The sequence below is a fragment of the Marmota marmota genome, unplaced genomic scaffold, assembly GCF_001458135.2.
Source record: "Marmota marmota marmota unplaced genomic scaffold, marMar, whole genome shotgun sequence".
NCBI lineage: Eukaryota > Metazoa > Chordata > Mammalia > Rodentia > Sciuridae > Marmota > Marmota marmota.
In genome coordinates this window covers 19,109,901-19,173,483 of record NW_025999842.1, presented here as the reverse complement: position 1 = coordinate 19,173,483, position 63,583 = coordinate 19,109,901, and the positions used below count along the sequence as shown (strand labels likewise).

The window sequence follows — 63,583 nt, the reverse complement described above, 5'->3', positions numbered from 1 at the left end:
GGGGTCCACTTTTTCTTTCCAATAGGGCTTTTGAGGGAGTGGGGGGAGCGATGGAGAAAAAGAAAGGCTGGGTCGCATCGAGCCAGCAGGAGTTCGATTTTCATTCACCTAGGGATACACACACACCAGTGTCGCTTAAACCTAGAGCCAGGAGCCAGAATTGTCCCCTAGTTGAAGACCCCTTCCTCTTGTAGTTAGAATTTCAGTGCACAGGTGCCTTTTGCTCCTGACTGTGCGGACACTTTTGACTGGAATGAAGGTTCCCTCCTTCATCTCCACCCCGCTAGCTAGCACAGGCTCTTGGTTCCAGGCCCGGCTGCCTCTCAGTCCTTCACCGAAAAGACTCAGCGAGAGGCAAGCTCAGCCTATGCCGCGGCTTGTGAGCCACTCCTATCAAGGCGCAGAGTTGGCTGCTCTAACAGTACAGCGGTCTGAACTGAAAACAAAACTCTAAAAGTCTGTCAGATTCACACTCGGGCGCGCGCACAGTTTTTGGTTTAGGAAACTAGGAGCTTGTGTAGGTAGACCTTCGACTTGTGGGAGGCTGCAGAAGTGCTGGCGAGGGGTGCACTTGGTTTGGTGAATATTCAAGAGAAGCTCTGGGAAGCGGTGCTGATGGAGATGTATGAGCTCCCCACCACCACCACCCCGTGTTCTTTGCGCTTATTGGCGCAACTTTTCCGTTAAGTCACTTCAAAAGGGAAGAAAAAGGTGAAAGTAAATGAGTTGATGCCAGGGAAACCTTTCTCATCAATAACTTTTGCGGGCGCCAGGGGGTGGGGTTAATCTAAGCTCTAGGACGCTGGTCAGTCAAGCTTCCAGCTCAGCAGGCAGCCGTGAACTCCAGAACAAGACCGCGGGACAGTGCACCCGGGGCGCCGCTCTGCAGAGCGCGAGCGAGCGTGTCACGCCTTCTGTTTCTTAGCCCGCAGGAGCAGGTGTCTGCTGCCAGTTTTCGAGCATGAGAACCTGATATCAGGGATCTAGGGGCGGATTCAGGCTGAAGCAGCGGACCGCCAGGAAGTGTCGGTAGTACAGCACCGGTACTAGTACCAAAGCGAAGTAAAAGTTATTGCTAGGAAGGGAAAGACTCCAGGGAACATGAATAGCTTCCGCACCTCTCATCCCTGGTTCCTGCGTTGTGGTGCTAGCTCGGCAGGCTCTGTCAGCGATGGTAGGCTTGTGAGGGAAGCCAAATTAACGCTCAAAGGGAGCATTTTGGGGCCTCCGAGCATCTTAATCTAGACAGCAGAATAGAGCAGACCAGAAAATTCATCATGACTAACGAGGAGCGGTGCTCTTTGGGGAGTGGCTGAGCTGTTTATAAATCACCACGTTGAGCACCCGCCCGGGCAAGGCGCTTTGGCTGAGAATTTCCACGTGTCCTGTGTTTATGAGGGTGTGTTTGAGGAGAGAGAGAAATGGTTAGGGGAGGGGCGAGCCCGCAGGCAGCGGCGGGACGGACCTACACTCCCGCCACGCGCGCGCACTCGCGGCTACCATATACAATGTGGAGCGGTGACTCCCAGCGCAGTCGCCCAGCCACTCTAACCGCTCGCCTGGGAGCTGCTAGGGATCCCGTAACTTGGCCTGGCCAGGAAAAAAGAAAAAGAAAAGAAAAAGAAAAAGTCGAAGCCTCGCAGCGTGCAGACTCAGCGGGCGGTGCAGGCGGCTCTCGTACGGAAAGCAGCCCAGATTGCTGGGGAGGGCGAGGCAACCTCCTTAACGCTTCAGCCCTGTGTCCCCTACGCTGGGTACATGGCTTTACCCCGCCCTTGGGAAACTCGCAGGCCTCTCGCCAGCAGTGTTCCCTTCTCGCCCCGGCGCCTTTCTTTCCTTTCCTCCCGGGAGCTCCGAGCTTCTACCTAGGGAAGAATCCAGCTGCCGGGGAAGGCTGCCTCCGGTTACTAAGCACCTCGCACCCCGATTCCCCGCTCCCCCTTTAAAGACAGGCGTCCGTTTTTCTCTGGATTTAATTTCACATTTCTGGAAGGATCTGCCCCTAAGCAGCCTGATGCATTAGAGAGAATAAGTTTCCAGATGCATTTCCGAGGGAACTGAGGGTGCCTGGCTTTGAGCAATTTAAAAGTCCCTCCTCTGGTCTCCCTCTGTACCCTCACCTCCCACCTCGGGCTTAAGGCGCTACTGTGTGTGCGGTGGGGGGAGGTAAGAACAGGCAGCACGTGTACATCAAAACTTCCTGTCTGCGATGGGACATCACTGGCGATTAATGCTCGGAGATCCTTCCCACTTTGACGTCCGAGGTCTCCACTCCACCCCCCAGCCCCGCCTCATTTCGCTGGCGTGCGAAAGAGCTGAAACGTTCCCAACAGGGCGAGCCGAGATCGTTCTATCGGACTTAATATGCTCTATAAATCCCGAGAGTATACAAAGCCGTGCCCTACCCCGGGTCTCAGACTGTGCGTCCCCCTCCCCCGCAGTAGGGCTAATCGTTGGGCGGGCAAGCTAGGCGCTCAACACCACTCTGAGTTCTACCTCCTCCCACCCCTCCCAGAGCCACCGCCTGCTCCCTGCCGGTAGCTGGGGGCCCGGTTGGCGCGAATGCCGGCTCCTGAGCAGCTTGGGTTCCCTGTCCCACTCCCCGCAAGGTCTCCTCACTGGAGATCACGGAACCTAGGCTTTAGTTCCAGATGGGGGATTCTCCACACTTCCCTCTTTCCCCCCACAGTCATGGGCGCAGTCCCTTGGTCTGACCCGGTTCAGGGCAGAGCCGGCGCGAATGTCTGCCTATCTCCGCCCCATAAAAGCAAGGTGAAGGTGTCTCAGGCAGACACCTCCAGGTTTTGATTCAGCTCATTCCTTTTCACTGTTCAAAGCAGCTGTTCAAATACAGAGGCTGCTTACGTTGACGTGGAGAGGATTTCAAACAACCATAAAAGGCTTTGAACTGACAAGGTGTCTTGATATCTCCCTCACTCCAGCACAGCTCCTCGAGAACACTCTCTAGGACAATGGCTGAAAAGGCAATTCCTACGGGCCTCTCTGCTTTAGGCATCTACTGTGGGGTCCCCAAAGCCCTTTCCACAAGACAGTCTTGGAGGCACCCGGTGCAGAGATTCTGGCTTTGGCACCAACCCAGGATCTTCTTCAAGGTCTGGAGCAAGATCATTATCTTGGGCTGAACTAGTGTGAAGAAGTGGTGCCGGCTCTCTCCTATTGGGGTGCGCTGCATGTAAGAGAAACAGCCAACACGGAAAAGATGCCAATATTCATCTCTCACACTTTTATACTCCTTGATATAGTATCCCCAGGTTTGGATCTTTGTAGCAATCAGCACCTTGGCCAAGTTCCCTAAAATCTTCAAGATATCAGTTATAGGATCAGCCCATGCACTGTAAGTCTAACTCAGATTTAGTAACTTGTCCTTTGGTAAACATACCCATGTCATATATAAAATATCATTTAAGGTATTTCTGTATACCAGGAGTTAGCAGAAAACTCACCTAATCACTCCCTTACATTGAACTGGAAACAGTTACTAAAAAAGAGGGGAGATGGCAATTCACTTGATAGATCTTAATTCTCATTTATGTAATCCCAGGATAAGGGAAACCAGAAAACAACATAAAACAAAGAAAAAATATTTTGGAGGTGGCCATTGGAGGAGTAGAGTTAACAACTAGTTAAAACTTAAGTAAAATTACTCCTTGATGTTTCTCTTTTAATATATCCACCTTGGGGGAGATTTGTTTGAGTGTTCCTCTTCCTTCTCTCTCAACCTTGCCTGCATTCATTCATTCCTATGTTTTCTGCTCTCCTGCTAGCCCGAGCAGCTGTTTGATTTCATGGATAACCACCCCTTGCACCCCTAGACATCATATGAATGGAACTTCTTTACTAAAGGTCCACAGAATGTCAAAACTGAGGCTCCGACTTCAAGGCTATAGCTTTAAGCAGCCAATCCACACAAAGAGGCAGCTGGCTGCTTTAATGAAAACCGCCTTAAAGCTTGAAGAACTGCAGCCTTGGGGAATGCATTTATAAGAAGCAGAGAAACATGCACTTCCAAGTTGCCAGTTCTTGGGAAAGACACACAATAAAAATTTACCTAAAATACATAAAAACACAGAAATTAACCTTTAATGACACAGCAGTATATTTTCTCCTGAATAAAAAAATCCTCCCATTTAGATTTATATATTTCTGTCTATACCTACAGTTTGCAAGTTTCTAAATACACATCTGGCCTCAGTTCATAAAAGGTCTTGAAGAAGGGTAAGTTTTCTGAAAGTTGAACCTCCCTTACTTTACACACTTGGCAACTCTGTCCATGCCTCACATACAAACAATTCTATTTTATCTTCATGACTGTGTAAATCAGTGAAATATAATGTTCTAAGTTCGGTAGTATTTGAAATGAAATTACTTGAATTCATGGAAATTAATCTCTTCCCCTTTTTCTTCAAGCTATGGATCTCATCATTACAAATGATCTGCCCTTTGTAGTCTGAAAGTGAATATTTTATAGAAAGGCATGGTTTGAAGACTTTAAACACCACATTGTCACTGAGGCAGTCTAGCTGTTTCAGTGATTACTTTGAGTAATTTATCAAAGGAAGCCTGCTAAAATTTGAGTAGGGAAGTGAGGCCTTTGGAAGGAGAAAACATAAAGGACACACTCCAGCAGTGCATAAGATAGATACTACTTAGAGGAGTTAATACAAGGTGTTTATGTTGAATTCTCAGAAAAAGAACAGGAGGTGATTTGTGGCTCCTAGCTCACCTTCCTGGAATTTCATTTTCAAAGGACTAACAGTTAAATGATTTCCTTAACAATGGAATCCAAATGTGTGTGTTTTCCCTTCTCACCTTAAAGCAGGTGGATGGATGGCCACCAGGAGGGGATGACTACTGTTTGATAAATTAAAGTGATTTCAATAAAAACCTTAGTTCTAATATATTTGGTGATGTACTAAGTTGAAGCTCCTCCTTCAGCCTCTTGCCTCTTTCATCCTTTGGTACAATCGGAGAAGTGGAAAGGGGGGCACCAGCACACACCTGCTCACAGGCACAAGGTGTGGCGGCGGCTGCGGGGGCGGGGGTTCAGAAGAGGATGTGCTCAGCTATTTCACTGAAGCTATTTTCAAGGGCTGGGACTTGGTCTCTATCGCTGGGGGAAACACTGATTTTGGTTGAAGTTTCACTTCGGTTCTGGCTGCACGGAGCATTGAGTACAAGTCTCTTTTAAAGTGTACAAGTACACTTAATTGCGTCTGTAGAGTCCAGAGGACCGCAGTCTGCGGGGGAGGTGTGATGCACTACAGAGACATTTTCTTGTGAGCAGTTAACCACAGCGGTAGTAACTGTGGGCCAGGACCTCAGACTGAGTCTGTGAGTTCCAGCTCTGTCATTCTGGCACCCCTCGTGATAATAAAGTTAAGGATGAGAACATTTTAAAAGACTGGTTTCCAGAATGTGGGACCTGGGAATGTCGAGGCTGACATTGCCGGAAAAAGACCCAGAAAAAGGAAGCCTTAGACAGGTCGGAGAAGACTCCGTCGCTCCTCTCGTGTTTTTCTGAGAGTTTTTGATGGTAATCTAGGGCAGCCGGGTTCCAGCATTAAATGCAAAATAGGAAAACAGGACAGGCAGAGTCACAGGCCTGATCATATTAACGCCCTAGGTCAAAGAGAGAGAATAATGAATAGGCGCTGAGCTCAGTTCCTAGAAGGGAACTTAATTAACCTTGGGAGAGTGAAAGAAAGTCAGAGATCACGCCTAGGACTGCGGTCTGGGGTGTTTATATTTACGTGTGTGTGCGCGCGCGCGAGGGCGGGGGCGTGTGAGGGAGGGAAGGTGAAGTCTGCTTTATGCATTATTCTAACACACACACACACACACACACACACACACACACACACACACACACGTATTTGAAAAATGCTTGAATTTGTGCTGCTCAGAGCCATCCAACCACCCTCACAATCCTGCGGAAAAACTCCACCTGAGCCCCAGGGCTCGGCGGGCAGATTCTGTGTCACGGCCTTGGCCTGCATGGGCGAGGGTAGGGAGAAAGGGGCTTCAGAGTGCAGGAGCCCTGGCCTGACCTCCAGAGGGACTGCTAGGAGAGTAATCAGAAGGGGGGTCCGTGCAGCAGAGCGCCCAGGCAGGTCCTGGCTGCTATCCGGGGGAGGGCCAGAAGCGGGAGGCCGGGCCATTGTCCAGGGAGGGCGCATTTTTGTCCGGATGCTGCTGGTTGCTATAGCGAGGAGGGAAATCCAAACAGAAGGGCTCAGTTCGCTTCCCCTGGGCCTGGGAGCAACGCTCCCTCCTCTCAGCCGAAATAAAAGTGCCGCCGGGGGCCTGGCACTCCTTCTCTGAGAGCTGACTGCGGGCTCGAGGAGAGGCGCCCGGAGGACCCCCCGGCACGGAGTAAGGGGGTGTCCCGCCCAGCAGGGAACAGCCAAGCAGGTTACTGCTGGTGCCGGAGAAATCCACCAGTACAGCTCTCTCTCTCTCTCTCTCTCTCTCTCTCTGTGTGTGTGTGTGTGTGTGTGTGTGTGTATCTCTGTCTCCTCTTGGCCACTCTTTTGCTGTCCTATTTTTTTTTTTTTCTGAAACGTCAGACGACGTTCCAAACTCCTAGGACTTTTTCCCACTGTTGAAACCCCTCTCTTCCAGGGCTGATGGCAGCGATTCCGCGTTGAAGGCGTCCTCTGAGGAGAGGGACGAACGCAGCATTGACAGTGAACAGGAAGGAACAACAATCCCTGGCCTTGGAATGCCCCATTATGAGAGTTTTAAAATCACTCAAAGGAAAACTTTGCTCAAAAGTAGTGTAGATGCAAATTTCTTACATTTAAGAGAGACTCTTATTTTGCAAGTTTTAAAAAAATGCCTTGCTATTCAACTTCGGAAACTGTGTTAAGGAAAGTTTACAAGACGGCTTTTTAGAGCTTATAATTTCTCTAACAGTATAGCTCATAATAGCAAAGGGGAAACAACAATATTTAGTTAATTGTGAACCATTAGCGTCAGAAAATTTTGTGCTGGTTCTTTTAAAAAGCAAAAATATAATTTACTCTAGGTCAGAAAAATAAGATTTTATTTGTGGAGCTATTTACACCAAAAAGGAGGCAGATAGTAGGAACCTTAAAAAATTCTTACTTCCCTGTTACTTTTAAAGCTAGCATCTCTCTCTCTCTCTCTCTCTCTCTCTCTCTCTCTCTCTCTCTCTCTCTCCTCTCTCATGCCCTCCTTCTCTCCCACTTTCTTTCCTTTTCTTGCCTACAAACTTCATGAAAAATGGGACAGAAAAACTTTCATTTGAACCGAGGAAGCCATTTGAAAGGCACAGTCAAAAGCATTTCTCCACTTCCTCTATTTATGATATATCCTTTCCTTTCCAATGACAAGTTTCTTTAAAAAAAAAAGTTCACAAAACTTTGTATGAAGTCCCTTAATTTACAATTATATTCACACTTTCAAAAATGCTTGAAAGAAATCATGTTAATGAAGAGAACATTTGCAGTAATTTGATGATAATTATCAGAATCACCACATATTCGCAGAGACTTGAACAATACGTGTTCAGAGAAAAGCAAAACACATTATTTTAATAGTCTGATATGCAAACTATGGACCGTTCAATTATGTGGCTTAATAATGCATACATGATGTGATCTTGTTATTGGGATAGGAAGGTTTGCAGTGAGTCACTCCTAAGGCTGAGAGTGCTCTCACATCCAGTAAAATCCATTGCCATGGATCAGGGGCCCTGCCAAACTGCATTTAAGAGAATAAAAATTAATGACTGAGAATTTGAGCGTTAAATTAACATTAATTATATGACCTGCATGCTGGAAAGATTAAATTTCTTATGCCCTAATTAGATAACGTCTCCTCATACATCAAACAATTTCTATTTTCATTTCCAGGTTTCAGGAATATAATACCAAGTGCTGACAGGCAGGACTTGAGGATTTTCCTTATCTGAGGTCAGGGTTTGGAGCTGTCTAGTCACCATTCCCACTTCTTTGGCTGCCATCAAGATTGGAGGTCATATTATAGAGAATTAAGGTCATTCTCTACCTTGCACTGATACTATAGTTGGAGAGCTAGGAACTTGACCTCGGAGTCCTCAGGCAGACCAGGAGCATTAAGGGAACCCTTCACAGCTGCCCCCAAACAAGCCTGGGCCACTGGATAGTGCCTCAGGCCCGGGGAAATTTAAGCAGCAAAAGTCCTGAAAGTCTAGCCAAAATGCATCACGGATCTCTTTATAGCAGAAATGTCTAAGTTTGAAGTGCAAGGTCGCAGCTTGATCCAAAATACTGTGTTTAGAGCAGATGATGAAGAAGAAGAAATAATAATAATTAAAAAAAAAAAAAACAAAAACAGTTTTCTTAAGAGGCTGAGGACAATCAAAACCCCAAACAGCACTCTTTCTTTTTGAAGAGTTTTATAAGTTTGTCGGCCATCTCCCTAGAGGTGCCCTAACATTTCTACACCTCACACTATACTGATCATAGGCACCCACTCTGGCGTGGCTAACTCGGCCTCTACTTAACCCTGTATGGCTTGAACACGTGGCTAACCTGGGCCACAGTGTAGACAGTTGGTCAGGTTGGAGGGAGGAGACGTTTTCCGCATTTCAAAACCTGTTGCTGATGAGGAGGCAGCAGAGAAAAGGGCAGAATTAGGGGGAGAAGTACCCTCCCCGCCACGGCAGATGGTCCATAGTGGCGCGTCCTTTCTTTCTGTTTGTAAGTCGTGGCTTGGCAGTTCCAGGACTCAGAAGAAAACTGCCATGTGGATTTGGTTTGGAAACAATGCACGAGGACTTAAATTCCTTTAGGATTCGGAGTTTCCTCCTTGATACACTGTGTGGCCTCGGACCTCTCACGTTCGCAGTGCCCCTCCCTCTTTTCTCCTCGCATCACCTTTCGTAGGAACAGTAAAGAATACGGGGACCTTTCGGACCGCTGCCACGATCACTGGGCGGGACGAGGGAACCAAGATTAAAACCTCAAGGAGGCCTATTCTAAATCGTTGAGAATAGAGTTTTCACGTGTCAGTGTTTCCATTCAGCCACTTTCAGGCTTTTGGAGAAAAGGGCAGGCGTGCGTGAGAGCTGGTCTACGCGGTGGTAAATAGTGACTTACGTGGCGGGGGAAGGGGAGAGGTAGGAAAGTTAGCAGATGCAGAAGAGGAGGGGGCTCTGCCTGCGGCTCGGAATTTGGCGGGGCAGTCCAGAGCGCAAGGGAGGGCTTCGGTGGAGAGAGTGGAGGAGGGCTGAGGCAGGGCTGGCTCTCTGGCAGGTTTAGGGCCCGGTAGGCTCTGGCTGCAGCCGGTCCACCGCAAGCCCTAGTGTCACAAGGCCCCAGCTCACTGCCAAACGCACTTTGACTGGGCGGTTACTTAGCGAACTCCCAGCCCCCTATGGAATCCAAACCTAGGGTTAGAATGCACCTAAAGGTTGGCCCATCCCATATCTGGAACTGGAAAGTTTTCACCTCAGTTCCTGGTGAGACTTGGAGCCCCGGCATTGTGGGGCTGGGAGGTAGGGCGGGGCTGCGGAGACTGGTAGGGTGCCTGCCCCGAGTCCCGCGTGGGCCAGGGCTGGGGTGGGGGTGGGGGGCTGAACTGGCCACGGCCGAAGCGCTGCCCGCGCTCTCCCTCCCTGCTCTCACTCCACTCTTTTTACGCACGGACTTCCGAGCTGGGGAGTAAGGATCGGAGTAATGGAGGTGAGGTTGGAAAGAACACAAATACAAGATAATCTGTCCTGCCTTCTCCAACAATAAGAAATCTCTCCTAAGAAGGCTCAAAACGTCGCAGATGTTGTGGCAAGAACTTTACAGCCTCTTTCCTAGAGCAGAGAAGCCGCTGCTTGGCTCCCCACAGCTCCATATCTCCTTCTCCGCAGAGCCGGCAGTTTGAAGTGTTTCTCCTTCACACAGACGCCTCCTCCCCTCCCCGAGAGCATGCCTTTCCTCAAACTGGTTACTCCTGTTAGAAATTGGAAAATCAATGCTTGTTTAGCATCTTCCGTGAGATGATGCACTGTCGAAACTCACAGCAAGGGAACCCGCACCATCTGACTCTTGGGCGGGGAAGGCGTTGCCCCAGTCCCTGTCGAATTTACATAGAAATTTACAATGAATAATACTCGTGAGCGCCCCTGAAAATATATACTGTGGCTAGTAGCATTATTATAAGCCCCAAGACACACCTCCTACGTATTCTCTGGTAGTGGTTGAAGTTTGCTTAAATGATTGATCAGAAGCTTGAACCGTGTTTATTCTTTCTGTTTTCTTAAACCGCATCTTGGATGGTTTCCTGTCAGTTTTCAGATGCCATTTGCAGCACAGACAGATTTCGTATGCCTACTGCAGATTGTCTTCAAAGTTCTAGTTTAAAGAGCATTATGTAAGCCTCTCTCTATTTACATAAGAGCTTTAACTCAAACCTCTCAGAAAATCATTTATTACCAACGGAAACCCATCCAGGGGAGCAGCATAACCGACCTGTATCTTTATGACACTTTCAAAAACAGCAGTAGTTCATTCTTTTCGGGAAGAAAAAAGTGTATGTACCAAAGAATTGGCATATTTTGCATTTTTATTCAGCTTGGTTTTATATCATTTGAGCATTATTCCTAAGCTTAATTCAGGCAGTGCAGACATTTATAGGATACACTTTTTCTCTGTGTTGGTTACCACTTAACTAGGCCACAGAGATGATCCTGTCTCCCTTCCTTGAATGTAATCCCAATGTGAGAGCAAATGTGTTTTAATAGAATCAAGTACAAATTTTACTAATGTCTAAATCATTAAAAGAATTTGTGAATACATAATCACTGTAAGCAAAGGTCAAGCGATAATAAATTACACATAATAAAAAGTTCTCTTTACTTTTTCATTTCTTCTTTTTAAACCACTTTCACCTCATCCCATTCCCCTTAATTGGCTGGCTGGCTGGCTGGCTTCCTTCCTTCCTTCCTTCCTTCCTTCCTTCCTTCCTTCCTTCTTTTTCCATCCACTCATTAACCTTTTGGGAGGATTTTTATTGTTGTATATTGTTGTAATTCCTTTTGGGGAAATAGGACTGTTGAAATAGAAAACTTAATTATAATGAGTTCTAAACTAGTGCCTGTAAGGAAAACCAATATCTTGCTTCAGATACTGGGAAGCTAGCTTTGAGGTATTGTTCTCTGTTCTTACTGCATTAACTGGGGGGAAAAGTGACTTTTAGGCACTGGCACTTTCATGTTATTAGGAAAGATTAAGGGTCCTATGAACTCCTTTGCTTAACTATTAGACATTAGAAGGTGAAAATACTTCAAGTTAATTCTTAGAAACTGACAGTCTTCTCAGTGACCATCTTTAGTCAATGTCCCCTCTCCTTGTATATTGGAAAAAATGTCATTCTCCAACCAACTCTCCAATATGGAACTTGTCTTGTTGGTAAAAAGGACTAGATTCTCAAACATCTTCTCACAGGATGCCCCTTGGAAGATGTAGTAAAGTGGTATTGCTGGTAGTGTTGTTAACAAGAGAAATTGTGAATCAGACTGGTATGTTTGGAATATTCTATCACTGGCTGCCCCTTTTGTAACTTTTCCCTAACACATAAGTTCCAGGTCTGCCTTTTGTGACATTTCTAGCCATTTGGACACTTCCTTCTGAGGAACTCCTCACTGTTGCCTTCCACATCGCCATCACAAGTCAGATAAGGTAATTAATAGTAAGGTGTTAAAAGTTGATAAGTGATAAAAGACATTTGCCTATTTTTCCAAATAAGCTTGGAGGGTCCACGTTAAGGTCCCAAACAATAAATCTCAGTAGTGTAATTGGAATTTTAGGACTGTAGTTAGCAGATGGAAAAGATATTTTAGGAAGGAGAAATTTGAAGCATTCCTAAAATATAGCCACATGGCCATGAGTCACCTTCTTTGTCCTCGCTTTTAAGACCAGCTCTACCTCTGTGAGCTACTCAGACACGACATATCCAATGTAAAAACAGTGCTATTGTGTGTGTTATTAGTGATTGTGCAGAATTAGAATTAGAAAAGTTTTAATGAATTTGATATTGTATTGAAGAATCACTCTAGCTCTTCTAGTAATAATCTCAGGTCAGTTCTAGTCAGGGAGAATCACTCATCATTGACCAATGTGTTTGTTTCAGTCAGCTTTTTCGCTGCCATGACTAAAAGACTTGACCAGAACAATTGCAGAGAAAAAAAAAGTTTATCTGAGGGCTCATGGTTTCAGAGGTCCAAGTTCATAGATAGCTTGCTTCATTCCTCCGGGCTGGAGGTAAAGCAGAACAACATGGTGAAAGAATGTGGCAGAGGGAAGTGGCTCACGTATTGATCAGTAAGCAGAGAAAGACTCCACTTTCAATATACATACCCCAAAGGCATATCCCCAATGACCCACCTCCTCCAGCCACACCCTATCTTCCTCCAGCCACCACCCAGTTAATCCCATCAGAGGATGACTTCACTGATTGGATTAAGTCTGTCAGGATCTGATCTTTTTTTTTTTTTTTCCTCAACCTTTTGTGTTATCTCTCACATGAGCTTTTTTTTTAAAAAAAAAAAATTTATTTTTTTTAGTTATATGTGGTCACAATATCTTTATTTTTATGTGGTGCTGAGGATGGAACCCTGTGCCTCATGCATGCTAGGTGAGCATTCTACCACTGAGTCACAGACCCAGCCCTCACACATGAGCTTTTAGAGGACACTGCATATCCAAGCCATAACAGTGTTGTACTCCATAGTGATTGGTTCAAGGAGGGTATTTGAGCTAAGTAGATTAATCAAGATGAATGAACATTAAACTCATAATTTTGGCCAGGATAATAAGAAAAGAGGGGAAAAACATTAAAGTTTTATCTTCCAGGTTAACATACAAGTCTTTACATTCTGGGAGCACTGCTGTGGAAAGAATGTGCTTGAGAGAAACCAACTCAGAGAAAAGCAAAAGGCAGAGTAAAGTGTAATTAAGACCTTGGATTCAACTGTGCCTAAAATTCTATTCTTGGACCTTTTCATTTTGTAAGTCAAGAAATCCCCCCCCCCTTTTGATCAAGGCTGACCTAATGCCTTGATAAGTTTATGATGTGAGCTGCCATGTGCATAACCTGAGGGGAAGGCATGTTTGGGCTGCCATATAAACATCTCCTGAGCCAACTGATCTGTCCCTTCCTCCTGGGGTACCTGATGTCTAACTTGTCTCCTGCAACCAATTTATAAAGCATTGTCTTGGAATAATTATTAACTGTGTTGTTGAATAATTACTGGCATTTGTATTGGCATTGTAACCAATGTTCATATTTGACACATATTTTCTGTTAATGATATTTAAATAAAACTTGTAAGTAACAGAGGCAAAAATGAAAGAAGGAAATTTCTCTCCTTTTCTTTTGAAATTAGTTAGAGTTTCTGTTACTTGAAATTAAGGTAGTCATGACTCTTATGACTCTTATACTCTTCCGAGTGGAGAGTTGAGTTAGTTGTACATATCAGTGTCTGGCACATTATCATCATGAATTTATGCAAAGCAAGCCATCCTCCCTTCCCTCTTCCTCCTTCCTTTTCTTTTATCCCCTAATCTCCCTCTGATCCTTGTCTCTCTGTCATAGACTATCATTCTAATATGTATTGTATATATTCTTGCAAAATACACGTTGCTTTTCTTAAGGAATTCTTTTTCATTGATATAATTGATATTATGTTGAATATGCCATTTTACTTCTTGTTTTTCACTCAGTACTCTGTATGGATTATTATTTATGATTTCTGTATTGTTATATGTACGACTAACCTGTGTTTCTGCTTATCATGCAGCTCTCTATCATGTATGTATCAGTCAAGTTCCATTAGGCAAAAAAGAAACCATACTAGGTGATTTAATACAGTATTTAAGGTAAGCAAAAGGCAAAGACTGATGAAAAATGGAGATAATGTAGCAAACAGTAGGGCTGGGGAACAAATATAGGAAATCAATTTTTTTAGTACTTTAAAGTTAGGAGGAAGGGTCTCTGGGAACTAGGACTCAGCCCTCTGAAGAGGGAGTGCTACTTAGCTAGTAGAGGTAGCTTGAGGTAAGAGGAACGGGAGACTCAAACTTCAGGAGACATTGGCAGCTGTTGATGATGCTTCTGATGGAGGCAGGGCACGATAAGGTTGCTGCTGGGAGTGCCAAAAAAGAGTAGGAGGCTGAAACACACTACTGCTGCCAGGGTGAAGCACCATTGCTGGTAATATTGACAGGAAGGGTGGGCAAACAAAAAGGAACAAGTTCTTTCTGCTCTTTGTCTGCCTTTCAGACTCATTCTACAACCCTTTTTTGATGGAATTTAATAGTGGTCCAGCTGATGAAGTGATTTTAGAGTCCCAAGCCTGGTTTACAAAGCAGATCTAGAAGGGAAGAATTGACTTGAAGGACAATACCTTAATACTATGCTTCTACCCTATCAGCACCTTTGCACAATAATGACTTTATGCTTCTGTTTAGTAAGATGCAACTTTTTTTTTTTTTTTGGTGTGTGTGTGGTGCTGGAGATTGACCCCAGGGCCTGTGCATGTGAGGCAAGCATTCTACCAACCGAGCTATATCCCTAGCTCTGGATACAACTATCTTTCAGAAGACTTCTTTGCCCTCTACTTCTTCCTTCCTGCCAAAAAAGACTCAACTTTGCCAAAAGGTACTTTTTACACATACAGGGAATTAACTAATCCTCTATTTCAGTTACCTAAAGACTGAATTGTCAATTATACTACCATCAACAGTCCTTATATAAAACAATAGAAAAAGTGGAAATATACATAATAAGCAAGAAGAAAATATGCAAAGCTGCTACTGTCAATGTGTTTTTAGAACTGGTCACAAGGGTATAGTTGATATTTGTAACTTTTTTTCCACTACCTGTTTCATATTTCTTTGGATTTTAGCTATCACTTCAGCTAGTTCTTTACCTGGCCAAAGGTTCATACTTCCATTTATGAGAGGTTTTACTTCTTCAGTGGTTCAGTCATTTTGTGATAACTGTAGTTTACCTTTTACTCTTAGAAATGGAAGCTTTAAGATGCACCCCAATGTATCTCTGAGTATTCACTGCCTGCATTGTGTAGCAGCATCCAAGTTCTTATTGGTTAACCATTATCTATCACCCAGTAATTAAAGTGATCTCTTTCACTGTGGGCTCAGGGGCATGAAAGGCCCCAAATTGACAGGTGGCCCTCTCAACTTTCAGACCAATGGAACATTTGTTATGTCTACTTGTGGAAGCATTCAACTAAAACCTCTAAATCAGCAGAGCCAAAAGTTGTGGGAGATGGAAAGTTAAATTTTTGCCAGTGTGTTAACCAGATAGGATAGTGACATTGATTCCTAGACTCTTATATTCTGACCATGGAAGAAACAGTATCATATATTGGTCACTGATTCAAAGCATATGATGGTATTTTATAAGACATAGCCCCAAACTTTGAGGATATGGTTTTATTTTGTAGTGCTGGGGGTTAAATCAAGGGTTTGCACATTCTAGGCAAGTACTGTACCACTGAGATAGACCCTCAGCCTTTAGGATGTTTTTCTTGGGATGAGGGGTACAGGGATCAAATCCAGGGTGCTTTATTATTGAGATACATCCCCAGACCTTTTTATTTTATTTTATCTAAACTTTGAAACAGAATCTCACTAAGTTGTTTAGGGCCTCACTAATTTGCTGAAGCTAGCCTTCAACTTGCAATCCTTCTGCCTTAGTCTCCTAAATTGCTGGGATTATAAACCTGGGCCACAGAACCTGACTTTTAGGATATTCTTAATTGGAATAGCAGTGACTCTCTATAGATCATTACACATCTTGTCAGGCCAGGTATAGCCAAGTGATGGGGGAGTGAATTCCAAGGATATTATTTCATTATTGCACTTCTTCTGTTGTGTTAAGTTTTTTGGTCAAATGCATTATTGTGTGAAATTAAACAATGTCACACGGAATATAATGAATTAGGTTTTCTATAATCCATGATGATGGTGCTGGTAGAAGCACTGAAAGAGAGAGAGAGAGAGAGAGAGAGAGAGAGAGAGAGAGAGAGAGAGAGAGAGAGAAGGAAAAATCATTTGTAGAATGCATAACATTATACTGTGGTCAGGACAAATTGTTACTGTATTCAATGAAAGGAAAAGTCTGATGTAATAAACATACAGAAAAGTTTAATTGGCACCCCTCAGAGAATGATGCCTCTTGAGGGCTTAGCACTGCTCTCTTTTGGTGGTAGTTTATGCATATTGCAATGCAGTTCAGGATCAGCCTAGATGAGAGGTCCATGTTTGTTGAACAAATGCATAACTTTCATCCCTGCTGTCATATCTACTTTGTGAATTCATTCAGCAAGCACCTGATTGGCGGGAAGATGCTGCCTGGCATCATACAAATGGTCATCTTTTTTCACCTGAGTATTGAGAGCCTCATATGCAGTAGATGCCTTTTGGTGAGCAGATGTTTTCATGTTCCAAGTGGAGTCCCTCCACAAACATCTCCCATTATCTTTCCTGTCATCGATATTCTAATCTTATCTTTAACCATCAACCCAAACTATTAGCTACTGCCCATAAATCAATGTAGACCTATATCTCTGGCCATATTTAAACTTGACAAAGAGGGAAATCAAATGTACTCCTTTAATTTCTTCCCTCAAGAAAGATTTCCCTTGACTATTGTCTTTCAGGGACACTCTTGATTGTAGTTATAATGTTTGAGGTGTCTGTTCCTGATTCTTTGGTCATAACCTCTCAGGATGGTTTCTCTATGATTAAAGACAACTGATAAGGGACCTTAATTAAAGTAAAAAAAATCTCTTTACCTTTGCTTTATAGTCAGGGTAGTAATATTCTGTCATATTCTCAGTTTTCATCCACTATTATACAATAGTGTGAATCAGGGAGGTCATCCTACCTTAATATCATCCTATTTTATATATATGACAATGGAATGTATTAGAATTGTTATTACACATATAGAGCACAATTTTTCATATTTCTGGTTGTATACAAAGTATATTCACACCAATTCATGTCTTCATACCTGTACTTTGGATAATAATGATCATCACATTCCACCATCATTAATAACTCCATGCCCCCTCCCTTCCCCTGGATCTCCTCTACCTTATCTAGAGTTCATCTATTCCTCTCATGCTTCTACTCCCTATCCCACTATGAATCAGCCTCCTTACATCAGAGAAAATATTTGGCATTTGTTTTCTTGGGATTGGCTAACTTTACTTAGCATTATCTTCTCTAACTTCATCCATTTACCTGCAAATGCCATGATTTTATTCTCTTTTATTGCTGAGTAATATTCCATTGTGTATATATGCCACACTTAATATTATCCTATTTTTAAAGATCTTTTCATTCAATATCATGTTTTTACTACCCACCTATTTTTTTTTTACATCTATTATGTGGCTTCTGATTGCTCCATGGTTCTCTAGGATGTGCATCCACCATATTTTACTTTTCCACTTTCCCAGTTATGTACTTTCAGCTTCTAACCTTTGCTAGTACAAATAATGCTGCGATGACCAACTTACAGTATGTTTCTTTATGGATACTTGTATATCCCCACACCCTTGCCAACTTATTTTCTACCTTTCTGATTTTGATTTCTACTAATCTAATAGGTGTGGAGGTTTATAGCTGTTATTTTACTTTATTCTTTTTTTCTGATGATATTTGAGCATCCTTTCATATGCTATTAGAATTTTTGGAATTTTCTTTTTTGCACATTACCTATTTATATTTGTTGTTCATTTTGGGGGGTTGAGATTGTTACAAGAATTTTCTACGTTCTAGATATTAGTAATTATCAGTTATAAACACTGATGATATCTTCACCTTTTATCTTCCTGCCTATTAACATTGTCCAAGGTATCCTTCATTGAACAGAAGTTTTTATTCTTAATGTAATCACATCCATCAGTATGGTAGGCATAATGATGTGCTGTCCAAATTCCTCTTCAAAGAGTGACTTATTGCCTCAGCCATTTCGGGTGCCATTGGCAGACAGACTTTAATTCTCAGCTACTAATGGACTTGGCTGGATTCTTAGTTCTCTCTGTTGGTCTATATGTGCCAGTGCCACATTGACTTGATTACTGTAGCTTTGTACTATATGTATTATATGTTTTGAGATTGGAAAATATGAGCCCTCATATTTTTTTGGCTTATAGGAATTGCATTGACTCTATAGATCAATTTGAGGAGTATTCTAATCCATGAACACAAGCTATCTTTTCATTGATTTAGGTCTTCTTTAATTTATTTTAACAATGTTTTATAATTGTCAGTGAAGTAGTCTTGAATTTTAATTAAGATTATTCCTGAATATTTTGTTTATTTTGATGCTATTGTAAATGAAATTGTCTTTGTAATTTCATTTTCAGATTATTCATTGCTGGTATACAGAAATGCAACTGATACATATTTGTGTTGTATAATTCTTATATCCTGTAATTTTGCTGAACTCATTTGTTGGCTTTATAGCTGTTTTTCTTTTATTTTTGGATATATCTGAGGAGCTTTTACATATAAGATCATATTATCTGCAAACAAATAATTTTACTTCTTCCTTTTCAACGTGGATGCCTTTAATTCCTTTTCTTATCTAATTCCTTTGGGTAGTATTCCAGTACAATGTTTAATAGAACAATGAGGATGGATATCCTTGATACTTCCTGATCTTGGAGGAAAGATTTCAGTGTTTTGCCAGTACAAATAAAGTCATTTTTGGGTGTCTTCATAGATGTCCTTTATCTGATTGAGAATTGAGAAAGTTCCCTTTTATTGGTTTTGTTCAGTGTTTTTTCTTATCATGAAATTGATTTTGTCAAATGTGATGTTTCTATGTCTATATATGCTAATTATATAGTGTTACTTCCTTTATTTTATTAATATGAATCATTGGTTTTCAATATTGAATGAATTTTGTATTTCTTAGATAAATCCCACTTGGTTATGGAATATACTTTTTTTTTAAAATGTTGCTGGATTTGGTTTACCAATATTTCATTGAGGATTTTTACACCTGTATTTACAAGAGATATTGGTTTGCAGTTTTTTTTTTCTTATGATGTTTTTTTTCTGGCTTTGGTATCAGGATAACATTGGTACCATGTAGGCAGAATTTCCTCCTCTTTTATTTTTTGGAAGAGTTTGAGAAGTGTTGGTGTTAATTGTTCTTTAAATGTTTGATATAATCCACTAGTGAAAATTTCTTATTGGTTATTAAGGTCACATTGCATGGTTTCAGCTTGAGTTGCCATTTTTTTTTTTTACATTCTGTCTCTACTATGCAAAGTCATTATTGCCTTTCTCCGTGTGTATGTGTGTGTGTGTGTGTGTGTGTGTTTTGTATTTTTTGTTATGTACAAAAGCAGGTTCTATGCAAGGCACATATTCAGTTCTCAGTATATACTTATCAGAAAGAACTTTGGCTCTATCTATAGCTTACCAGTAAAGTCTGTCCATAAGTAACCTAGGTAAATTAAGTCCAGTGGGGTCATTGGTCTTGTCATCTTAAGCATCTGTACAATGGTATTATTGCATAATAGGATGTAAAAATTTCAGTAGATGGAAACAGTGGCTCTATACAGAAAATACATCAATTTATTATATAGATGTAGTTCCCCGTGAAGTCATTGTCATTCAAATACTTGGATGATTTTACATTTGGCTTTTTAATATATACATATTTATTTTTCTTTTGCCTTCTTACCAGTTATTACTAGCTCACATAGAGAATTTCCAGTGAGAATTTCCTTTTACGTGTCAAAGTAATTCCATCAAAACATTTAATGGGTATGAATTTACTGACATGTAAATAAATAATAGGGAAATAAATAAACACATGCTTTTAAACTGTTATGTTTGAGAAAGAGTTAAGGAATAAATTTTAAAAAGTTAAAGAATAAACCCAATAAATATTTCACCCTAAGAAATGAGACTCTGATTTTGTCTTGTAGAGTTCAGAAATGTTCCAGCATTATTTAGGGAAGGGGAGCAAAAAAACCTTTTCTACTTTACACTGCAGCAGGAACATAAGAACAAGTGTTCACTGCAACTGGAGGCAGCATTACAGGCTATTCCAAAGAGTTTTATAAGATATGATCATTCAGTAAACAAGGTGTTGTTAACATTGGTGTCTGAGCTGTGATACTTGTACTCTTTGGGTGGTGTGCTTAACTCTTATGAACAAATTCTAGTCTTATAGTGTTCATCTAAATCTTTAATTAACCAAAATAACCCTCTTTTTTCTTTTTTCATGTTATTCTATCTCAACAGAATTCTGAGATCATAATATATATCAAGGAATGTGAAGGACAGTGACGTTGTGTGAGAAGATGTAGATGAAAGTAAATATGACTGTGGCTCTCACAGCCTATGAGCTCTCAGCTTTGTGGGCAAAGGTGTAAGTATTACAATGTGGTCTGTGATAGCTTTCACTCATTTGCTGACTGAGTTTACTCTTGCTTTCTATTTAACATGCTTCCTGTGTGCCAGGTACTGCACTAAGCCTCTAGAGGAGTTCACCACCTTGACTCATGTTGGAATTGCCTGGGAAGCTTAAAAAAGACATCTCAGATGACCCCCAGAGATAATCAGTTATGTGGTTTGAGTGCAACTTGGGCATTGGGAGCTTGAAGAGCTCCGCAGGTGATTATAGTGTTCAGCCAAGATTGAGAACCACTGCTCTTTTTTTTTTTTTTTTTCCCCAAGAAACTCGTAATGTCATGGAAGAAATGGACAAGTAACCAGATGATTATAATTCAGTGTGAAAAGTCCTATTATGGAAGTGAGTGTGGGGAGTGATGATCCTTCTATACATTCTATAGATGAAGAATCTGTCTCGAATGTTAATAGATTTGCCCAACATCATGGATAGGTAGGTGATAGAGTTACTGTACAAATTTAGGTCAGATTTGTCAGATTTGTCTAATCTAAACCAATATACTATGCCTCCCATCTGAGGGCAAAAGTTAGAACTGGGACTATTTATTTTCATTATTTTAGAAGGGAATTCACAATGTTTTTTTTTTAATCTTTTAATATTGCAAACCACTCAGATGAATTTCTAATATTTGCAAGTGAAAAATTATAACAGCAAAAAAGTCAGATAAGAAAAAAAAACCTTGCTGTGTCCATATTCTCAAAATATTTACTAAATTACATACCTGTAATAAAAGGAAATTCTGCAGAGGCTGTTTTTTCATTGTTTCTTATGTCTCTCAAAATATCCATTTAACACAATTGGGCAATGTATGTTTACTTATCATTATCATGAAATACAATAATAGTAAGTATAATTCTGGAATTCAGGGTGGAGGCCTCTCTGATAATGTGACCCATAATGATTAAATCTTGAAATATATACTGCCATGTAAATTGGACATACTTCAGGCTTTCTCAAAAGTGCCTTTCTAGTTAGACTTTTTTTTTTTTCTAGAGACTTCATAATATCCTCTATTTTTTTTTTATGCAGGAAACTGTAAGAATCTCAATGCAAAATTTCTGTTTAAATTATTTTATTTTAGCTTTTATTTTTTATAGTTTTACTTTAGGAAAACCCATTGCCTGTGGAAAAACAACTCAGTTCATCATAAAAAAAGCATATGGAGGCAAAAAGCAAAATAAGTTTTCTACATTTTGTACTGATGTTTCATATATCAGTGAGGTTGTGTATGGCATGTCAAATTGAAAAGATAAACAAGCAGAACCTCTGCAATGTCAATCTGGAGGTTTCCTGAGTGAGGATTTTTAGCCAAACTCTAGAAAAAAACCCCATTTCTGCCAAAACCATGCTGGAGCTGAAGCTAGAGCCTACCAAAAAGGGAGGAAATAAAGCAGAATTTTACAATTTTAACTAGACTTCATCAGCAACCCAGAGAGAACAAGGGATTCTATGCAGAGATTCAACTTTGAAAGTGAATTTTATAAAGAAAAAATAATCCTTAGTGAAGCAAATACTTCATGAGAGAATGAACATTTACAGAGTGCCATTGAAGCATTCAGTAGTTTTGTTATAATGATTTTTTTAGAGATAAAGATGTTCTTTAATGGCATATGTGTTAATCCATTGAGAAACTATTAAAAATTATAGGTATATGAAACTAACATCAGCAACTAAAATAAATGAAACAAAAGCTGACAAGTTGAAGGCAGAAAAAGATAATTCAATGATAATAATTGGAATTCAATACATTGGCTTCAATAATGGATGGAAAAACATCAACAAAAAATTTAGAAAACTTGAACAACACTAAAAACTCATGAAATTTAACCATTATCTATAGAACATCCCACCCAACAGAGATTTCAGAATGTCTGAAACTTAAAAAAATATGTCACAATGATTCAAATTATGCATTTCTGTGGGGGTTCTTTTAAATGTCTTGTAGCTGTTTCATTTTTGTGAGAGTCTGTTGCGGTTCTGTTGAACTGAGTGTTTGTAAAGGTCTTACAAAGTTCAAGACAAATTTTCTCCCTTAGATCTCATTTTATAATAATAAGAATGATTCTGTTTTTGGTCATTATGCATAATAAAACTTTAGTTACTTCAATCCATGGGTTTATAAATGTAAAACCAGTTTCTTTCTGGGCCACACTAAGGAAGCAGGTGTCTTTTTCTGGGATCTCAAAGAGACTGGGCCCTGCATGAAATTAACATGAGTAACTCAACATGAGATGCCCTGCTCTGGGCATTTAATTTAGAGGAAACAGTTCATGGAGGTTGGAAAGGGGTATTCTAGATACAAGTTTATATATGTAATATGGAGCTTATCTTATATGCAAATTGTGTATGCAACTGGGCTCTTGTAATTTTAATCATTTGCATTTACTGTGTACAGTGTGATAATTTGATACTTGAATACAGCATGTAATGATAAAATCAAGGCAGTTAACATTTCCATCTCCTTAAAATCTTATATAGTGAAGTTACCGTGTATGGCCATTTGTATCAGGTAAGATTCAAATAATGACTCTCCATTCCAAACCCACTGTATAAACAGCAAAAAAGTCCTGTTGTCCCATATATCAAGAAATCCTGAGAAAGGGTAACTGCAATATTAATTTATTAGCTCATTGATTAATTAAGAACCCAGTTTTTTTGCCATCATTTTTTTCTTAGCTATTTCTAGATTCGTCCCTGGATAGCTTCCCTCAGGGTTATAAAAATGGCTGCTAGGTTCCCAGGTGTAACATGCAGATAGCACAATGTCCAATAGCAGAAGAATCTTTCATTACATCTGTCTCTTTATTGAAAGGTTAACTTTTCTGAAAGTCCCCAGCAGACCATTCCCATAGATTGGAGCAGAGTGATATGCAGTTGCTAGGAAAGGAAGCAGCATTATCCTAATTGGATTCTTAATCAGGATTTGCCTTGAGTCATACGGACAGAATGGACACCCAAATTTAATTGGAGCTACACCTGGTAAGGAGGAAGGGTAAAATCGTTGCTAGCTGGACAAAAGCAAGCAATTCTCTATGAAGAATAAAGAAAATGATAGAGGAGAGTCAGAGAAAAAAATAGTTCATGGAAATCAAGCTCAGAGATGATTCTCTATAGGAACAGATGGGACTTACAGCTATAGGAAGCAGGTGACAACAGAGAAAAAGGACTTTATTTTTAGCCACCCTAAGTGGCCTGTATGCACAAGAGGTCAGGAATGTAGTCAAAACAAAAAGGGGTTTGGAAGCTTCCTGTACTGATTATTGTATTAATTTCAATTTATTTTTTGAAAACAAATTAAGATGATTTTACAATAAAAGCTTACAAGAAGAGGGTGCAGTATTTAAGTGGTCTGTTCAGGTTTGCACAGTAAATTCTATCAACTTTTCTACTCATGCAACCTGAGAAACAGAAATGTGAATGGTTTAGAATGAATGCCTCCATCATCCATCCATCCATCCACAGGTACCTTTTTTTTTTCCTTCAGTAAAGATGTTATGGTTTGGATGTGAGGTGTCCTCCAAAAATTCACATGTGAAACAACATAAGAAGGTTCAGAGGAAAAAGTACTGGGTTGTGAGAGTCTTAACCCTGATAGGGATTAACCGAGTGGTAACTGAAGGTGAGTAGGATGTGGCTGGAGGAGGTGGGCACTGGGGCATCACTTTGGGGTATATATTTTGTATCTGGTGAATTGAGTCTCTCTGTGTGCTACCTGATTATCGTGTGAGCTGCTTCCCTCAACTACATTCTTTTGCCGTGATATTCTCCTTTACCTCCAGCCCTAAGAAATGGAGCCTGCCGACCCTAGACTGAGATTTTGGAAACTGTGAGTCTCCAAATAAACTCTTCTTCCTCTCCAATTGTTCTGGTCAGATCTTTCAGTCACAGCAGTGAAAAAGCTAACTAAAACAAAAGGGAATTGAACCTACTAAGCTACATCCCCAATGCTTTTTAGTTTTTATTTTGAGACAGGGTCTTACTGAGTTTCTGAGACTGGCCTTGAACATACAACCCACCTGCCTCAGCTTCTTGAATAGCTAGGATTATAGGCGAGCACGACTACCTGGCTCACAGATATGAAAACCTATGTGCAAAGCTTCATTATAAGCTCTGGATTTTATCCTGAGTGAAATGAGGAGCTCCTAAAACATAAAACATAACAGAATTTTCATTTAAAAGTGATTACTTTGGCTGCTTTGTTTAAAAAGAAACTATAGGGAAATGAAAGAGGCAAATAGACCATTTACAGAAAACTGTAATTAGTCTAAGCAAGGACTGACAGTCATTTGGATTAGAATGGTAGTGGGAAGTGGATCTGTACATATTTTGAAGATAGAGCCAACAGGAATTGCTGATGGATCATACATAAAATGAGAGTATTAAAGGGAAGAACTTACTTTTAGTAATTCAAAGTTGTTGGCTTGAGTTTTGGGCAGGATGGAATGGCTCTCTATTGAGAAGCAGAAAATTATAGGGGGAGATAGTTTAAGGGATAAAATAGAAAGTGGAATTTTTTCACATTAAATGTAAAATGGGTATACCTAGCCAAGATTTCAGGGGACCAGTTTGGGCTGAAGATAAAAACTTGGGAGTTGTTAGCACATATGTGATATTTAAAGCTGTGAGCCTGGTGAGGTCATGAAGAGGATGAATGCGTATAGATGAGGACATCATAGAGTTGAGCTCTAAGCAGTTAGAAGCTGGAGGAGAGGAGGAACCAACAAAAGTGACTGAGAAGGAGTAACAATGAGATTGCAAGAGAAAGGAGACATGGTGCCCTGGATGCCAAATTCGCAGTGAGTCAAGAAAGATGGAATGCTTCTAGGACTGACACTTTCATGAACAGAGCAGAGTAAGTTCCTTGCCTTGGGTGCAGAACTTAAAGGGGGCACCAAGACAAGCAGTCATTAAGATGATTAATGTCTTCAGGCAAAATTAAAAATTAATAAAGAATTCCTAATGTCATAGTTTAAATATGAATTGTTCCTCAAAGACTCATGTATTGGAGGTGTGGCCCCCAATGCAGCAATGTTTAGATTTGGGGAAATGATAGGATAATGAGGGCTCTGATCTCCTAAATGGATTAATCTATTGCTATTCATAGTTTCATGGATTATTGGGAGGTGGTGGAAACTATAGGAGGTGTAAGCTAGTTGGAGGTGGCAGGTCCTTGTGGATGTGCCCATGGGGAACCATAGGTTGTTTTTGGCCCCTTCCTCTCTCTCTCTGTTTCCTTGCTGCCATGAGATGAGCAACTTTGTTCCACCAATTCCCTTCTACCATGGTGTTCTGCCTCATCACAGGCCCAGAAACAATGGAGTCAGATGATAATATACTGAAACCCCTGAAAATGCCAAAACAAATCTTCCCTCCTTTAAGTTGGTTGTCTCTGGTGTTTGGTCAATGGAATGAAAAGCTGATTGATACACCTGGCAAAGTATCATGATTAAGACAGGAAATGGCAGTATACTCACACGACTCATCTTGCTTCCCTTACCCTAGTCTTGGCCTGGCTAGGTTTTATCTTTATTTAAAAATTTGAATGTTATCATGATATTTTTGCAATTATTTTTACTTAAAATACTACATCAAAACACTTAATTTCCGTCACCCCCTTTTTGGCACTCCCTTAAAATACACATCTGAGATGAATGACTCCCTTACCCTATTCTTGGGGTTAAAGACTGAGGATTGATTGCTTCAGCAACACGGAATCAGGAGTGACTCTAAAGAGTGCTGGCTTAGAGGCATTCCAAGGATGAAATTTAGCAAGAGTGGATTCAAGAGGGAATGGATGGAAAAGAATTGGAAACAGTGAATTATTTTAAGGAGTTTTACTATTAAAGAGAAGTAGAGAAATGGACACAGCTGTAGGGCATATGGGGTCAAGCATAAATTTTATTTCATACTGAGAATTCTACAGCATATTTGTGTGCAAAGAAGATGATAGAAAATTATGTGCATGGGGTGGGAAAAGGGAACATGTGCCTAAATAGGAACAAACCTGAGTATCTGTGTATGCAAATGCATTGATAATAAGCTTTGAGTGAGGACAGGGATGTATTTTTGTTTTGCTAGAAGCATATTATGTCAGCTTACAAAAGGATGACTATGATAAAATATTAATTCTTAAAAAGAGGAAAAGAAATTTAAGAAGGAAAGAAACAATAAGTGTAATGTACAGTGGTTATGATTATGGGCCCAATTGGTCTGTGAGCATTCTGGCATCTAAGGCAAAAGGGAGATGGTGTAAATTACCTAACTGGTGATGTGGAAAAGAGATACAATAGACCCTTAGTGGAGGCAGTCTTTCCCAAACTAACACTTGTAACTGTTACATTTGTAACACAAGTTTCAGAATGGACAAACATTCTAATAACTATTTCATAATACAAAAGTGTGATCAATACAGATCAGTTTTGTAATGTCTTTTGTAAAGGGTCATGTCATGAATAGAAGTTGCCTAAGGATTTAATCTTTTGATGTTCAATATAATGCATGTCTAGAACTTGGACCTGCAAAAAGCAGGGTGATGAGCATTCTTAAATTTAATTTGTCAATTTTACTTTTGAGTGGAGCACAGTGTCCAAAACATAAAGGTGACTCCATCAAGCCTGGAGTCCTCGGTAGGTTAAGGACAGAGGACATTTCCTTGGAATCCAGGTGGCGGCATCAACACATTTATTAATAAAATTAAGGAGACTACTTTATGTTCTAGCCTAGTGGGTCACAGAACTTTAGGCAAAACCAGGATTTTCCTAAAGAGGAAGTTAAGATGATTTGGTTTTAGAGAGAGATGATTTTGGATTTAATATTTTTCAGAGTTGTTAACCAGACATCCATAGCTGTGTAACAATGTTAGCATGACATCCTGGTGGGTCTCCCAGGGGTGCAGAACACACCTCTCAGATGATATAGTGAATTGGACTCATATATGGAATTATTTGTTGTTGATCTCTTAAAGTTTGGAGAATATCAGAGTGGGATTATAATTTTAATTTTAAAAACTTATTTTTTTCCCTTAAGAGTAATTGCCACTAGAATCATTTGGCATATAAGAGCTTCCATCAAATAGGCCTCCACCACATGTGCATTGGCTGGATTTATTTGTCTCTAACATCATAAGCTGAATTTTAAAAAACTTAGTTGGTACATCCTAATTGAATTTATATAACATGAAACATTTAGTTTGACTATATTTTAATTGTGACATTTTTCTTATTTGATGGACTTACTTTTCTCTTTCTTTTTTCCTTCCTTCCATTTTTCTGCCACTAACACAGAAATCCTGCTATAAGAGTGGGTTGAGGAAGGGCTGTCAAAGTGACTTGGTGCCAGCCTGTCCATGGGAGCCTGGACATAACAAAGAAGGTGGAATGAAGATCAGCATCTTAGTGCCATGCTAGATGACAAGAGGAGAGAAAAATAGTACAGAAACCCCAAGAAGTGTCATTGGGTTAAAAAGTTACAGATACTAAAGTTCCACTTGGTGTGGGTCACACACTGCTATCCTGGGATTCAAAGTACCAGAACTTTGTTTTGAAACCACTAAGAAGTCCATCTTGAAGGGGAAACTATTAAAATCTCTTTTCTCTTAGACATGATGATTCATCTCCAAGTCATTTTATACTTCTGAAATTGTCAGTGATATAATGGAAGCAAAGTTTTTTTCCCTGAAAATAAGACATAAGCTGTTTGTTTCTTGCAAAGGAAGTGAAGAATGAGGAAACCATCTGGCATTTGCTCAAAATATCTAGATAATTGAGGCCAAAGTATCTTTTAGCTTAATTTTATATCAATGAGTGTCCTTCATGCCTCTTTCCACATTTGCTGTGTAGAGAGCATCAAAAGGAAAGAGGCTGAAATTTATCAACAAGAATTTTAAAATACAATAGTTATTAATATTGTTGGGTTGCACTCTCCATTATCCCTAGAAATTTTGTTATTCTTGAATTTAATACATGTGTGCAGGTATATATATTAATTGAAGAGATATTCTTGAAGAATCTTTGTAGATTAAAACTCCTACCTTTATTGAAAATTTCACAGCATTGATCAGATATTTTCTACAGGTGATGTGATCTCTCTGTTATCTCTCAAAAATTTGCATTTCAAAGCTGATTGATGGACTATGTGAGATGAAGTCGATGTCCTTTTTCTACAACAGAGATGTAGGTTGAATCTCTGCTGAAAAAGTATTATTTACTGTCAGGGTTATTTCATAAATTTAGTCTTCTATTTCTAACTTAGTATTATATGTTTTGTACCACCCCTTAAAGCTCTGTTATTAAAGCTCACGTTTCTGGGAAAATATAGTCATATTTAAAAGGCATTTAGTAGCTGGGTGTTTTTTCTTCTTGACAAGTGCATAAAAAGTATTGTTTTATTATTCATTAAAAATATAATTATTATACATTGTCATCAAGTCAACAGATGCATACTATCTTTCATTACTAGTGTTTAATCTGAGTGTAGATCACTCTTTGTTTGCTGGGGATAAATTAAAAAGATTTGTGAAACATTGTAACTTCCCAGTTAAAGAAAAATGTTTACTTCATGGGAAAGTTAGTATTAATATCCAATCAAACTCTCCCTCTCCCCATCCTTTTTCAGTTTACATTCAATTCAATTTTCAATAGAAATATAATGAATCCACTGGGGACAACTACAGTTAATTAGCCAAACAGGAGGTGAGTAGTGGCTTTCCTTAGTTGAAAAATCAACACGATTTCCAATTTTTATTTCTCTCCTTTTCCCTCGGCCGTTCCTTAACAAACCATCAATTGAAATAGCTCTGAGTGGTCATTTTGGATAGAATTTGCCTTATTTTTTTTTCTATATCTTAAAAAACCTGACTGAGAAGGACCAGGTTTAATTTTCCACCCTAAACACTACTAAGCTGTAAAAAACATGGGATTACAATTTTCAGGACTTTGACAGCAGGCAGTGGAATAACCATGATTTCTGAGGGATTAGAATCTAACGAAGTAAGTCTTAGTTCTTGAAGTCTCAACTTAGTTCTTGGGGTTTTGAGGCCACAGCACAGGGCAGGAAGAAATATAAGTGGATTTTGGCAGTTTATCTGAATTCTACACCCAGTGAAAATGCTTTTTAAAAGCAATGGGGAAATAGGACACTTTTGGACATATAAAACCTGGAAGAATTCGTCACTACCAGAATGGTACCTTAAGAAATGTTTATGGGGGGCTGGGATCGGAGCTCAGTGGTACAGCACTTGCCTCAACATGCGTGAGTGAAGTGCTGGGTTTGATCCTCAGCACCACATAAATAAATAAATAAATAAATGTGTCCATCTACAACTAAAATTATATATATATATATATATATATATATATATATATATATATATAAAATAAATATTTATGGACGTCTTTCAGGCAGAAGAAAAATGATAACAGGTGGAAATCTAGATCTGTATAAAGGAATGAAGGACACTGAGTAAGTAACTATGTCAGTAAATTAGATATTTACATCTCTGTAAGAAAAAATTAACCATTTAAGGCAGAAATAATATGTTTTGGGATTCATGATATAAAGAGAAGTAAGAGCTATAAGGAAAGTAGAAAAAGTTTCAGGGGAAAGAGAAATAAAGGCACACTATCATAAGTTTTTTTTTTTGTGTGTGTGTGTGTGGGGGGGGGCACCAGGGATTAAACTCAGGGGCGCTTAACCATTGAACAACATCCCCAGCCCCTTTTTATATTTTATTTAGAGACAGGGTCTCACAGAGTTGCTTAGGGCCTTGCTAAATTGCTAGGTTGGCTTTGAACTCAGGATCCTCCTCAGCCTGCCAAGCCGCTCAGATCACAGGTGTGCCTGGCAGGTTTTATGCTATATGTGAAGTCATTTAATGTCATTCAAGGGTAGACTGTAATAAGTTACAGTCCAACCCTAAAGCCATGACTGAAAGAACAGAGCAAAAAGCCTTATCAAATAAGCCAATGAAAGAGATAAGACAAAATCATGAAAAATACCCAAACTTAGGGAAGTTGGAAATAAAGGAAGAAGAAAACAAAGAGCAACTGATGGGACAAATAGAAAACATGTAACAAGGTATAGACTTAAAGCAACTAGTACTAAACACACTAAGTATTAATGGTCTTGATATCTCAAAAGGCAGTGGTTGTCAAATTAGATAAGAAAATAGTACCCACCACCGCAAAACCCAACTATATATTGTTTACAAGAAACATGCTTTAAGTATAAAGACAGGAATAAGTTACAAGTAAAAGGATGGGGACTTAATCCATGCTAATCAAACTACAGCTGTAGTAGCTATATAATATCAAAAGAGACAAATTACCTTCTAGACAGGGTACTAAGTTTTCTTTTATACCTTTTTATAAGGATGAAAATATTACAAAGGTTAAACTGTTCTGATCTCTTTCAGCCATGTGAATCTTTAATAAGTTTTAAAAACTGCAGATACAGCATGTTCCTCCCTACCTATATTTCTTTAAAAATATTCTCTTTTCAAGGCTAAACGAGAGGTAGGGAATTTGCATCAAAACTGTCAAACACTAAAAACTACAGAATGAACTTCTGGCTGTATGGCTGATGTTAGAAAGGACAGTTTTCTTTCCTTTCTCATGAAGACCTCTCCCTCTTTGTAGTTGTCCTACAGATGCCCTGAGCTTCCCCCCCACACACCCCAAATATGTGCAGGTGTCTGTCCTCATCTCACTTTATGGTAAGCTCACCTTTTCAGTTGCCTGAAGTAAGACCCTTCATGTCATCCTTGATCTTCTCTATTTTACACCCTACATCTCATTGGATCCTTCTCATTCTACCTTCAAAATACACCCAAGAATCTGACTCCTCATCACATTGATTGTTGCTATATGGTTTGAGTTCCTGTTCTTTCTCCAACTACTGCAATAGTCTTTTATATGGATTCCTTGCTTCCACTCTTGTCCCTCAGACTGATCCCTACCTCCAAGTGTTCTCCATAACCCCTAGATTCCATCTTCTCTGTAAAAATCTGAAATCTTTATAATGGTCCATGAAGCCCAGGAAAATTTGGCCAGCCATTACTTCTCTACCATTCTTTTCTCCTCCTCTCTTTCTTACTCTGTTCTCACTAGGGCCCACTTTTTGATCCTTCAGTAAACCATGCATGCTCCCTCTTCAGGGCTTTACACTATTTACTTTCCTTGGGACATTTCCGTTGAGATATCTTCATGAATATCTCCATCACCTTATTCAGATCTTTATCAAATGCTAATCTCTTAATGAGGACTATCCTAACTGCCCTATTTGAAATTGTTAGGCCTGAGAGGGTAGAGTTTCACCTGCTTAATTATTATCAATTGCCAATTAAGAGAGAAGAAGCTATATCCCTTAGATCTGAAGTTTCTTTGGACTGTAGGTTCTTGAGAATAACTCTTAAGCTTTAGCAAAAGCTCTCAAGGCAAGGAAGTGGTGGTTCCTATGTAGTGAGTTTAAAGATGGCACTCTTCACATGGAGAGAGACCAAGAGCAAGAGAACAAGCAGCTGAAATTTTGATGTACCTGACTGTGGTATTACTAGACATACAGCACACTCAGACACATGGTACACTCAGACACATACTCATGTGCACACAAATTCCTCACCCCTGCTCCTCTGCTCCTCACTCAGGAGAGTAGACTGGATGACAGGATCAGTAAAACTGAGAAGAAACTCAACCAGGGGTAGAAGCACCCACCCTCTTTCAAGATAAACCCTTTCAATGTTTGAGTTTTGTTTAAATGAGAGAGATGTTTTGTTCAATATGTTCCCTACCTCTGGTTGACATTTGTAGTTTGCATTTGCTATGCATTTATTTGGCTTGTAATCTGTACACGGTGCCATGTTTGAAGTGGTCAAGAGTTTTATTTGCAATGCCTTGCTGTTTGCTGCAATTTCATCTCCCTGTGTGGTATGGTGGTTATGTCATCTTTGGAGCTCATTGAGGGCAGGGGCCATGTGTTTTAGTTTTTCCGTAGTCTTTCATTACAGTAATGCTACATGCAGATGACCTAGGCAGTGTCAGTAGCCATTACCACAGCAGGAATGACCACTATCAACTACCACTTATTAATTACATGCTCTGTGACAGAGAATGTAGTATATATTTTACAAATTTGTAAGTTTATCATGTTCGCTTTCATTTGATATGATTTTCTTAGATTTCATTGCACTTTATCTGGAAGAGACACTTGTACATTTTATCTGCCATACTATATATATGTTCAGTCATACCTAGGCACAGAATTTTATACTACACACACACATTCTCTCATTCTCTCTCTCTCTCTATCTCTCTCTCTCTCTCACACACACACACAGGAGCAGAACAATTGAATGTTTAAATTTACAAAGTAGTGCCATGGAATTTTCTAATGTATTATGCTCATTAAATTTTTTTTTTAAACTACAGAATTACCCATGATTTATCCCTAACTCCTGGCTGATTATTGTACTCCTGGTTCTTGTCTGCTTATAGGAGTCATTTTGATACATTAATTTTAATGACAAGTAACCTCTCTTTATTGCTGCCCTAATTATGAGAAAAGATAACCTTTAATTTATTCTAGTGAAAAGATCTCAGGCCCTTGTGTTGTATGACTCAGAAGATGAAGAAACATCATAATTTCTAGCTCCTTCCAGGAGGTGGATTTACTGTAAAGCTAATGATGCTTAATCTTCAAGATTCCTTATTTTTCTAAATCCCTACTTGCTTTATTTGAAAATATTCACTTCTGCATATGCTTTTTATTCATAATTAGATTTTTTTTTTCTTATACAGGACACTGTTATGGTTTAGATGTGGTGTCTGCCAAAAGTTCACATGAGAGACAATGCAAGATGGTTTGGAGGAGAAATGATTGGGTCATAGTCTTAACATAAACAGTGAATTAATCCCTGATGGGATTAACTAGTAACTGGAGACAGGTGAGGTGTGGCTGGAGGAAGTGGTTCATTGGGGGCATGGCTATGGGGTATATATTTTGTATTTGGAGTGTGGAGTCTCTCTTTCTGCTTTCTGATCACCATGTGAGGAGCTGCTTCCCTCTGCCACACTCTTCTGCCATGATGCTGCCTCACCTGAAGCCCAGAAGAATGGAGCCTGCCTTCTATGGACTAAGACCTCTGAAACTGTGAGCCCTCAAATAAAATTTTCTTCCTCTACAATTTTTCTGGTTGGGTCTTTTAGTCATAGCAGTGAAAAAGCTGACTAAAACAGACCTCAATATTTATAAGCATAAGGTTCCACAGAACTTAGATTTATCCCTAGTTTTTTTTTTTTTTTTTTTGGTTGTAATTTAATTTGGGGTTTAATTTACATTTTATAGGTTTGGTCTTCCCAGTCCTCTGCGATTGCTTTTAAGAGACTTCTTAAAAATTTTTAAATGTTTGTTTCTTTAATATTTAAAAATCAACTCAAACAACAGACTAGTCACTAAATTAATACAATAATGGGATCTTTCTAAGGGATATTATCCCAGTTTTAGTGAAGTTACTTGAAAATGAGTCAGAATTTTCAACATAGTGGACTAATCTAATGTATTTAATTCTTTGCTTCTGGAATCCTTCATTTTACTTTGTTTCTGATTTAGTGTTAAGGGCCAATCAGATTTAAGGAAATAATATATTCATATTTCATAGACTTGTTCTAGGGTTTTCTTATAATTTCTGCCTGATTTCTCTAAAGTTAAATAATATATAATATTAGGTATAATAAGTTAATGAAATGTTTATTTATGAGATAGTACTGTGCCCATAAACAGCTAACCATCTCCTGGTGATTATCAGTATGTTGTGATCACCGACTTAAGGTATATTTATTGACTTCTGATCACTGACATTGAGAGATCTGAATACTAAAAAGCATTCATTAAGAAAGCAGTGAGCTAGGTGCGGGGCGCACACATGTAATCCCAGTGGCTTGGGAGGCTGAGACCGGAGGATTTTGAGTTCAAAGCCAGCCTCAGCAATGGTGATACTCTACACAACTCGGTGAGACCCTGTCTGTAAATAAAATGTAAAATAGGGCTAGGGCTGGGGCTCAGGGTCAAGTGCCCCTGAGTTCAATCCCCAACACACACACACACACACACACACACACACACATACACACACACGTAATGAAGTAGAATTGGAGAATTGGAAGATCATCATTGCCTTCCTGGGAAAATTATTTTTTATGAACCTAATCCTTGTGGCAGGCTTCTTTATTTTTTTACCCCAAGTTCTAGTGCTAAGTAAAAAAAAAATCTTTTTTTTTTTTTGACTAATATCAGGTTATCTCCAGGGCTTCTACATTATGGTACCCTCCCCACACCAATAACCAAAGTCTTCTTGATTGCTAGTCATGGAAGGTGCTAGAGCCTTTCAACCATGTAATTCTTTCTCACATTGGCTCTCCACAGGGTGAAGTGGGTCAGGCAGAAATTCATAGCCAGCTCTTCCCTCTCCATCCCAACCAAACCAAATGCTATGCTTTATTTACAAAGTCTCTATAGACCTCAGACCCATCTAGTTTCATTTTATATACACTTTTGTTCACAGTTTTAAAATTCCCTTTCATAAAAAGGCCCTGAATGCACACATTTCTTTTTAAAGAATTAGATCAACTCAGAAGGTATTTTAGTGTATGACAGTTTCCTCTTCAATAAAAATTCTTAAATTTCTCAAAATATGTCCATGGGCCTCAATTCAAGAAACACTGGCATAAAAAGATAAAACTTGACTTTTTATTCAACTCAGGCATCCTCAAACTCACATGTAAGCCTCTGCAATGAACACCTCCTGAATATGTTTCTTCCATCCAGGCCTGTCTCACTCCTGTTGGGATTCTCCTCCAATCAGAGACTTCTTTAAATATTTCTGCTTGATGCTCATTTCTTCCCCAGAGGAAGGGGCTCCTTTTTGGTTTTTAACTTCAGCAGCACCTTTGTCTCTGAGTGTGCTTTGAAAACTTCTCTTCCCACTTCTGAAAACACCACAAGTACCACTAATCCATGCCCTGACCATCTCAGACTAGGCAATGGAACACTAAGCCCCAGGTAGAATGTTCTTAGCTACAGAATAGCAGCCTCAGTTAATTTGCACAGAATATCTTATTCCTAAATCTGTCTTATGTAACACTTTCTTTCTGGTGAATGCAAGACTCCTCAAGCAATAACAACTTACATTTATACAGCCTTATGAACATGAACTCACATAAATCACATTCATTAGTATCTCTTCCCTTCAGAGGTCCCTTTCCCAGGTGACTAGTGTGCTTCCAGCTTGCCTCCCAACCTCTGCCTCACCTCTATTATTGGAATAATTGTGCTTGGCTCTCCCAGGAGAAGCCCACCTGCCGGATCCTTTTCCTCACTCTTCCCTGATTTTCACACCAATTTAGCTGAGCCTCAGGACCCCCTGCTGCTGGCTCTGACAATCCCTCCCCACCTGCCCCTCAACTCACCAAAACATTCCTCCCCGATTGCAGTCACTTTCCTATTGTGCATTATGGTGAGTTCTTAGGTCCTCTGTCCTGGCTAAGCACCAATCTCTTACCTCTTCTCCAGCTCAAAAATCCCCCCCCCTTTTCCCCCCACTCTCCCATCTTTCCCATAAATATTGGCTATCTTTCCAAATGACTAAATATGGAATAGCACAGAACTTGTAGAGTGCAAGCAGTGGTTGACTCTGGCTTGGCTACCAGAGTTCTTAAAATGAACATACTCCATCCTCCTGTCCCTGAATATTTTAACCAGGATACACTTTTAAAAATTTCCCTAGGCTTCAGTTTTCTCATTTATAAAATTGAGTGAATAATAGTTCTTCAGAGAGATGCTGTGAAAGGGCTGGGGTGTAGCTTACTGGTAGAGCACTTGCCTAAAAGGTGTGAGGCCATGGGTTCCATACCAGGCACTGGGGGAAAAAAAGGCTGTACAGATTAAATGAGAAAATAAATGTACACTCTACAGATGTGAATGTTTTCATTTAGGCACAGTGTTTTCCCATGGACTTACTCAATAGACTTGCTGTTTGACTTAAGAAGAGTGAATGTGTTTATATTTTTTGGCAACAATTCTAAGATATTTAACATTTGAAATGTTACATTTTATACAACATGTTTGATTTACATTTGATTAGGGCTTTTAGTATGATTATTTGTTATGTTTACTATGATTGTTTTCAAGCACTGCTTTAAGTGTTTGAAAAGATAACATTGTTTGCCCAACATTATCTGGATAGTATAATTTTTCTACTTAGATTGAAAGTTCTTAATAAATAGTATTCATAAATTCTCATTTTATATAGAACAGAAACCACATTCTATAATTATCATCCCCATTTCAAAGATAGGGAAATGAAGGCATTATGAAAAAAGGCAATTTGTTCAAAGTCACAGAATGACTAAGTGGGAAGATAAGGCATAAGCCCAGATCTAGTTTAGTCTTTGTGCAATTTTGTATCAATATTTTTAAAAATGCACTAAAAAACATAATCAGAATCTTCTGAATAGTAATCATGTGCTGAAAGATGGTGTATTCTTTTTGCATAAAAGATTTTCTGCATTACAGCAGGGGGCCTTACCCTGATGTGTCAGGAGGAAGAAGAAAATTCATTTCTTATACCAGCCTGTCAGCTGCCCTTTATGATTGGACCATATACCATTAGACAATCACAAACAGTGACAAGGGCTTTTGCTCTGTAGCGATTCTCATGTTTGAATTGGTTTGCTGAAATGCTGTTCTATGCTGCAATACCAGAAAACACTACAAAGAACAGATGTGCAGTACCATGCAATATTTATCATTTAGATGTTTAATCCTGGTGTTTTAAATACTACTCCCATTTTGTTATAGTGTATTAGATATTTGAAGTGTTTTTTTAAGATCCATGTAAAAAAACACAATAAATGATATATTTTTTATGGATTAAGTCCTTCGTTGTTGACATAATCACATCCTGAAAGTGACTGAAAATAAAAATCTTCCCAATTTTCATTCCCCAAATTACATACATAATTTTGATTGTGTGTTTGTAGCCATTTCACCAGAGTTAATTCACATCCTCTGCAGTTGATATAATTCTTATACCTACCTTAGGGGAGACTTCCCCTGGAGCAGCACAGAAGATATGTGCTCTTATATTAACTCCCAGTAGATTACAAAAAGTAATCAGAATCAAATGGAAGATATACTCCCCATTATATATTTTCAGACTTGAAGTAGTATTTTTTTTCCCTGCATACTAAAGCAAGTAGGGACCTTTTAAATTATCTCTGGTCCCTTTATAACTCCTTGAGTAAGTGTATTGCAAATAAGCACATTTATCATTGAAGACTCTTAGTAAAGAATATGGTATTTATTCAGACGGTTCGGAGACACAACATTTGAAGAGTTTTAAGATTGCTTATTTGGTTTAGAGCCATACTCACTTCTTGACCAGGATATTGTTATGTGCTGAAAGTTAGAAAGCTTATCGTTTCACTGATCTCTGTCATAGCCAATGGAAATATTAATTTTAAAGAATTAAAATGTAGGGTAGGCTATATGAATTTTAATAATCAGTTTCATGTTTAAATTATAAGAAAATTTAATAGACTATATATTCCTAAGGTTAATTTTAAAGACACTGCATTTCTTGAGTCAACATGAACGCTATGAAGAGATTTCAGGATGAAAAATTAGTACAGAACAAAGCCCACTGTGGAGAATCACTAAGTACCAGCTATGATAATAACCTATTACAAGGCACCTGGTTACAGCATGGATTTGATCATGGAGGTCAAATCATGTTCTCTGTGTACATACTGATGTGTGGTGCATCTCTTTTCTTATAACTTGGAAAGCATACAATAGGGGGGTTCTGTGTGTCCTCTGGCTCCTGCATAATAACAGGATTCTATACAGTGAGGCCATTAAGACATTTATGAATGCATCACTGGTGACTTAGCTGGGAGATTGCAAAATGCTTGTGGATGGAAAATTTGTGCTTACATATTCATTTATTTAGGATTCTACCCTAACTGCCAAAAGGATATGGGGTGGTTTTCATACTTAGAGCAATGAAGTAAATAGATTAAAACAAATATTAGCCTTTCAGACAAACATTTTCTCATTAGTCTTTTCTCCGTGAAGAGAATGAGGTTAAAAATGGTTTGAAGTTTCTTAAGTCATTAGGTTCTGTGGCTTTTCTAAAATTAGAGTGCCAAGTTTTCAGTAACCATGTTTGTATTTACATAATTTTATTAATTTTTATTACAGTTCAAAGCATACAACCATTTTACCAATTGCCTTTTTGTAATTAGAATGTTATATCTTCACTTTGTTTTGGCTCTCAGTGAATACAGTAGCATCACATTTCATTAGCAAATACAGAACAGTATTTCCTGATGTAATTAGACAAGTATATTTGGTGTTTAACATGATTTTCATCTTCATTAGAGAGAGATATGAAACTTATGAGTCTCCTTTATCACTTTGAAAATTCTTCTGCCTTGAATGAAAATCTCTTTGTAATTTATTGTTCTTGTTTGATTTTGTGAGGCAACATGTCACCTGGATTAGTGGATATAGAAAATTAGCCTTGTTTGGAGGAAGAATGGGAGGGTTTTTTTTTTTTTTTTTTGTGTGTGTGTGTGTGTGTTTGTAAATGTGTTAAGCTATAAAGAGATCATATTTGGAATGGTATCTCAAAATAACTGTTTAACTCAATCTGAGAAAGTTTTTTTATTGGATTTTCACATTTGTCTGGGACATTTTTCTTGAGACTGGACTGTTTTGGACACTGACTGCCTGGTTACCTGAGGTGCTCTTGTGAGATGGATGGTAGTTTAGGGTTAGTAGAACATTATGCATTAATGAACAAACCAACATTCAAGGGCATTGGAGAAGCAGAATCTGTATAAACATTTTTATCACTATATATACTTCTAAAAATGGGAATTATTTATTCACTCTATCTTACTGAGCTACAGGAATAATGATAAAAACAGGGTTTTGAAGTAGTTTTAAGTTTTTTTTTGTTGTTGTTGTTTAACACTTAATAAAGGTGATATATCGTCTTCCTTTTTATTGGTTAGTTTTTTTCCCTATTTACCTCAAAAATATGTGGTCAGTTTTAATTTGGCTTCTTATTTTTATATAATATTTTCCATGGCAAAACTTCATTAGTAATGGTGTTGACTATAAATTTTATTGTATTAAGAACTAATTATGATCATTTAAATTGGTCTTTGAAATGTTATAGGGATTGAAAATGTTATGTTATTTACATATAAGATTGCTTCTGATATTTATGATTCTCCTTTTTGATCCAGTTTTTCTCTGTAGTAGTTCTGAATTTAATTCGTGGTTCAATGGAACAGAAAGATATTGGAAACCTTTGTAAACTGCCTCAGAAATTTAGTAAGATAAGATAAAATATTATATTCTTGTGTTTTAGAAAAGCCCATAGGACATAATGATTAAAACTTAACATCATTTTTAATTTTTGTCATATATATCTTTTAAAAATATTATTTTGCTATGCATTTCCTCAAGGGATTTAAATTAATTTACAAGAAGAATGATAAAACAGACAATATTTAAAAATAGGATTAAGGAAAATAGAAATTAGAAACAAAAGATAAGATCAGAAACAAAATATGGCATAGTTGAAATAACTGTGTCCAAGTGAAGATGGAGAATTTGATAATTGTTTAAGACAAGGAAAATGTTATGTTCTGCACATAACACTTTTCTTAGCACAAAGTCCTAAAGGAAATTTCTGTCATAGAGGTGTATATGAGAAAGCCATGAATGATGCCCTCAACAATATTCCTATAGTCAATGAAACAAAGGATTTCCAATGATAAGGATTCATTCTTCATTAATATGAAAGCTGAGGGCAGACTATAAAACAGTCTAGTATAAGCAATTCCATAAGGGGTCAAGACAATATGATACTAATGAGAGCTTTTGAAATTCACCTTGGTAGCTCTACAGGAAAGGATAGCTAGCACATCCTTCAAAGTGTTTTCTCATGGATGACAGGCAGTTCAAGGCTATATTCCCTGTTGGGGTGTTCTGTGTTGTGTATTGAGGTAATAAGTGCTCATCATACTTTGAGTGCCCACCTCATACCCACAGTCCCTTTATGAGCATGTACTTCCTTGTATAAACATTTCCTGTGAGTTTGCTTCTAATGCCATAGCCAGAGGTGGGCCTCGGATCTGTAACTGAGTCCAAGACCATCTTCTAGGTCATCATGTGAGATAGTGTGCTAAAAAGTTCTTTCTTTATGTTAGGCCCAAGCTATAAAGGACTGATTACTGAAGTGGCATCTTTGCTGTTAGAATTGTTGACATGAAAACATATAAAAAGAGGTAGAGACCAAAGAGTACTCAGACACAAGGAGCATTCTGAAAGATGATAAGCTGAAGCCAGAGAGTAGAGAGGAAGAAGTCAAGGGAAGTGGTGGCAAGTGAAAGCAGACACCTGAAATTGCTATGGAGCCTTAGGTGTCACCGTGGCATGGTAAGCCATGTTGAATTTCTTCACAAGCCTTTTTTGAGTCCTGACTATCTCGGGAATCCTTCTAATAAAGCTCACTGTACAAGGTAATCTGCATAGTTTTGTTCTCTGTAACCCAGAGGAGCCAAACACAACAGTCTGCTCAGGGAATCTGGAGATTAAATGATTGACTAGTTTATTATTCTTTTATAGAAATTCAAGATTCTAACAAAATTCTTACCAAGATGAATCACCATGTATATTTGCTCTCATTGCCACCAGTGATAAAAACAGCAACTAAAATTTCCTCCTGGGGTAATTATAATTAACACCAATTAAGATCAGTAAGGCTTATGTTTTTGTTACATCCGTAAAGATATCTAAGGATTATACATAGAGACCTTATAATATCTTTGTTTCAATAATAACTATGGGATTAAAAATTGTGCTGTTTTAAAATAGCCTAAGACTTCTTAAAAAGAGTTCAAATGTTAAAAATAGCATGATTTGTAGGGTAAAGTCTTTTATGATTTAGTTTGCCATGGGCCTGATATCTTTGATCATAATCAGAAGGACAAATAGGTTGACTGCTCTTATTGTACTAGGTTTATATTTTAGAGAAACAATGTCATGATGCAATTACCCACCGGTTTACAATAAGAGGAACATAGAATCTGGGGCTTCGGAACTCTCTTATTGTCTCTTCCTACTGTAAAATTAGAATATTGAGTTACAGTGGGATAATTCTAATGAAGCAAAGCATATTCACCCTTCAGCCCCTCAAAGAGCACTCTGCTAATGTGGTTTCCTTTCTTTAACGATTCAACCCAAATCGGTGATGACCTTTCTAATGAAACATAAAACCTACAATATGCAACCTTACTAATATATTCTAATGCAATTAGGTCACACAAAAGGCTTGTTAAGTTTGTAATGTCTGCTTTCACCTTTACCAGAATTCCTAGTTATATCAAAAGTGTATCATTTTCCACTATAACACTGTTATTCTTCTCTGAATATTTTGTTTTAAATAAAACTTCTCCTACACACTATCACTCCATAAAAGCCAGTGTTTTTTAGCAACATATCTAGAAATATTGCATTTGATTAAAAATTAGAAAGGAAGAGTGATAAAGTTTACAGCTTACTAATATCTAAGATATTATCAGATTGATATTTAAAAATCACTTTGTATTCTTAGAAATACTTAGTTTTATGAATGTATTGAATAGTTTTACTTTTAGTAGGGTTTTGTAATTGCACTTATTAAATAAGTTTCTCATTAGGAATAATTATCTACTTAGAACTGCTGATGTTACCTTCCTAAATAGGCATCCATATCATGGCCAATGTCCTGTAGTAGCTAGAAATGAGCTGCCTGATGAGAACCAATATTTCAGAGGTGTACCCTGGTTCATTTGGAAATATGTCAACCATCTTCCACGTACAGATTTGCCATATATATATATATATATATATATATATATATATATATATATATATAAACTCCCAATGACTTCTTAATGTAGACTTACTATTTTGCATGAATAAATATAGGGAGAAGAGAATCAAAGCCCTTTGAACTGCAAGCATACCATTTTATTCTCTTATCTGGCTACACATGGCTACTTATAAGCTGAAGTTTCTGGAGCTGCCTCCCCAGCAACCTGCCTGGCCAATTGGTTCTCTAGAGATAGGAGGTTGCTTACCTCCCATATGGAATTTATGTAACATAGATAACTGTCTTCCGGGAACTAAGCTGAACCCTCAAAAGTTATTGAAGGTGTGAGATTAGATCGAGCCCTGGTGGAAGAGGAGTCCCAGAGGGGATTCCAAGGGAGTCAGCTCTGCTGAGGCGGCACACATGGCCAGGTGCCTCTGCAGGGTAGTCTGGCTGGGATCTCTACACTCAGCCACCACCGGGTGCATGTTGCTGCGGGCACATCAGAATCTCTTAATGTACTGAAGAAGAAAGGGGGTGAGGACAGCAGGGAAGGGAAACCAGGGTGAAAATGTATAAAAAAAATTCACCACATAAATTAGTTGGGCGTCTCGCCATAAAAAATAACAATTTCATCTGACTATGAATCCAGGGCTCCTTCTGCAAGTGCCTGGAGGAATTGCATCACATAATCCACAAGGTAATTATTAAAAATGCATAGATCGTGTAGGTACCAAAAGAAAAAAAATCTTGTCTCCAGAAAAACATTAAAAGGTCTGCATATATCAATGAATTAGAGTCTGTTTGCTTCTAACAGCTGCTATTTTGGGAATTCCTCTGAGGATGTTTAAAGAGCAAGTTTTGTATATTGAGGTGGCTGCTCCATTGTTGTGGACAGTTGAAACCAGAGTAGGCTATTGAGGGGAGCTAACGGTTTTGGCACTGGGTTTGGGTGTTAAGTATCAACTAACATGTTTATGCCCGCCCTTCAGATGTCCACATACAAAGACCCCTTTCTCTCCCTTCTGGCAGGAATCCAGGCCAATCTTGGAATGCTTAGTCCCCCGCCCATCATTAAGGGCCCTGTGTTAATCGTGGGGCTTCATCTCAGAAGCACCCTGGAAAGGAATGCTCACTGACCCACAGCATCCACATTTCCGCCTCTGTGGAAATTACATGCACATGAACATGGGGTTCTGAAGCAGAAATAAGAAACAATCAAGCTCAAGTCCACATGAAACTATCTAGAGGTTTAGTATTTTAGCCATACTAGTGGGAAGATCATTGGGTTGTTGCCATCTTTAAAAAAAAAATCTGTGTTCTATTTGAGGGATATGATATATGTATACATACATATAGATGAGGTTCTTTCTCATTATTTCTATGGAGAATACAGATACCATATACCTTATTCAGTAGCAAGCCTAAGTCTGCTAAAATTATGTTGGCCTGATCTAAAATAATATGTTCAAATTGGGTTTTGATAAATAGGATGATAAGCAAGCAGGCAGAGAAAATATTACATCTTTTCCTGTAACTTCAAACCGAGTGCCGTAGCTGTGCTCATAGAATTGAAAAACATTTTACCTTCTTTTGTCATCTATTTGGCATTAAAATTATCTTGATATTCTGTAGGCTTTGCTGAGACTGAAGATTTTAATGAGCTGCATGTTTATAAATTTATTAAAATAAAATTCACTATCAATAGAGAAGAGATGTTTGGGTCATTCTACCAGTGAACAATTTTCAGAGTCTTCTTTCTTTTTAAACAAACAAAAAAATAAGTAAATAGTTTCTTTTGTGAATGTTGCAGGTTGAACATCTTCTACTCATTGTGGAGACAGAGTTAAACATGATCTCACATCCAAATTATTAGTGTTTTAATATCTTATAAATGATTACTTATTTTCTTGAAATTGTGATTTATTTGGGTTACAAATATAGTTCTTATAGTTCTTCTCCTGTGCTTAATATATTTGTTTTTGTGACTTAAATATGAGTCTTGAGTCTTTTGAAAATAGAAAAATTATCTCCTATATGCTGATAATTTTGCATATTTATGTTGTTCAAATTTCATTTTTTCCTTCCAGGTGTTAATGTAAGAAAAGAATAATGAGAAGTAGAATAATTTGCTTATTTCTTTTTAAAAAAATACCTCTTACATTAGCTTTATTTGTTATGTCCTGAGTTACAGTGCCAGTGTGGTGTCTTTTCAGGACTGATATTTTTTTCTGTTCTATGTCAATTGCTACTGTATTTATTGTTTAGTCCCTTGGCATTATCAAAGGTCATGTCATCCTTTAGACCTCATGTCCCATGGAACCACTGCCACTTTGATATTTTAAATACCCTATTTGCTGATCACAAACTATAATCTTTTTCTTTTCTCAATTGCTACATCTCTTCCTCACCCAGATAAAGACCTCTAGTTCCTTGAATGCTGTACCTTCTAACGTCTCTCTCTCTTCTTTCCTAATGAACTTAGGTTTTGTATTCCATTCTTTTAATTATTCTCTTGCTGCAACTCCAACCACTTGTCCCAGGGTCCTACACACCTGCAGAACCCTGACCATGGTTCAGTGTAGCTCTTTGTATCCTCTAATACTATGTCAGGCTGCTGTGCCCTGCTGGGAAAAAAAAAATTGTCAAACCAGGGAATTGATAGTCAACCCTGACAGCTCTTTTCACTTCTCTTCCTTACTACGTCTGTTTTTTTTTTTTTTTAACTAAAGATTTTCTAAATTTGTTCTGTCCTTATTTTTTCCGTGTTATGCTAGTCCAGGATAGTATTGTTGCCTTTTTTTTTTCAACACAACTTGCTTGCTAATGGCCTTGCTGCCTTCATTCTTGTCCTCTTACTATCTAAGCTATACACAGAAGCTATAATATTTTTATTTTTTTCCCCCATAGCTGGGGATTGAACCAGGGAATGCTGTTCTACTGAGCTATACCCCCAACTACTTTTATTTTTTTGTCTTGAGATGGGGTCTTGCCCAAGCTGGCCTCTAATTTGCTATCCTCCTGCCTCAGCCTCCTGGGTTACTGGGATTATACCATAATAATCTTTATGCATTTCAAACATCCTCTCTTCTAACACCATTTAATGGCTTCTTTTTGTTTTAGGATAGAATCCAAATCTGGCTCTTTTCCATATCTCCCATTTCACCTCTTATCTCTTGCATCCTTTCTCCAACTTCAGAAATACTTATAGATTTCTCTGTTCTGCAAATGCTTTCTCTTCCCCTTGGGCATTGTCCTTCTCTCACTCCTCCTCACTCTCTGACCTCCAACTTTCTTTTTCCTGATGAACCACTTTTACTGTTTCAAGGAATCCTTACCTAACACCCCCCACCCCAATATCCAAGTTGTGCTCCTACTATGTGCTCTCAAGGCATTATGTACCTCCTACATTAAAATACTTAGCACGTTGTATTTTAATTGCTCATTTGTTTGTATTACCACTATTTTATAAAGTCCATGAAAGTAGGGACAAATCTCTCTCGTTTCCCTATACATAGTATAATGCTTATAAGATAGTAGTTGGTAAATGAATATTTATAGCACAGAGTATAAAGTGATGCATTCAAATTCTGGGCCTGCAAATTACTTGCTGTACAACCTTGGATAAATTACTTACCCACACTTTGTCTAGCTTTCTTATCTATGTCTAGCTTTCTTATCTTTCTTATCATGAAAATGATCATACTACTGATTTTGTATGATTGTTTTCAGCACTGAATTAATAAATGTCAAGTGTTTAGAACACTGCATGACAAAGAGTAAGTACTCATTTGATTAGTATTATCTGTTAAAGCATTTAATATGATAATTAAAAATAATAGGTGTCTATTATATATCTATCATCACTAGTTGAAAACGAGCACGTATTTACATAGCTTTATAAAACGGTTATTATATTATATTATATTAATTTGAATATGTGACCCAAAAAGTTATATGAAATGATAAGTTAATTAATAAAATAATTGCCAATTGAATTTTCCCTTTGGAGAACATGGCTAGTGCCATCCCACACACTGTCATTTTTTTCCTGTGTATTCTTAAAAGTGACCTCACCCAGTAGCGCCAGCAGTAGATTTGACTTCCAAGCTGACTGTGTCTGTCTTCATGCCAGTCTTTAAAACCTGTTAGTATTAGACTTGCTGATTTTCAAATTAGGATTTTCTTTAAGTTTTAGAGCCTTGGGCGGCTTCTTTAACTATACAGGGTGGCCTGGGGCACTCACACCTTTTTATGATGCAGATATTTCCAACCATCTTTAATATATAAGAATATAGAAGCTTGAAAAGGCTCAATTATTTGTTCAGAGATGTGCAACAGTTAATACTGAAGTCAGGGATTCACAATAAAACAATACTGTAGCATATTATTAGAAAAGAAAAACTCAGGCTGGGGATGTGGCTCAAGTGGTAACGCACTCACCTGGCATCATGGGGCGCTGGGTTCGATCCTCAGCACCACATAAAATAAAAAATAAAGATTGTGTCCACCGAAAATTGAAAACTAAATATTAAAAATTCTCTCTCTCTCTTTCTTTAAAAAAAAAGAAACTCAAGTATAAAAACATAAAATATGGTATTTTTTTTTTGAAACTACAATCATGAATTTAGGTCTCATTAGTCTAACTTTCTCATGAAGTAAAAGGAATTGATAAAAAGAGATCCTTAAGCTTACCACGTTTGTCTATACACACACATATAAATTATATAGCCTGATGAATAAAATGAAGCATTGGGAAAGACATTATACAATTGTTGTTTTGGGTCCAGAATTTTGTTCAATTTTTAGTGTTCCTCTAATAGAATGCTAGGATGAGTAATATTCATCTATGTCCTCATTAGCCTGAGTCTTACACACAAGGTCCTGCCATATGAACTACACCCATTTCTGTCCCTCTTTGACCTGTCAATCTTCTGTTCGGTTCCTTCTTTATCCCAAATGACAAGGCTTCTTAACTCCATGGCAATCTAGTGTCTGGTTTCTTCACTCTGCATACAAGTAATGAAAATCACCTGTGATCTGACATTTTCTTAGCTTTTTGTTACCTTTAACTGTGTGTTAGTCACTTTTTTTTTGTCTCTGTGACCAAAATACCTGACGAGAACATCTTAGAGGAGGAAATGATTATTTGCAGCTTAAAGTTTTGAGGTCTCAGTCCATAGATGGCCAATTCCATTGCTCTTGGGCCAACGTGAGACAGAACATTATGGAGGAAGGCTCAGTGCAGGAAAGCTGCTCAGCTCATGGCCCGGTTGGAAAGCAGAGAAAGAAAAGTGAGAAGGAATTGCAGGAGAGAGGGACACTTCCAGGGTACTCTTCCACTGACCCACCTTCTCCAACCATGCCCTGCAGTTACTGCCTAGTCATTCAAACTTGGATGGACTGATTGGTTGCACGTCTCATACTCTAATCATTTTACCTCTGAATATTTTACCTCTGAATATGTATTAACAGGAACTTTTGGGGGACACTTTACATCCATAACAAGCCATCTGTCTAGCTAATGCTGTTCATTAATTCCTCACTGTTGAAACACACACCTACTCTTGTGGAAAAGACTCTGAATTTACCCAGGTTGTGTTGTACTGGTTCTTTCTTGCTTTGTTCTACGTGATTTCCTTCTTGAAATCTGCCTTCTTGCATGTTGCACAAAGTATTAACCAATTTGTTGCCTTTCTTTTTCTTCTATAATTTCTGACCTTTAAGCATTCTATTCTCTTCCATAATTTACCCTGAGCCTTGTAAGGACAGACTGTCTTTGTCATTTTTATGCCCATTTCCAGTACTTCATGTAATACCTGATCATGATAGGTGCTCGAAAATGTTTGTTGACTTGACCTTAAGCTATACAGATGATTCCAATGTCTAAATCAATAATTCCAATTTCCTCTATTTCTAGTCCCAACAACATTACTCACTTTCTGTGCATTTCAAATGATAATTTAAAAAATGGTTGCTAAAATTTAGCACTTGTGTTATCTAGGGCAGTTGCTAGGTGAGTTAAATACATTATTTCTACTCTACATAACAACCCTCCAAAGTGCACATGATTATAAATATCTAATGGAAGAGAAAACCAATGTCTGCCTGGATGTCTGGTAAGCATCTTAAACTTAACATTAAAAAACCCCCCAAAACCAAAAACCACCACCCCCACCACCACCACCAACAACAAAACCCTCTTTCTCCATATCTGCTTCTTTGAATTCTCTCCCAACTCAGAAAGGAGCACTCTATTCATCCAATTATTTCCTCTGCTCACTACTTTTCCTCCCCAGATTCAATCTATCAGTGCATGTGTCCAGTTGACTGTAAAATACCCCCAAACTGTTCACTTTTTTTCATTTCCACCTCCTAATCCTAGTCCAGGGCACCATGTTTCCTCTTAGTCTCACCACTTTCCTCTCAGTCCCCTGCACTCCATTCCCCATACTGCAGACTATGGTCCTTTAGACATATAGACCCAGATCACTTTACATGAATGAGTCCAGCCTGCTATAGCAGCAAAAACTACCTACTGGTTTGATATAATGCTGTTTACAATGTGTCTGCAATATACTCTACTTTGAGTTAAGAAAATTTATGTTGTTTCAGAGTATAAACTGAGGCTTGATTCATTTATGACACCTTGGCATCAGAATCCATAGGCAAACTTAAGTGATTATTTTGTTAGAGACTTCTACTCCTTATAGTATTCCTTTAAATAGCAAGCACTTAAATTATTTGCTAATTTACCATAATTTATGTATGCAACACATTTAAAGAATATATTGATTATGTGTGAGAAACATAACCACGAATGGATAATTTATGCTGCTTATTTTATTATCCTATTTAAACAAGCGCAAAATAATATTTCTATAGTATTTATATTGCCTATAATTTTTATTTGTATTATGTATAGTTTTGATTTTTATTGAAATCTAATGAGGGGAAGGACAAATAACCAAAAAGAGAAGTAAGGAAATCAAAAGAACTATTTTTCATTTCTGTGATTCTGCTTTTTTAAAACACAACTGTACATTTGAGGTTAGGTTAACCAGTGTTGACTCATCGATGATACTTTCTCTGATTGTTCAGGGACTCAGATACACCATCCAGGAAACAGAGGCTTGGATATTAAGTATAAATACTGATTTTCTTGCGACAGTGTTTGAGTATGTATAATTTTCTCACACATAGATCCGTGTTGATATCTTTGAGAACATATTTCTAATAAAATACAGTCATTTTTGTATTAGAAAATATGACTTTTAATGACAGTGATTTATAAGTAATGCAAATATTCATCTTTCTTTTAATTAGTGGAGGCAAGTTTCAAGCTGAGAATTGTTAAGTGTCAATGTTTACTTAATTGGGGAAATTTTCACTTCATTGAAAAATATTTACCAATACTATTTGTTAAATGATCTGAACTTGCTCTTATCGAAAACCAAAGGTAGAATATGCCCGAACATATTCAACATGAAAGTGTTTGAGATTTTTTTTTGTAATGCTTTTTTCCCCCTGAAGTCTGTGACAAAACTTTTGTATGTTTAAGAACACTAAAAAAATAAATCCATCTTGAAATTACTGATTTTGGCAGAGAATCTGTGCCTTAGAAGATCTCTTTGCTGGTTACCTGAAAATAATATAGTGAATTCTTCTACTAAAATAATTGTATTTTTAAAATACCATTTAAATTTATGGAAAAGAAATAGAAATTTGGGGGAATCATATACCTAAATCTCTATTAGAAGCAATATTATATCTCAGAAATTTAAGATGAACCTATTCTTTTATTTTTTAATTTTTATTCTTTTTAGTTATACATGGAAGTAAAGTATATTTAACATATTTATACAAACATGGAGTACATCTTATTCTAATTAGGATCCCAGTCTTGTGGTTGTACATGATGTGAAGATTCACTGAGGTGTATTAATATATGTACATAGGAAAGTTAAGTCAGATTCACTCCATGTCTTTCCTATTCCTGTCCCCTCTCTCTTCCCTTCATCCCTCTTTAATCCACTAAATATTTCTATTCCCTGCCCTCATGTGTTTCAGCATCCACAAATAAGAGAGAATATTCCACCTTTGTTTTTTGGGGATTGGATTATTTTGCTTAGATAATAGTCTCCTAGATCCATCCATTTCAAGCAAAAGTCATGAAGTCACTCTTTTTAAGTTCTTCTCTTTCATCCTCAACTTCCCTTCCTTTCCCCTCCCTTTTTCTCCTTCCCTTCCTCCTTCCCTTCTTTCCTTGTTTTTGAGTTCTTCTTCCTCTTCTCAGCTCTTATGCCCAAGGATTGCACCCTAGGTGCTTTTTTTTTTTTTCACTCTGCATGAGATTGATCATCACTGCTTAGTTTATCCATCTCCAAGACTTCTGCTACGTCCATGACTTGATAAGGAATTTATATCTCCAGATGTCACTCCTCAAAACCTGAACTCTGTTCTAGGAGTACTACAAACTCAACATGTCCAGAGTGAACTTACTAACAACCTTAACCAAACTCTTCCTTTCCTCACACTTTTACCTCAGTTAATGCTTGATGGAGGGAATCACCTCAGGTCATCCTGGACCCTATCTCTATGTATTCTCCACCTAATCTTCCCATTGTCACCAAACCCTGTTAATACTACCACTAAATGATTGTCTTTTGTATTTCTTCTATGCAAACCTACAATCACAAGGAAACCATCATCATCTATTGCCTGTCTTTTTGCAACAGATTCTTTTTTTTTTTAATTTATTTTTTTTATTGGTTGTTCAAAACATTATAAAGCTCTTGACATATCATATTTCATACATTAGATTCAAGTTGGTTATGAACTCCCAATTTTACCCCAAATACAGATTGCAGAATCACATCGGTTACACATCCACATTTTTACATAATGCCCTATTAGTAACTGTTGTATTCTGCTACCTTTCCTATCCTCTACTATCCCCCCTCCCTCCCCTCCCATCTTCTCTCTCTACCCCATCCACTGTAATTCATTTCTCTCCTTGTTTATTTTCCCATTCCCCTCACAACCTCTTATATGTAATTTTGTATAACAATGAGGGTCTCCCTCCATTACCATGCAATTTCCCTTTTCTCTCCCTTTCCATCCCACCTCATGTATGTGTTTTATGTTAATCTTTTCTTCCTGCTCTTCCTCCCTGCTCTGTTCTTAGTTGCTCTCATTATATCAAAGAAGACATTTGGTATTTGTTTTTTAGGGATTGGCTAGCTTCACTAAGCATAATCTGCTCTAGTGCCATCCATTTCCCTGCAAATTCTATCATTTTGTCATTTTTTAGTGCTGCGCCCCAATCTGGAAAGCAGTATGGAGATTCCTGGGAAATCTGGGAATGGAACCACCATTTGACCCAGCTATTGCCCTTCTTGGACTATTCCCTGAAGACCTTAAAAGAGCATACTACAGGGATACTGCTACATCGATGTTCATAGCAGCACAATTCACAATTGCTAGACTGTGGAACCAACCCAGATGCCCTTCAATAGATGAATGGATAAAAAAAATGTGGCATTTATACACCATGCAACAGATTCTTAACAGGTGCTCCAACCTCCAGTTTTCCTGGTCTACAACCCATTCTTTATTTGGCCACCAAAGCAATATTTCTATAATAAAAATCTGATTGTTATTTCTCTATCTTGAAATCTTTGATGGTTATGCACTACCAAATTTAAACTCTGTTGCAGGACATGTAAAGTCTTTTGCATTGGACATTTCTGTCCTCATGTGCTGTGGGCAATGCCACACGGGCAGTGTTGTGCAGTGGTTAGAACTTACATTCTAGTGTCTGTGTTCCTGAATTAGTTTTTCCCACATTGATCATGTTATTTAGCTTTTCTCAACCTCATTTTTCTCACCTGCAAAATTTGAATTACTCTGAAATTTGCTTTGAGGATTAAGTGAGCTAATGTTGCATGTAAAGTGTTAAAAGAGTAGATGTTAGCTATATAACATTAATTAAAAAAAAAAAAACTCTCTTCCTCTGTGCACAGAGAGAATTTCTCCAATGAGTCCACATGTTGTCTTGCCTCATGGTCATGGGGAGCACATTAACACATGTGCAGAATCCTTTTGCACACGGGCAGCAACTCAACATCCTTTCTCTGGTGAAATTTTCTCAGAGACAGATTAAATGTATGACTCCCTTCTCTGTGATCCAGTGGACTCTGTACAAATCTTGCTATAGCCTCTGTTTTAATGTTCACAATTGTTTATGTATATACATCTTCAAATAGACTGTCAGAGTGGAAGGCCTTATTCATCTTTTTATTTCCCTCAGTGCCTATCATGTAAGAAGTGCTCAATAAACATTTGATAAAGGAAGGAATTAATTGTGGCACTCTTTTTTTCTTGGCCTCTTGTTGTCTCAGTACCATAAAAGATTTTTTTCCCTGAAAGACAATAATATTCCAAAGGGAGATTTCATAATTTTGCAAATTGAAAAATAGTTTGTTTGGGATGCATATCTCTTTTCTTCTCTGGGAACTTCCATCCTGCTGATGTGAGCAAAATAAATACAATGTTACCCTGATAAAAATTAGCCTAGGCTAGGTTCTATTTGATTTATTTAGAAAATGTGAAACATCCAGACAAAAAAAATTTAAAAATAATTCTTTCTTTTCTCTCATACTATGCTGTTGATGCTTGCATTATTACCCCTTTATACTAAAACTTATTGCCTCTCCTTCTGGAATTCTCTGCTTTTTATGATAACCTCTGCTTGCCCCAGCTTAAACTACTGCCATCTTTCCCAAGACTCCTGCTCCATGTTTTCCTCTCCCCTGTTTTCAAGGGAAGTTTAGTGACTTTTACACTCAATTTGAGCTGTAACTGGATTCCTCTGGTCCCATTTCAACTAAGTGATCTACACCATAGTATACAGGCACTAAAGCTTTGGACAATAGGAGAAGTTGACGTCATTGCTGGCAATACCATAACCCTCTCGAAGACTGCTGGTCAGAGGAATAACTAAGGTTATCAAAAATTAATTGAATATACAAAATAGCTAGCAGAGAGGATTTTGAATTGTCCCTACCACAAATAAATGACATATGTCTGTGGTGCTAGATATGCCAATCACCCTGATCTGATCATTACATACTGCATACATGTGTTGAAACATCACATGGTACCCCATACCTATATACAATTACTATGTGTCAATTAAAAATTTTAAAAAGTATTCAAAAAGATTGTGCAGTTCTACTGTCACATATACTTAAAAAGACTCCCCCCACAAAAAAATAAGACTGTGCAAGAGACGTTTTCTTAACAAAGAGCCCCCTTTGAATAGCTTTGCTAACAGTGAAGGAGCCATCGAAGTGTCCAGTGTTCTCTACTCTTCATTGGAAACGCACAATGAAAAAGCAATTATTCCTTCATTCATTGTGGTATATTAAAAGGAGCATAAACTCTGAAGTCGGGAAGACCTGGGTTTAAAGTTTCTCCCACAAAGTCCTGTTATGGTTGTAGTTGCACAAGTCTTTCTGAGTTTGTTTCCAGCTGTAAATTGAGACTGTTTCCATCTACCTAGGGAGTAGGTGAAAGAGATAATGTTGACCAGTAGCTTAGAAATAAGCCTGGCACACAGAAGTATGTCACAATAACAGACAACTATTATTATTTTTTAATTTATTCATATTTTAATCAAGGGTTAATTTCATCCTATTTATTGTAACTGAGTCTTTAAGTAATCCGATATATTTATGTTAGTCCACACTTTTGGTCTTCTCAGCAGTCAAACCTTCCAGACACTTTCCTCAGATACTTTTCTACCTTCTGGTTAGGAACAATTTCCCCTGGGAAGGGAGTAAAGGATGTAAGTGGAAAAGGACAGGACTGTCATTGAGACACAAAATTGATAACCTGTCCTGGAATGCAATGTGCCATCATGAAAATGATTTAGAGACTATAGAATCTGCCAAAGTTAATCAAGGAGTATTAACAGCTTTTTGAAATCCTTTATATTTGTGTGTGTGTGTGTGTGTGTGTGTGCGCGCGCGCGCGCGCGTGAAATAGGAAGGTGAAGGAGGCCATTTGGTAGCTAAGTGGTCAAAAGCAGAAATGTGAAAAGCCCATAATGTTTAGTCTGGATTATCAACTCCCAAATATTCCAAGTTGACTTTAGGTTTAACACTGATTTCCTTAGTAAAGGTCCAAAATGAAAACCAAAACTTCTCAACTTAGGTCTCAAACAGCTGCTGTTCAGGAACACCAGAGTGCTTACTCATTTGAAAATATGCAATTAGGATCATTAACATACTACCTTAAAGTATTCGTCCCTAAGGATATTTGTTAACTGAAACCCATTGTAAGAATATTTGCTCCACTTTCTTCATGGGTTTAGATGTCTTATTCTGCTGTACATGTTAATAGCACACATTGCTTATGTCTGTGCAAGTAGAACTTTTAAAGACTCTTTCATAGACCTTTGATTAACTCTCAGTTGCTTGAAGTCTGTAAGTCAGGGATCATTCAGGAACTCTGTCCCCCTAAAAGATTGAGCTGGAGTCCTCCAGGGGAAAAATGCCAAGTTTCTTTTTTGGATGCAATTTCTTCAGCAAAGACTTTCTTTTGGCAGATGTAATAAAAATGCATTACTCTGCCCCATTTGTTTTACTTTTTAACCAATAAACATCCTTCCTGAAATGGATTCTGTAGTGTACTTTTTGCTACATCATTTTGCTCTTATAAGTATGATGGTCAAGCCATATGCCTTACAGTTGATGTTAATGTTGATGGGTATCAGATTAAGTATAAGTGCAATTTTTAATTTGTTACATTTACTTCATTCAGTTTTAATTATAATTAGAAGATTGTGATGAAATGCTTGGTACTATTATATAAAACAAAAATTGTATGCCCTTGAACAAACGATATTTAATGTGTCAATCTAACAAAATAATGGATAATGAATTGATAATGAGTAAATCCAAGTGTTCAGGTACAATTTTTTTCAAATCAAGTACTTTCATAATACATGAAATAAACTGAATGTACTTTGGATCCATTTTTAAATTATTAATATTTAAAAATATATTATTAGGAGCAGTATTTCTCATTGTGAATTTGAATCATCAGAGGGCTTGTTAAAATATTGCTGGCTTCTCTTCCTCCCCTCCTCTCACCCGGCAACTCCTCATCCTGAAAGTTTTGATTCATTAAGTCTGTGTGGGGCTGAGAATTTGCATTTCTAGAAAGTTCCCAGGTGAGGCTGTTGTTGCTGGTTGAGGTTCACACTTTGAGAACTATTGACATTGTGGGTATAAAAGAAAGAAGAGAATCTTAGGAAAAAGGTTTTAGGATCATCAGCTCCCTGGCACACGAACTGGGTAACTTTAAATGAGTTTTCTTTTGGCAGGGCTAGGTTTTCATTTATAAGATAGAGATGCCTACCTTCTCTGGATCGGAGGGTGAAAGGCCACAGTCTGGGTACACAGAATAGGAACTGCTAGATGGGACCAACCCTGCTTCTGAAGCTATTATTTATAAAAAGGCACTTTGAATTAATTGAGAACAGCTTTATTATAGAATGGGAATTCAAATCTCTCAGTTTTCCAAGCGTTGTCTTAATTTATATGCTGCTATTTATGTAATATTTGTAGAGGACCTCGGGACTTCAACACATAATCAGGTCAGAGGAACTGATTATGGAACTGTAAATTAATATTCTTTTAGTACTAATTATGATGGAAACTTGGTTCTTAGTTTGCATTTATTTAAGAAGACTTCTTAAATAATGTCTTGTCTGTCTCATTCTTTTGCTTGTTCAGGAAGCATTGAGTGATGGCCCACAGTGTGTTGGATGCTGAGCTGGGAAGTACAGTTACAGAGATGCGTTCACTGTGCTCGAAGCCTATTAAAACACACTTACTTATAATTCAAAGTGGTGAGAACTGCTTCATAGAGAAAAGTGCTAAGCAGTGTGAGAACACAGCAGAGAGAGGACCTGATTCTGCCTGAAGGGGTCAGGGAAGTCTTCCAGTTAATGTTGTTGCTCTCTTTAAAAAGTGAATGTAAGGATATCATGGAATTGGTTCCAAAGTCCCAGCCAAATACATCACCCTCCTCATTTGAAAGAAAGTGGACAGTTGAATAGAAAGAAATGCTATATTTATTTAAGGAAAATAAGCACCCTACATTATTATAATATTCCTTCCACTTTAAATACACTTGCTCTTGGGCTTTAACTAGATTCACTTGTTCGTTCATTCATTTGTTCATTCATTCATTCATTTACTTACCTGCCCACTAGTCTAGTTTTTGCATTAATCCCCTGATATAAACATTTCAGGGCTTTTCAAAGCACATTAAATAATATCTCAATTATTTTTTATGACTGAAAAGGCCACAATAATATGGTCCTTTCTTCCCTTACCTCTTACCACTTTCCTTTAAACTCTCTTGAATCACACTGGTTGCCTTTCCTTGCTCAAATACACCACCCTTGTTATTTTTATCAACACATTTGTATTTGCTATTTCTTCTGCCTGACTCTGTGTGGTTTTAGCTTTTCTCATCCTTCTGGTCTCAATGTAATGCCATCTCTTTAAAATATCTTTCCTGCTGGTTGAACATAAGGTTTGTCCCACCTCACTCTTAAGACCCTTTATTAGACCCACCTGCCTCTGTTCCTTTGTAGCATCTCATAGGTCTTAATAATATGTTGGTTTGTTACTTGTTATCTGCCTCCCTTATTCTGTTTTGCTAGGTAAGTACCCTACCACTGACTTTCTGCCCCAGCCAGGGATCTGGAGTGGGGGTGGGGGAGAGAAAGAAACAAAGGATTGATTTTCAATATCCAATTGCAGAATGAATAAGTATTTTTAGAATGTTGTCAGGATTATTAGAAAAATGATTGTCAGTATCATGCTTGAGGTGAAGCTGAGAACTTTTTTTGGAGCACAATTAAGGGGAAGCTGAATGCCAATCAAGTGCTCAGCTTTCTGAATAGTGAGTTTGGGGTTTAAGAGCGTCTACCCTGTGACTTGGCTCTCAGCAAGAGCAAAGAGAAATTTGTCTACTGGGAATATGGCCATGGTACCTGTTATTACTCTTTGCTTCAGTGGGTAACAACTACCCCTCCAGTGAGAGTTGCTATTATAAATGGAAAAATATTCTGGATATACCAGGAGGATTCTTCCTAGAGTGAGACTCTTCTCTAAGATAGCCAACCAGCAAGGATTTATTGGATACCCAGAATTCTTAGCAGTAGCATAGGTAGGTTGGTGTCTTAGCCTGTTTTGTGTTGCTTTAATAGAACACCTGACACTAGGTAATGTATAAAGAAAAGGGGTTTATTTGTCTCATGATTCTGGTAGCTGGCAAGTCCAAACAGCATGGTGCTAGCATCTGATGAGGGTCCCCTGCCTGCATCACAACATGGTAGAGAAGCTGAAAGCAAACTGGTAGCAGGCAGAAGGGGCATGTGTGTGAACAAGGAAACAAAAAACAGAGGGTCCTGGATCATTCTTTTATAGCAGTCTATTTTTGTAGAAACTAACCCAGTCCTGAAAGAACTACATCAATCATTTTCAAAGGTGCTGCCCATGATGTAATCATCTTCCACCAGGCCCTACCTCTTAAAGAGCTACCACCTCTCAACACCACTCTGCTGGGGTCCAAGCTTCCAACACATGACTCTTTGGGGGACTAATCATATCCAAAACATAGTGTAGGCTATGTTACATCTAATTAAACCCAATAGGTGCTTTTTAAATATATATATATTTTAGTTGTTGATAGACCTTTATTTTATTTATTTATGTGTGGTGCAGAGAATCGAACCCAGTGCCTCACATTTGCCAGGCAAGTATGCTATCATTGAGCCCCAGCCCCAGCCCTAGGTGCTTTTTTTTTTTAAAAAATTAAAAAAAAAAAGTCTTGTGCTTGGTATTAATCAGAGAGGCAGTGAAAAAATAAAAAAATTTGAAATGTAGTCCCTGTCCTTAAGATGCTTCCATCTTAGTTGGGGAGCAGACATGTGGTAACTGTTAAATAAAAAAGTGAAGGGATTTGTAACCATAACATGCAATGAGCAAATTGGACTTTGAATGTTTTAGGACTGAATGTTATATTCTTTTTTTTCTACTTTTGCAGTACTGGAAATAAATGTTATATTCTTATAGAATTGCTCTGTTCCTACTGACGACTAGCCATGGCTTTTGATATGAAAGAACTCATGGCCTAATCTAAAGCAGAGTTATCCAGTAGAATTTCCTGCAATCCAGGAAATGTTTTATAATCTGCGCTAATAATGTAGCCACCAACCACACATGGTTTTAGAGCCCTTGAAATGTGTCTAGGGAAGCTGAGAAAGTAAAGTTTTAATTTAATTTATGTTAAACTAAATTTAAATACCTACTTAAGGTTTGTAGCTATTGTATTGAATGGCTCAGGTCCAAGGAGAAGAACAGAATCTGTGTTCACAGGACCTGTTCTAAACATCTATGTTGGAAAAAATGGTTTTTTTTTTTTTTTTTTTTTTTGTGTGTGTGTTATCAGAGGGTAACTTATGAGGGCTAATACTGTGGTACAGAATATGTTTATTATAATAAAGTTATAATTTAATAATATGTTTGAACCATCTATATTACCTTTAAGATAAAGTGGCTTAATGAAATATTTGTTTCTATTTTTAAAACGTGTATTCTCAAAAATACTCCATTTCTTGAGTTTGCAAACTTTGGTGCTGAGACTTCTGTAATTTTCAAATGATTGTGATGACAGAAGGAAAAAAGTAATTGGAATTTTAGTTGAAGTGGGTACTCTGCAGAATTTTCTTTTACTAATTTAAATAAATCAACATTTTTCCTTGTATGTAAAATTTTTGAAATAAATGCAAAATTGTCTTAAGAAAGGGCTCATAAATATCCATGTACTTCCTGGATATCATTTAGTTAAAGGGCAAGAGGCGGGGACTGTAGATAATAAAGTTTTCTGCTAAAATTTGGGAATGGTATCTAAGATTAGAGGACTGTCAAAGACATAATTTGCATAATCCATTCATCACAACCATCCAACAAGTATAATCCAGATCAATAACCCACCAGAATCTAATCAATATCCATAAGGACATACTCATTCACCAACCCTGCCCACCTCACCTACTATCTCATTACAAATCTTGTTTCTACTCCCCCAGAATATTGAGCAACCCTGACTCCTTTCTGCAAAGTATTCCTGCCAACCAGCATCAACTCACAAAATGGAAGGTCTTAGAGTCTTCAAAAGCTTTTACAAATAAAAATCCCAGCCAACCTACCATATAAAATCTGCCTGGCATCTCAGGTAAAAAGTACCATTGAAGACAACAGAAGCAGTTTTATCTGGATAGACTGCAATAAGTTCCCTCTTGTTTTGAAAAAAAAAAAAAAAAAAAGGGTGATGAGATTCTGAAGAATGCTTCTCACTGTGGTTATAAAAGCTGACCACCTGTCTGATTTTTCCTGATCATTAGCTTTCAAAAAATTTTTCTCTGTGACAAATTGCCTTCAGATCTTATAGGATCATCAGTATGACCATTGGGAAGTAACAAGAAAAGCACAGGAAAACTTTTTGCTTCTTATAGGATTATTATGGTTTGGGGTGAATAGTTTTATAATATTTTCTTAAGGTTTTTCACAGAACATTTATTTGATTTTTAAATACTCACAAACTAGGAAGAAGGAATTCATGACTCTGGTAAACACTTATCAGAAGGTCGAAGCTGGTCCTGCTGTGCCATTCTTCACTGTCCTGAAGAGTGAACATGTAAAATGCTACAGACTCCTAAACAGAATCTTTGAAGAGCACCTCTCTGAATTCCATGAGTGTGTCTCATGTACACAGAGACATGCTCAGCTGCCACTCCTTCCAGGTTGGCTGAATGCATGTTGGGAGCTCTCTGCACCTTTAGTGCCATCTGTATATCCAGTGAATAAATATACTGGGGTCTCAGGAGAAGTGCCTCTGGAGAGAGCTTGCTTATCTGAAAGATGTAGATTTTATCTTTAATACAGAAGTGGGCACCCCAGGTAACTGAATCTCCTTGCTTTTTCTTTTCCCCTGGCTAGTATGGAAGTTCTGAACATGATAGCCCAGGTGAGTGGATTTTTATGGTCCTTGTGGTGAGTGTCAAGAGTGTGTTAGGTAGCTGCAGACTTGGATGAGCTGTTTAGCAAAGGCTGTTTTCAGGTGGAGATTTTTAAATGCTCTAGAGGGTGTAATAGGGACAGTTCAAGTGTTTTAATTGGGGTTCCTGGACAGCTGTCACAGTCCTGTCTGGAAATAGGGAGGAAGAAAAAGTAAATAATAAATTCACATAGAAAATTAAACTAGCTTGTGTGCTAGGGAATCATTACTTATATGAATTACAAAATGAATATTTTATGTTGACAGTTAAATTGGTTATTTTTTTAAAATAGAGGGTTTGGATCAGTTAAAGAAGCATAAATTTTATCAAAGTCTCATCCAGGAGCTTGTTAATACTCTCACCTGAAAGTATGTAACTCTCAGATATGACAGAAACATCAGGCTATTGATGAATCATAAATGGCCAATTAACCTAGACATATTTGGATTTAGATGTCTCGTATAACAAATTCACTTTTCCTCCCACAGCTTGAATTGGTGTGCCTAAGTAAAGATATTTTTCTAAAAAGTTCCAGATCCTGAAGTTCTTTGTGAAATCAGCTTTCCCATGTGGTGGGGTGGAGGTAGTATTTGGAGGCTTCAGGAGGGGTGAAAATGTGAGCTGGCCCTGGAGCAGAATGACCCAGTGGACCATTTTACGTATTCTCAACACAAACTGGCTTAATCTTTCTTAAAATAACAGAATTGTGTTTCTATATGTTCGATGCTGGTGCTATTTTAAAATAAAGCATATGAACTTATTTTAAATGTTATTATACTTTTGGAGTTTACTTAGATTGAGGGTCTAACAGATCAGACAAATGAAAGGATTTTCTAGGATCTAACTCAATGTTCACCCAGTAGATTGAGCCAGAAACTTCTTACCAATAGGGGAAGGATATTTTATATATGCCTAAAATGAAATATAGTAAGGATTATAAGAACCATTATTTTTGTTGGGGATTCCATTACACAGAATGCTGTCAAGTGCTTCTACAGGACATTGAAATTGAAATTGTGAAGTTGCACAGTATACCTGTGACCTTCGGAATATTGCACAGGTTTAAATGATTCTACTATGGGAAAATATGTAGAAGATTTAAATGTCACAGTGACCAATTCTTCAATGATTTGGGAGGCCTCATGTGCTGCATGACCATTGGTGTTTATATTGGATGAAGAGAATGTTTGGAAGGGGGAAGGAACAGACATTCTAGGACAGATATTTGAACCCACATATGTGTTGATGGGGGAACAGTGTATATAGTTTACAAAAGGAAGGGCCAGGGTGAAACAATCATTTACTCAGGAGAATTATATTAAAAACTCCAGAGCAGTGTCCTCCACACTCAGGATAGGGATAGACGTCAAATCATATAGACTCTGGAGGGAGATGCTTGAGTTTGAGTCCCAGAACAGCCACTGGGCAGTTACTCAACATCTCTGTGCTTTAGTTTCCTTGTCTATGAAATGGGAAGCATAACTGTACCTACTTCATTAAGTTCTGAAGATTAAATGAACTATTGCTAGTAAAATGCCTTTAATGGTGTCTGAACACAGTAAATACTACCCAAATGGTCATTATGCAAATACATGCATCTTTGGGTGGCATTATATACTTGACAGGTGGGTCAAGATTAATGCTCAAGATGGAAGGGGAAAGGATAGGTGAAAGTTGTTACTCTATTACACTGCCCAGCAATGTATGTACACATCTTTCTACAGAGCACATGTTTATTATAATCAGCTCCTTGTCCTTGGAGCTCCCCCAGGTGGGGGTTGTAGAGATACAGGTCATATGGAGCTGGAGCAAACTTCCTGAAGATGATACCTTTTGGAACCCCAAGTGTGTGAAACACCTTCTGATTTACACTTGACAAGTGTGAATTCAGGTAACCAAGTGACTTGCACTGTCTGAGAATGAAAACATTGGTTCAGGTTATGCTCTATCTCTAAAATCAAAGTCAATGCTGTTTAGAACAAGAACCCAGAGAAAGACTAAGGAGTGAGAGACACATGAAGATTAGAACCCCAGCTTTATTCTTGATAGAGACATTGGAGAATACAGTGGAGTCAAGTAGCAATGAAGGACTTCCTGAAACCAAGCCCAGAGTGGGATAGTGCTTCTTATGCCTCTCAGTCAGCACAGGAGAACTGCAAGCAGGACAGAGAGAGAAATGAAAAGGATTATTCTCTAGGGACAGTTCAGTCCTTAAGGAAGGACAAAAATCTGCCCACTTCTTTCTCCTAATTGATGGTTCTCAAAGTATGGTCCTGGGTTCCCGGAGGTCAAAATTATTTTTACAGTAGTAAGGTATTATTTACATATTATCCCTCTCTCTCAAACATATGATGGAATTTTCCAGAGGCTACATCATATGATATTGGGAATGATTGAATGGAGAAATTGACATTGAAGAGATTTCTAAAATTTTAAAACAATGTTATTCTTTTTATCATAAGTTTTGCTTATTATATCCAACTAGCCTAACCCTAATAAAGTTATTTTTCATAAAATCTTATTTATGTTAACATATAGTGAATTTATTGTTTATTTAAAAAGAAAGGTATCCCAGGCTGGGATTGTGGCTCAGTGGTAGAGTGCTTGCCTTGCATTGTGAGGCACTAAATAGATGAATAATAGAAAGACCATTAGAGTAGAAGAATAAGAACAGGAATGGAGAGGGAGGAGGGGAAGAAAAAAAAAAGGCAGAATGTGAACTGAAATTGAATTCCATGCTTATATGATTGTGTCAGGATAAACTCAACTATGCATAACTATAATGCTCTAATAAAAAAGTAGATTTCTCAGTTTTACTTTCTGGTGCAGCAAATATCACTAAATATAACCCTCATAACTAAAAGCTCTTAGTAGGTAGTTATACATTTTAGGAGTGCATAGGACTTTTGAGATCAAAACATTTGAGGATCATTGTTTTAAATTAACAATCAAATGTACGGTCTCCTTCCCTGGGAGGAATAAGGGGGAAAGAGAAGTCAGAAGGTGTTGAATGCATTTCTCATCAC

General features: G+C 38.1%; 1 long non-coding RNA gene across 1 annotated transcript; it reads left to right on the top strand.

Annotated features, from left to right (window-relative positions):
* The first annotated feature begins 9,616 nt into the window (after nucleotides 1–9,616).
* On the top strand, nucleotides 9,617–28,860 carry LOC125619258. Its single transcript, XR_007350781.1, has 7 exons — nucleotides 9,617–11,699; nucleotides 12,873–13,027; nucleotides 13,820–13,898; nucleotides 14,537–14,679; nucleotides 20,322–20,448; nucleotides 20,757–20,922; nucleotides 27,774–28,860. It is a non-coding gene; the product is annotated as an uncharacterized LOC125619258 (long non-coding RNA).
* The last annotated feature ends 34,723 nt before the right edge of the window (nucleotides 28,861–63,583 follow it).